The following is a 72,089-nucleotide window of genomic DNA, read 5'->3' on the forward strand; positions in this document are numbered from 1 at the left end:
TCGCGGATCTTGTTTGAGCCCATAAAGAGCCATGTGCAGTTTACACACCAGATGTTTGTTTGGATGATTGATCTCGAACCCTGGAGGTTGTGTCATGAACACTGTCTCAGATAACGTACCATTTAGAAATGCGTTATTGACATCAACTTGCTTCACTATGCCATCCTTGTGAGATGGCAATGGTTAACACAATTCTGATGGTGGTTGGCTTAACCACTGGACTAAATGTTTCGAAGAAATCTAGCCCCGGGGTTTGAGAGTAACCCTTAGCAACTAGATGAGCCTTGTGCCCTGCAACTGAACCATCGGGATTGGTTTTAGTTTTGAACACCCATTTACAGCCAATGAGAGGTGTATTCGAAGGAACCTCGACTAGAGTCCATGTGTGGTTTTGCATCACCGCAGCATATTCAGATTGCATAGCAATACACCATTCGGGATGGGTTTGAGCATCTTTGAAATTTAAAGGTTCAGAATCCGCTGAGTTGGTAGTGATCAGAACCTTGGGTTTGTAGATAGCACGAGTGATCATGGGATGGTGATTCACATGGGAAGGAGAAGCGGTTGCCACTGGAGAATAGGGAACAGAAGAAGTATCAGGGGGTAGTGAGGGTGATTGGGAGTTTGAGGTAGAAAAGGATGAGACAATAGACTCAGAAGAAGTGGGAAGAGATGAAGGTGATTGGATATGCGGTAAGTATAAACAAGAAGAGTCTGAATCGGTATTGGTAGAGGTTGAACTGTTAAAGTTTGAAGAAGCAAATGGAAAAGTGAGTTCATCAAACTTTACATGTCTTGAAATATAGACTCTTCCGGAGCTGTTGATGCATTTATAGCCTTTATGAAGATCACTATACCCAAGAAAAACACATGGAGATGATCGAAACTCAAGTTTATAAGCATTATATGAACGGAGGCAGGGAAAAGAAAGACAACCAAAAGTGCGAAGAAGGGAATAATTCGGAGCTTTGTTGTACGATTTCTGGAGTGGAATTACTCCATGGAGACCTGAAGTGGGAAGCCTGTTGATAAGGTAAACGGCAGTGGAGAATGCATCTTCCCAGTAAGAAAGATGCATGGATGCATGAGCAAGAAGGGAAAGTCCAGTTTCGACAATGTGACGATGTTTTCGTTCTACAAGGCCATTTTGTTTAGAGGTGTAAGGGCAAGAAAATCGGTGAATGATACCACGATTTTGAAGAAAAGAAGTCAAACATTTAAACTCCCCACCTGAGTCAGATTGAATGCACTTGATTTTTTTATCAAACTGAAGTTCAACATGTTTCTTAAAACGCATGAATATTTGGGCAACTTCAGATTTTAGTTTAAGAAAGTAAATCCAAGTGTAACGGCTATAAGCATCAACAAAACTTAGGTAATAGCGAGAGCCATTTCTGGATGTGGTGTGAGCAGGTCCCCATATATCACAGCAGATTAGTTCAAGTGGCATAGAGACAGTAGTGTTTGAAGAGGAAAAAGGTAATTGATGACTCTTTCCAAGTTCGCAAGCATTGCAAAAATTAACAATCTCATTTCTGGAAAAAGGAACATTACAAGTACGTAAAATCTTCTAGACTACAGAGAAAGTGGGATGTCCTAGCCTAAGATGCCATTGTGCTAATACTGGAGAGGATCGACGATCATTGAGTGACTCTTGTTCTGAATTATTGGCTGAAGGAGGGGCATAGTTTAAACAAAGTGCCCGTGAGGAGGAAATTGAGGCAGGCTTTCCGAGATCAAACTTATAGGGACCTTCATGCAAAGTCCCATGGAGTATGATTGCTTGTGTTGCTAGATCCTTCACAATACAGAAAAGAGGATGAAACTCAAAGAAAACATGATTATCTTGAGCAAATTTGCTCACACTAATAAGATTTTTTGTTATCATAGGAACTCTAAGAAGATTAGTTAAAATGAAATCTCGAGAAGAAGAAGAGGAGGAAAATTTAGACTTGCCAATGTGAGAGATGGACAAACCTGCACCATTTTCCATGTGTATCTTACCATCTCCAGTGTACTCGCTCTTAGTGGAAAGATTGTAAACATCATGAGTAACATGATGGGATGCTCCAGAGTCTGGGTACCACCATTCTTCGGGTGAAGATTCAGATTTAGTGGTGGTAAAGGCTCCTGAATTAGCTTGAGAAGTGCGAGGAGGTCCTGAGAAACGTTGAGTTGGGACAAATTCTTTGTCAAACATGTGGTAACAAATTTCAGCAACATGACCCTGAATCCCACAGATTTGACAGGTTGGTTTGCCATTGTTAGTGAACCAAGGTTTTCGACCTCCTCCTCTACCAAATCTTCCTCTACCACGGCTTCTGTGGGATGAAAGAAAAGATTGACGTGCTGGAATTTGATTGTCTATTTTCCGTTGCTGAGGAAATACAACAGTGTTTGCTGTGGGTGGAGATGCAACATTGAGGTTGTGAGAATCAAGCCTCCTTTCATGGGACATGAGAAGGGCACAAGCTTCAGAGAAATTGAGAGAATAGGTTTTGGAGGTAATATGCACCACAACCGAATCATACTCAATTCCCACACCACCAAGGATATGTAAAATTTGATCCTCATCTGAAATGGGATGACCACAAGCAGCAAGTAAATCCATGAAGCCTTTCATCTTAATAATATAATCTTTCATTCTTAAATCCCCTTTTTTGAATGTTTGCAATTGCAGCTTGTAGTGCATCACTCGAGCTTTTGAGCGTGTAGCAAAAAGAGTAGACACCCGAGACCATAGCTGATCAGAAGTATCACAGCCAATCATTTGGGCTTGGACACTTTCACTCATTGATGCCAAAAGAAAGGAAAACAGGAGTTGATCCTGACGACACCAAGCAATGAATGCTGGATTGACAATTTTCGAAGCTCCATCACTGAAGATGACACGAGAAGGAACAGAGGGGTGGGTTGAAATGAAATTTTCAAGGCCAAGTACCCTTAGCCCAGCTAGAACTTGGAGATTCCATAGGAGATAATTTTCATCTGTTAATTTAACAGAGTTTAGCTGATTGGCCGGATTGGTGAGTTGAAGGTTAGGATTGGTAGAGATAATATTCGGTGATGATATGGAGCCAGGATCAAGAGAGGCGTCAGCCATTTCTTGGTGGCTCTGATACAAAAATAGAGAAACGGAAAAGGAGAACTAAGAATCGAATTTCATTCCAAGATGTGTTTCTCAGATTCTCGTTACACATTTATCCTTGAGACAACCAATAAAGTAATGACACATAACCCCTGTTTGTTACAACAAATAAAACAGTATTCAGTTATGTATAAGGATGGGCTTCTTCATGGGCTTTTAGCACTTAAGGCTTTCTCTTTTATTGATTTGGATTATGTATGTTGTGGGCTTGTTCTATTTATGGACTTATGTTCTTCTTCTTTAACTGTGGAAGCCTTCCGCCAAACACAGTAGCATACGAACAACGATATCCAAGTAAACCACACAGGGTAAATCATGTACGACAGACTCGTCCGGTAAATTTTAGATACGGAGAATCAAACTTTTGACAATTAATCAAATACACATCTAATCCACAACTCAGACACCGTGTGAGGACAATAAAGATGCCTTTTTAGTGATATATTATGTATATCATAAATCATCATAATAACTAAAAATAATAGTGATGATGATGTAATAACAACGAATATATGCCATTTCCACGAAAAGTTTTATTAATCATTAATGATCCAACTGTATACATTTAACAAAGGTATTAAGTTAATTAATTGTGGTTAGTTAAATAAAGGTTGACAAAGTCAACTCAGCGGTCAGCTTGTTTACATCTTTTGATAGAAGCTGCCCTAAAGAAGTAGGGCAGCTAATTCATTTACGATCGAGAAAGGTATACAACCTCTCATCTATCTGTTCATGTTTATATAGAAAATTTACCATAATTAGCCTGGTTTTTACTTCGGATGTTTTACATAGCCAAGATCGGGTTTTTTTAAGAGAGATGTTTGTTACAATCGAGTCAGTAACATGAAAGTTCGTCTTAAACTTGTGATAGCCAAGATTTGGTTTTGGTACGACAAATTTTTTTTTTGTTTGTTGGAGTAATTAATGATATATGGCAAAAACTTGTGTGACACGATCTCACGAATCGTATTTTATGAGTCAGATCTCTTATTTGGTCATCCATGAAAAAGTATTACTTTTTATGTTAGAAGTATTATTTTTTATTGTGAATATCGATAGGGTTGACACATCTCACAGATAAAGATTCGCGAGATCGTCTCACAAGAGACTTACTCATGATATAGATGACGTTGGAAATGCCAAAAAAATATTGGGTCTATAGGTGATATTCAGTACCATGTCAATAATATGTATCGTCTCATCGACATCCTTTAAAAAATGGGAAAAAAGCAAGTTATTGAAGTAAAACAAATTTTAAATAAAAGATCATAATCCTAAATATGTAAACTTTCAGGATGATTTGTGGAGTATAATTTTTCCGTAAATTATCACTGGATTAGATTTTAAGTTTAATTTTATTATAGTTTTTGTAAATTTTTATCGATTTATTTTTGGTTTTATTATTGTTGTTTATAAACTTGAGGACTTGAAAATTTTAAATCTAAGGCTAGATTTTTTTTCCCGGTATTGAAATTAATAAAATTTTGAAACATATAAAACATGATTATTTCTCGTTTAATAGAAAAATCACTGGATTAAGAATATAGTTATATGTATAATTTGTGCTTATGTGTACGCGTATGCGCGTGAAAGACCAAGCTATTATAAGATGGATACATACATTAATTTAGCTATATGAATAATCAAAATAGTTAATCATTTGATTACAATATAAAGTATAGTAGGTTGATAATCAAATTCATGAAGTTGGGTTCGTGTGTGTATATATAAATATATATATATATATATATATATATATATATATATATATATATGGTGATCATCCAGTGTGGACACCTATGTGAGCACTACTGCGGTGACGTTATCCAGTAGGTGGATGCCACATCATCGATGCTCACATAGGTTCTCGCATTGGATGATGACGTCATCCAATAGGTGGATGTAACCTTGGTCGATGGTCACATAGATATCTACTGTGAATGTTTTAATCTTCTCAAACGATACAGATTGAGAGGTTGATAAAGCAAATTCATCTCTTTCATCACGAATTTTATGTGTTCCCACATTGGATGATGATGTTATCCAATACGTGGATGTCACATCAACCGATGCTCACATAAATATCTATATTGAATGTTTTAATATTCTCTAAAGATACTGAGAGGTTGATAGAGCAAATTCATCTCCCTCATCACGAATTTTATATGTATGTTTAGAGAAAATAATATTCTGGTCACGTATATCATTTTGAGATTTAGTCATCAAATTGGTCAAATTAGGGTTAATATTTAATATATTTTTATTTTTTGGTATTTTAGTCACATCTACGCTATATTAATAAATATGACCGAATTATTGACTAGGACTTAGGAGGCCGAATTCATGGATGACCCAAATAAGATGACCCAAATAAAAGATCCATCTCATAAAATACGACCCGTGAGATCGTCTCACACAAGTTTTTGCTATGAGTAAATAGTCAAGTGGGTCTTGATAAGGTTCTTATTATCTAATTAAAATTTTGTTTTAATGCAATCAGGTTATCTTCATCTTATAAATTTTATCTGATTTTTGACATAATGATGATATGACTCTATACATTATTGAATTGGACAGAAACCAAATTATTACATTAATCAAATTTTATCCAATTAAAATATCCAAGTAATATATAGACGAGATTCGATTATCAATCACAAAAATTATGTAAGAAAGTCTATTAAGTCAATTTTGTGATACATATCCGATCCGATCTTTGAAAAAATATTAATTTTTTTGTCAAAAACATTACTTTCACTCAAATATAGCCCGAGTCGATCTATCTCATAAATATATATCTATAAGATCATCTCATAAAAGACTTATTCATGATCAATCTAAGAGAGACACGTGCAAATATATATGTATGTAAAAATAAAAACCAAATATTAAATTAAAATTAATAAATGGCTCAGCCAAAATCCAAACAGATAATGTTTTTATTTAGCATAAGCACATGGTGGTTATGAATACAACGTGTCAACTAATAAATAATCAAAGCCTGTGGGATTGGAAATGACGAGTCCATTATTAATGCTCCCTAACTGATCTGATTATAAGTGGGATAATTAGTTTCACATCATTATGTTGGCTTGTCTATTTATATTATCCAAAGCTTAGATTAATTGGAGTTCATATTAATATATGATATCAGCACTATTAAGATAAAGTCGTTGTCATAGACCAAAAGTCATAATTGTTAGCAGATGCATAATTTTATCTCCTTAAACTTTTTGTGGTAACACAGTCTCGTATTAAACGACAGATGAACATAAGAGATTACACCTACTTGAATAGCAATAAGTTAGATTTTTTTGTTGCCTCAAGCAACTGCAGAACACTTCGAAGATGAGTACACAGAAAAATTTCTCGATATTATACACTAACACTCCAAATGTATCGTGTAAAATTAGTTGCCTAATCTTGGTATTTTTGAAAGACTAATCATTATATATTGATTCATGTTACATCTAGAAAACAATTTTTTTTTTTCTTTTGGGAGTAAATCTTGAAAACACTTGCCATGTATCATTTGATTAGATATATGAGTTCCTTGGTATAGCATTATATATATATATATATTTAAAAATATAAATAAAAAATGTTTTTTTTAGTAAATCATGAATGCTTTTGCTTATACATGAAATAAATAAGCTTACATTTTATCATTATTTCTTTCGAAATTGAACAATTTTGTGATGCCTGTGGGGTATCAGGGAAATTAGCATAAATTTGAAACAAATCACAACGAAACATCGTAAGTATATAATCAACAAATAAGTAAGATAAACATTAATATTTATGACAGATCTATCCAAAATTGTTTTATAGTCTACTCAAGAATACTCGAAGGTTGATATGTTTTATTAATAACAAAAAAGACAGAGTATTGAAAATACAAAATATTTTGCTTGAAACATTATGATTTTTAACACTAATTTTCTATTCACTGATCATATTTCTTCAAACGGTAAACACTACTAAAGAAAATCTCAAAACACACAAATTATATTACGAGAGAAAGAGAAGAGAAAGTGAGAGAAAAAAGAAAAAAGTAAAAAAGAAAACAGAAGAAGTCCATATATTTTAATTAGAAGTTTTCATTCAACCTACACTCACATAATATTGGGCCCCATGGACCTATTCTTTCGGGACAAAAATTGAGATGGTTTTCACGGATCATATTTTGTGAGACGAATCTTTTATTTGGGTCATCCATAAACAATATTACTTTTTATTGTGAATATCGGTAGGGTTGACCTGTCTCACAGATAAAGATTCGTAAAATCGTCTCACAAGAGACCTACTCTCTTTTTAGATATCACGTCAAATCTTTCAATAAATAATTAAACTTGTGCTCCATCAAATTTCTTACTCGATTAATTTGATATGACTCTAAAAATGAATATCTAGTATTTTACTCAAAATAACCACTTACTAATTAATTGATGCAAACAAATCTAACGTAACACTGCTAATTTTTTAAATGAATCAAAACTCGGACTTTGGATTATGGTTTAACTTGATATAAAGTTCGAATTTGGTTAAATTCCTTTTAATTTGAATTCAAACCGAAGCTCATTATATTATGGTAAAGTTCATATGCGGCTTGCAAGCTATCGAGCAACATGATAGAGGTCCCAATCTGCTCAAGAATTTCTTCAAGCTTACTTTACTTAACAACCGATAATTGATTGCATAGTTATAGTAGAAAAAACTTTCTTAGCAAACACAATCTTATTATTAAGCACCTATTATTTAATCATGTAGGATTTAAACACACCGCATAATTTGAAAAATAACATTGGTAAAAAATTCTTTTTAAAGCGTAACTATTTTTTCGAATTTTTTTTCAAAATGATCTTCAAACATACACGAAACAAAGTTCAATTTTTTTAAAAAAAAACTGAGAAGATTAGATTTTAAGTTCACAGTCAAACAAAAATCATTTTGTTAATGTCCTAAACCCTCGTTAATGTTGACTCATACTGATGAGACTTTGACTTCTTACAGAAAGAAAATATTGTTGTTTTCATCGACAGGTTTGTAGTCTATTTGACATCAAGATATCAAATTTAGAACGATATCTCGTTCTCGAATACCAATAACAAACCCCTCACTAAACTCAAACAAAAAGTGCTTGTTGCAGCACATACGTTCGATACATTATCATTACGAAGTTATTGGACTCGAATTTTTCATACAAACCAGACTCATACGATATTCGGCCTTATGGGCCTAGTTTCTTAATTAGCCTCCACAAATAGAAAAAAAGAAAGAAAAGTTATACATGTGCTTAATAAAATTTATTCGAAGAAATTTCGTTTCCTAAATATTTAATTTTTTTATTGAATTTTATATATATTAATAAATTTGAAACGGCTCAAAAATATTATATAATTTATTATTATAACATAAAATCACTACAAAACTAATTAAAATAAATTCAAATCGAGTCAAACTCGAGTTTATAATATTAACATGCTCAAAACTCGGAAAAAAAAATCATTTATCCATATATTTTAATTTATTATACATACCTTAACTTGATGTAGAGTTCGAATTTGGATCAATTCCTTCTCACTTGAATTTCACTATTGACGTTATTAAACAATATACGAAAGGAAAACACGCTTCTACATGGGAACCACGCTTACCATTCTATCTTTTGTCATTCTTATTTCTTCTTTCATATAAATACTGTAAAGATGAACTCTCTGCCATATGATTGATTCATGGAATAATAGAAACAAGAAGTTTCGTTTCTCTCCAATTGTTTCTCTTATATCTAAAATGGTATCAGAGCAATATTAAGGGCACAAGCACGCATCCTCATGGTGAAGGGAAATCAAGCAAATCAGGCTTCAAAAAGTATTCGGATGCCTCTGTTTTGGTTCCACTCTCCCACATACCCGCACCAAGTTTACTGCTCGTACTATTCGGTCAGTCTTTATTGGCTGTCCCCCTGGTTATAAAGGTTACAAATTGCTTAACCTCACCACCAATGAAATTTACATTTCTCGGGATGTTATGTTCCATGAATACTCCTTTCCTTTCAAAGACATTTCCTCAACTCCAGTTGATATTGAGTTATTCTCTGACAATATTTTACCAACTCAACGAAACCTTCCCATCATTACTCCTCACCGTGAGTCCATCCGTTCATGCCGCACTATCAATACACCATCTTATCTTCGTGATTACCAGTGTTACTCCTCCATCTCCACTGCTCCCTCTTCCTCCACTGCTCACCCATTATCTTCGGTTCTTGCTCCCACCAAGTTGTCACCCCAATATCGAGCCTTTATTCATAACATTTCCTCCATCATTGAACCACGAACATTTGCTCAAGCTGTTGTTCAGCCGGAATGGAGACAAGCTATGGATGAAGAATTAAGAGCACTTGAACGCAATGGCACATGGTCCATTGTTTCTCTTCCACCTCACAAGAGTGTCGTTGGCTGTAAATGGGTATACAAGGCCAAGTTTCAAGCTGATGGTTCGCTTGAACGTTATAAAGCTCGCCTTGTTGCCAAAGGGTTTACACAACAGGAGGGTATTGATTATTTTGAAACATTTTCTCCCGTTGCTAAACTTGTGACAATTAAAACTTTACTAGCCGAGGCAGCTGCTCGTGGTTGGACTTTGATGCAACTTGATGTCAACAACGCTTTTCTGCATGGTACTTTACATGAGGAAGTGTATATGTCGTTGCCTCCCGGTTATCAACGACAGGGGGAGTCTTTACCATCACAGCCAGTGTGTAGGTTGCACAAGTCATTGTATGGTCTTAAGCAAGCCTCGCGTCAGTGGTTTGAGAAATTCTCATCCACTCTTATCCAAATTGGTTTTACTCAGTCACTTGCTGATAGTTCATTGTTTGTTCGAGCTCGGGGTAGTGTATTTCTTGCCTTACTTGTATACGTTGATGACATTGTCATTGCCACCAACAATGAAGAAGAGGCTGCAAATTTGAAAGTCTTCTTAAATGGTCAGTTCAAACTGAAAGATTTGGGCAACCTTAAATACTTTCTTGGGATTGAGGTTGCGCGGTCTTCTCGAGGCATCTCCATTTGTCAGCGTCATTAAGCTCTTCAACTCCTCACTGATTCAGGTATGCTTGGGTGTAAGCCTCGGACTACTCCGATGGATTTTGGTTCTAAGTTGAGTCAAGAGGATAGTGTCTTGCTAGAAGATCCTTCCCAGTATCGGAGAATGGTTGGTAGACTTATATACCTCACAATTACTCGCCCAGATTTATCCTATGCAGTTAACAGATTGAGCCAATATGTTGCTAAACCAAGAGTAGCACATCTTGCTGCTGTGTACAATGTCCTTAAATACGTCAAAGGAACTGTTGGTCAGGGGTTATTCTATGCCTCCTCGAATGATCTTCGAATCAATTCCTTCTCTGATTCCGATTGGGCAGCATGCCCTGATACTCGTAGGTCTGTTACCGGGTTTTGTGTATTCCTTTGGGATTCTTTAGTGTCTTGGAAATACAAGAAACAACATACGATTTCTCGATCATCCTCAGAAGCAGAATATCGAGCTATGGCTAGTGTTACATGTGAGATAGTGTGGATTATTTCACTCCTCAAGGACTTGGGAGTTGCACAAGTTGAACCGGCTACTCTCTTCTGTGACAGCCAATCCGCAATCCACATTGCTTCCAATCCGGTATTTCACGAAAGAACCAAGCACATTGAGATCGATTGCCATTTGGTTCGAGAAAAACTTCATGCCAAAGTCATTAAACTCCTGCACGTAGCTTCCGCATTGCAAACTGCTGATTTGCTCACTAAACCGTTGCTGCCAACTCAATTCAAGCTGCTACTGTCCAAGATGGGAATCATCAACATACATGCTCCATCTTGAGGGGGCATATTAAACAATATACGAAAGGAAAACACGCTTCTACATTGGAACCACGCTTACCATTCTATTTTTTGTCATTCTTATTTCTTCTTTCATATAAATACTGTAAAGATGAACTCTCTGCCATATTATTGATTCATGGAATAATAGAAACAAGAAGTTTCAGTTTCTCTCCAATTGTTTCTCTTATATCTAAAAGACGTTAACTTGAAGTAAATGATTTCAGATATATTGTAAGAAAATACCACGTACCATGAATATTCATTCATTCGACAGATCTTTCTAGTGGTATGATACAAGAATATTGGGCGCTTCGACCCTGCGGGGTAGTATACCCACTGCCTCGTGAATGACTCAGATTTGATCATACATGAATCTAACGTGAAGCCCACATAAATCGTTATGGATCACGTGAAAATGATCAAACCTTAATCACTGATCCTACGTAGTTGTACCCGTAGGAAATTTCCCGTAGACTATCCCATGTTGTCTCCAGTGAACTGAGACTTGGATAGAAACATTAGATTGGAAAGCACCATTCTAAGGACGTACAGATCCTTCGGATTCCAACTATGAGAGTGGATTGAAGTTATGAATTTGAAATAATTTAATTTAGAATCCTCCTGCCGAAATACACCATGAAAGAGAGTAAGCGATACATTGCCAGAGAAGTCACACGGACAGCGCCTCCCACGCACCACTGAATCACCCGAATCGCCTTAGATCTGCCATGTGCATTCAGCTTAATTAAAGTAATTGCAAGGAGTTTACGCAGTGTTTGTGAATGCTTAAAAAAATAATAATTATGGATCGAACAAAAATCGACTCGAAGAACCGATGAAGAAAGCCAGAAAAACTGACGGAAGAGTTTAGCAGCCACAAAGTCACATCCAGCCATATGACATAGTCAAGCAAGAAAAAGCTTCTGAGGCTTTATTCATTTGCATTACTATTCAAATTTCCAACTTCTTTTGTTTCATACACTCCACACACAACACTTTGGCAACAAAAATCATGTTTCCTAATTATATATATATATATATATATACATGTTTCCTAGTACAAATGAATACACAAATTCCAAAGAAACATGAGGTATTTCAGGTGTAAAAATGCACCAAATTGTTTAAAAATGATAAAAAAAATTAATTTCTAAAAACACAACGACTGTAGATACTAAATTTGACCGTCCGTTATGATATTCTAAACAAATATGACGTCATAAACAAATAAAACTAGAGAAACACTTCTGGAAATTGAGAGATAAACTCTTAACATGATTAATATTTTCAATAAAATGTAGGAATTCACAAATTGTTGACATATACTAAACAACGTTGCTAAAATATGAAAAAAGATGATTTGAACTACTGAAAATTGGAATGAAAACGATTGACTAAAGCTATGAGAATTCTTTGGGGAGTTTGTTAGAATTTGTGCGAGAGATTGTCAGTGTTTTGTTTTCTGGTCGATTATCTCTTTTTCTGCTGAACGCTGGACGGTTTTCTCCACTCTCCAATGACCCATGATCTTCTCTAGTTTCTTCGCACGATCTTTTCTTCTTCGAGCACTTCTTGATTTATCTAAATCAATTTGAATCGATGGAAATTCATCTAATTTGTCTGTCAAATTTTGATGGGCTTGCATAATTAAATTGGACTTATACAATTAAATTGGACTTACACAATTTTAGCCCAAACACATGTATTTCAAATATTGAATGTGACTCGAGCCTATTACTCATACGAAATAAATTTACTGGCTATACTGGTGAACTAGCTACAAGTTGGTTCAATCGAATTCAGATCACACCCCGTCGTCATACGGTATCGAAGTATACGCCAGCCACTCACCTCCGGTGATAAACTCCGATACGGTAAAGTTAGACGCGTCGTTGTAATCCATCACCCGGTACCCTCTCCAAGAAACTCGTTTACTCGTATCCGAACCAGGCCCGAAATTCTCATACTCCCCATAATACAAAGTTTCCAACCCCTGATCCCCATCCCATCGAGTCCATCCTTCTGCTTCAATGAAATTATCAATGTAACTATCCAAAACCACAGTCCTGGAATAATTCCTCCACGGCCTGCCTAAATAACTCCTCACGACGCTCGAGTTCGAGTACAACTCCTCCGTAGCCAAAATCGAACAGTTCTGCAACGATATCCCCGTGTTCTCATCGGGGTTTTCGCGTGACTGGGCCGTGATCACCGTGAACTGGCCGGGCAGTGGCATGCGGGAGATGATGCTGCAGCCCTGGAAGATGGCGGCCGCGTTCCCGAAAATGTAGTCTATGGTGCCGAATATGTCGCACTCTCTGAAGAACTGCCGGAAGGAGTGTACGTAGAGGGAGTCCTGGAAACCGAGGATGACGCATTTGTATAGGGCGGACAGGTCCGCGCTTATGCGGAGGGCCACGGCCTGGTGTTTATCCGGCCCGGCCGTGTTCTCGAAAGATATCCCGCGTGCAAGGAATCCTTCACCCGATACCGCTGAAAGATTATTAGATATATGAGGCTGGAAAACTATATTTTTGAAGAAATATTAAAATATCAAATTAAACATTTGAAATGAATGAAAATTTGAAGATTTACCAACGGTGGCAGATCTGAAAGTGGTCCACCCATCGGCAACACTTCTACTGCCAGTAATCCAAGTAACATCGTTCCCATCTCCGATGAAAACAATGTTGGTCTTCCAGCTCGGAATCTCCACATTTTCTTGATAAACTCCTTGCATTATATAGATAATGGTCCTATCCATACTGTTATTCGGGGCAAAATTCACAGCATCTGATATAGTAGTGAAGTTCCCGCTCCCATCTGCTGCCACCGTAAGCAAATCTCTAGGATCATATTCATTACTCTGTAGGATCCGCCGCATTCCCGTGGACAGCCATGACGGAAAACCGAGGAGCCGCCGGTTGTTCCCGCCGCCGCTTGGCGAGCCAGGCTTCGAAATCATGGACAATGAGTTGCTGACATGCTCGTAAGCGGTGCTTAAGGAAGATATTAGCGTAGGTTTCAGTGAACCCGTGGCTGTGTTCAGACCCTCCAAGCAAGTGATTCTGTTCGTCAAAGCCGCGCTGAGAAAAGTCCTGGCGTCGTTTAGTTCTCTTGAATCGGGCGAATTAATGAGTCGGGAAATGGATTTCTTCAAAGAAGAAAGTGTGATTTGGTGCAGCTCCTTGCAGTCTTGGATGGTGCCCCTTTGTTTCTCGACAAGATTTGAATACCCTGCGTTGGAGAAGAGATCCGAAAGCTTGAAAGACTCGGCTATGGCGGTTTTCAAGGTCTGGAGTAGGAAGGCGAGAGTGCTCGGGCGGATGGTTATGGAGAGGCTGAGCTTCAGAGAATCGAAACAGGAATCGGGGAATGGTGTAGATTTGCAGAAGCTTTTAATATGTGAAAGATGGGATTGTGAATCAGATGAAGATTGCAAAGAATGTGTTGCTGAGAGTAAGAAGGAAGAGAGAATCATCAGAGACTTGAAGATGGTGGAAGCCATGGCGGCAAGAGAGGCAATGGAGGCTCGCTCGCGCGTGTTTAAATATGGCTAAAAAAATATTTTTAATGTAGTTTCTTTAAATAATTTATTTTTAAAATGAGTTTATTTTTGGGAATCTTTTTTAAAGACATGAATAAAAATTACTATTTGCTTCAAACTTTTACCAAAAAATGTCTTTTTTTTTTCTTTTACATTTCTCATTGAACATGTCTCTTATAAAAAAAATATGGCAAAAACTCACGTGAGACGGTTTCAAGGGTCGTATTTTGTGAGACAAATCTCTTATTTTTGGGTCATTCACGAAAAATATTACTTTTTATGCTAATAGTATTAGTTTTTATTATGAATATCGGTATGATTGATCCGTCTCACAAATAAAGATTCGTGCGACCGTCTCATAAGAGATCTACTCAAAAAATATATTTTTACGAGACGAGTCAACATATATATTTTACACATGAGTTATCTACGTTAAATTTTAATGCTTCAACACGTATGTTTTTAATGGATATCTAATAAAATAGTGAAAATTATGGAGAAAAATGAAAAAAAAAAATCTCAAAATTTAAATATTAAAGAAAGTATTTTATTAATTCGAAAAATACAAAGACATTGAAAATTATTAACATAAAGATATTTTTATCTGATATACGATATAAATATAGAGCAACTGGCACAAAAAGTAGGAATAAGTTCAAATTAGGCTGCTTTACTCGTGAAAGACTCGAGCAACCAGTGATCCAACTAAATGTATACATGACGTAAGCAATGGAGGTCCTCTCTAGATTACGAGAGTTGATCTTCCGGAAGGTAATGTAAATATTTATGCGAGCATCGTTGAGATATCATGTATTATATTATCTGATGCAGCTAAAATAAATGAGTCGAGTAGACTGCGCACGCGAAATCCGACTGATTAGTAAACTGGTCCACTGGGCCCGTAAATGGGCTCACCTGGCTGGTAAACGGATCTACGTAGACAATATATCGTTAATTTGCTGGGTGTCACCGGCGTCACGAACACTCCGACGTAGACACTTCGACGCTCAAGTCAGTAAGCAGTCCAAAGAAAACTCAGAGAACTAAATAACTTTTAAAACAATGAGAGCATACCTTGAATTGTGTGATATTTCCTCTATTTATAGATTTTTAGGGGTGTTTAATAGGCTTGGGCTTTCGCAAGCACAATCCAAAATTTTGGGCCTAGATAATGTTAAAACTAAACAAATAACTAATTGAATTAAGCTTATTAAATTGGGCTTATTCTTATTAATCCAACAAATAATTAATCGAGTTTGATTAAATAATTATATTGAGCATGTACCCATCATCATCTATTCATAATAAATTTTTATGAGATCAAACTTCATTATATATAAATACATGCATACATACATACAAATATATATATACATATACTGATATACATATATATATATATGTATGTAATGGCTTTTATTAAAGTCCGAGTAATTTATTCCTTGATTCTTTATTAAGGTCATGTTTGATATGAATGATTTGGGTAGAATGTGGGAATGTTATTGGCCATGTAATGGACAAAATCTAGAACACATAAACCGATTACGAGATGTAAAGTAATGGAACCACACTAATCTAGCAGCATACAAGATCGAACCCGTTCAAAATTTACTAAATTGGATTTATAATCCAACCCAATCCAACTCAACTCAACCCAAAACCGATTCAGAACGAAACGAATTCATCCGAACTCAACCGAATTATTGCCCAAATTAGAAGGGAATATGAAGGTTCATACCCAATTCGAATAAAAAATTTTTTCCCAATAAATATATATATATATATATATATATATATATTTAAACATGTTATTTATCGAACATCATACTCAAAAATTATATATATTATATATTAATTTCATAACTACAAGTATCCAATTTCATACTAGATTGGAACCAATCCAAATCCGATTCAAGCCAATCCCGTGAAATGAATCTTCTTACGTTGGAAAATGGCAAGTATGGTGCATGGATTTTTGCATATTTTTATTGCAAATGTATAGGTGCATGCGGCGGTGACACAGTACGCATTCACGGGTGACAATCTAAGTTTGGAATGTTGCGAAATCCTATCACTACTCACTCGCACCTTGTTTAGACATGCATCATCGGTGCTCAGAATAATTCGGTCGCGATTACAAAAAACCAAATAATTCATTCGAAGACAAAGCATATTGATATCCGACACCACTTTCTCCTCGAAACCATGTGAAAAAAAAGATGACATAGGAAATAATATCATATAGTCCCTGATCGACAATTTATACAAACCGTCGATTTTATTTGGTTTTTCGGTTCGATTCGAATCCATTCAATTTCTGCCCTTCCCTGTGTGAGATGTATATACAATATAGATATATAAAGATTTATTAATGATGTGATGCATGAAACACGGTTTTAAGACCAGTAATAGTGGAATTCCTACCAAAGGTATTCCTCACATACACAGCCAATTTATGTTCTTGTATGTATTCATGCAAAGTCTAAAGGCAACTACAACTCCTTTTCTCTTTGGTCCATTCCGTTATTTATATGTCGGTAGCTAATTTATAGCAATATATAATATACTAAATTCATATATATTTGTCTTATTTAAATTTCCTATTTTATAAAAAAAATATAGTGTCTGTTTAATTTCTCACAGATAATTGATAATTGCAGATCAAGAGTTCGATAATTTTATTTTCTTTCCTTTAGCTTGACTCAAATAAAATTTCTCAAACTTTAATCAAGATTATTTCATATATTTGATTTCGATTGATGACTTCGGACTCCATTTTACATGGATTACGATTACTTTTATATATATACTAGTTCCCTTTGACACACGAAATATGTATACATATTGATATCGATCTCGGCCAAAAATTAGTAAAAATTTCAACTAGAGTGGGCCATGTAATTGGAAAATGTCTATATATATATTATATATATATAGTCACGTAGCATTCGGGCTTTATATAAATGTAAACATGCCAATGTTATAGTCACGTATATTACATTATTAAGTAAATATATTCAATTTGAATTCTAATTTCAATACGATCAAGTCTTTAGTCTCAATATTCAAAGATATCCGTGCCAGATCACGTTTTTCATATAAATTTCGTTCGGTGGAATTTGATTCACCTTTTTTTTTTTATCAGAGTAGGTCTCTTGTGAGACGGTCTCACGAATCTTTATCTGTGAAACGGGTCAACCCTACCGATATTCACAATAAAAAGTAATATTTTTTCATGTATGACCCAAATAAGAGATCCATCTTACAAACTACGACCCGTGAGACCTTCTCACACAAGTTTTTGCCTTTTTATCACATAATATATGAGATTATACATAATTTTTTTCACACAATTAATTTCAGGAGAATATTAAAAATGAATAATTATGTCAGAAAATATAAACTCTCTCTTAAAAAAAAAAAAAAGGAAGAAGCTCTCCTGCTATTGGAAGACCTATTTGGTTTGGGCTTCAAAACCCACAAAGCTTTAAATTATTATTATTATTTTTTTTAAAAAATTGTCTCTAAAAGAATCGAATCTAAAGTTGTTTTGTTTTTTTGTTTTTAAAAAAGGTCCACAACTAAATTAGAAAGAATGAGTTGCAGTTAAAAGGGAAAAGTTACAAGGCCCAGTTTGTATTGGGTCTGCCATTAGAATAAATTTATGCTCGAATTGATGGAATTTTTTTTGGAATAAAAACTTGTAGTTTTTATGAAAAAAGTTAATAATGTCCTTCCTTGTAAGAATCATCAACCAAGAAGGTAAATTTCCGGATGTCCAACAGAAAGGTGCCACAACATTGGCCGTGTCCTCTTAACGTGAGAAAAATCAACAATGACAAACTCAGAAAATAAATCTTTAATCTTTGCAACACATGGACCAACGTAGTTCAGATTACTCAATTTTGTCAGTTCATCAAAAGATTATTATTTATCTCATTCTTAACAATCATACCAAACATAATATTATTTTATCATTATCTACTTCAATCATTCTTTATGTCATTTCTCTCTTAATCATTTCATAATTTTATCCTCCAACCAAACGTAGACTAAGGAGTGAATAGGACAAAAATGAACCCAAACCGTCAACCCGAAAAAACTATTATAGGAAACTGTGGGGTGCGATTTTGTGGTCACAACTCCCGCATATGGCTATCATGCACTGCTCGACATCTCGCTATCACATACCACCCAAGCACGACAGACAAACTCCTCACACTCTCCTCTGTCGGTTCGATCCATCGACCATTGGCACACCTCATAGCTCATTTACTGCTTTAGCCTCCTACATGCCTCATTATCTTTCCAGAAACTCTCCACAACCAGACAATAGAAAAGAGCATGAATCCTCGGGATTGTTACAAAGTGGGCACATGATATCTCACAAGATTAGTCTAAGTAGGGATTTGATTGGAGAAAGTTACTTATTTTGGAAAAAGGATATGAAGGATTGTTGGAGAAAGTTATTTATTTTGGAAAAAGGATATGAGGATTGTGTTACATTTAAAATCTCTAATAATATATACATACATACATACATATATACATATACATACATACATACATACATACATACATATATATATATATATATATATATTAATTATTTAATGAATTAAAGTTAAGTCCTTTGTACTAATTAACTTTAATCGATTTGGGTGGAGACTTATTTAAAATTATAATTATACACTCATTATATAAATTTGTTGTTATACTATTTTAGGAAAATAAAAAAAAAATTATAATTATACACTCATTATATAAATTTGTTGTTAATTTTTTTTTTAATTTTCCTAAAATAGTCTTTGTTTTTAAAGATTACTTAATCAGATTTTTATCTAATTTTTGAAATTCAACTATCTCTTTATCAATATTTTTTAAACTTGTACATGATTATATTACTTCTAATGAAAAGATATTGAAAAATTATTAATATGAAAGTAACAAAAATGATCATGATAATTATTCAACTTATAAGCATGAAACAAGTGCAAAGATGTACAAGCTACTATTAAATTGTTTAACTTCAGTGGCTTCAAATTTCTCAATCCAAACGCGTCCAACTTTGTCTATCCAAACAAACTAAGGAGTTTTAAATCATTGGTTTGAAAATAAATCATTTCAAATTCATCAATTTAAACATAATATTAATGTTTGTACACAAGATTCTGATAGATATATTTAAATCAGAAAGAATTTGAAAATCAATTAATTTGAAAATAATATCATATTAATTTAGTAACTAATTAAAATAATTTCAAAATATATACAAAATAGGTTGGAGTAAAACTTGGAATTTGACGTAATAAAAAATCAGTTAGAGTAGATGTCCAGCGAGCCAACTCGTGACTTAGGCTTTATTGACTATAATGTAAAAACGATCTATATTTTAATAATTTTTTACGATTTTATCCAATTATGACATTTACTTTATCTCTTTACCAATGCAAGCTGCATAGATAAAGTCTTGAATATATAATAGATACCATGATATCTGTCTCACAACGTAAGATTATGAAGCTCATTAAGAAGTATATCGTATATTCTAAACATGTTCCTAGTCGAATCAGCCGCCTAAAATAAGAATAAAAATTGATTGAGCTTGAAACTAACATCTATGATGGAAAAATCATGTTTCATTGTTAAGGATACGAAGATATTCATTCATTCAGATAGGTAATCATTTGATGATTCACTGAACAACCATCATTCGAACTTTTCAAGTGGTTCTCACTTATCGAATTGAATAGTCCGCGGTTATGGTTGTATATCATTAGTCCTTTGACTCGGGCAATGTAGAGACTTACGTACTAGCATGTACTTTGATCCGTTTACCTACTCTATTGAGGGTCATCAGGCGACAAGATTGAATGTAGTTTCAAAATACGTAGGATCAAATACATTGTCGTCGGGAGTTCACTGTTTGCCTATGGGTGAAGATATCCTATGTGATCTGATGAGTTAATACTACAAGGAGTCACTGGTCAGAGCAAGAAATGAGATTTAGGGAAATGTGATTTCCTAGTTGTACATACCGTGCCACTATTATTACTCAAAGATACATCACATCGTTATTAGATTCATATGCAACTCTCGATACATCAATGACTGCAGATTCGATCGAGATATATGAGTTGAATGGACCGAACTGTACGTTAACAATAACTTAAGATTCTTGCAGACAATATGAGCAATACCTAGGAGATCATGGGATGATACTACTAGACGCTCTTACTATGATCCGATGAGATCAATAAAAAATGAGTTCTGACATTCTTGACCAAGGTGTTGATGAAAAAAATGAGGTTAATCAGGTTAAAAAATAAATGCTATTTTGAATCATAAAGAGATGTGAACTCACAGCTAGCTATATCTCTAAACCAATGAAGATCACAAAATTATCGGATTCTGGTTTCCCGTTGAGGTAGTCAAAGTTCAATTAGTTGAATTCGACGACTGTAGTTTGATAGAGATCAAACATATAGACTTTAAAAGAGTTTAAAAGTTGATTCTATAAGATGAAAGAAATTGATGTTAGCTTAATTACTAATTGAGGAAGGAGAGTGAAACTGCCTATTTTGGTGAAAGAGTTCACAAAACTGGCAGTTGGCCAACTAAGGAAAGTGAAAATTTTGATATTCGAAATTTTCAATTTTCATTATACGAAAGAGATTTGTAACCTTGATACATCGGTCCTGTTAGATTGTCAATCGAAGTTATAATGAGTTCAAAATTATTTATTTAATGAATTTTAAATTTACTAATTAAATAATAGTACTAGTATTAATGACTATTGATGTGTACAAAATTTTCATAAAATATTCTAGAGAGGAATAGAGTTAATTGACTAACAAGTTAATTAAAAAATAGTCATTTAATTTAATTAATATATATATGCGCGTATTAAATGTGCATGTGTAAATATATTAATGTTTATATATACACTTTACATAGATATATAAAGATAAGTGTATATAATATTAATATATCATGTATTATAAAAAAAATTAATAAATACATGATATAATAATAATAATACGAGAACTTTAATTAATGAAAATAAGGAATTTTGATAGGAGAGAGACTCCTGATGGGGATCAGGAATCACACTTTATAAATACATCATGAGGAGACACGAGACATAAGATAGTTTTTGCACACAACAAAAGTTAATCAAAACCCTCCTCCCCTTCCAAGCAAGTCTCGGCCACCACAAGAAATTTGGCGAAAAATTTCGGCCAAACTTCTTTGATGGTCGCCACGTCCCGCCGACGCTGCACTGACTCCAAATTTCGGAAATTCGAACGTTTCACTCTTAACGCACAAATTGTTTGTGATTACTAGTGCAATCCAAAAATGGAACACAATCTCTAATAGTGGACCTAATTTGACGAGCAAAAGGCGGAGATCTGTTCGACGGGAGATGCATGAAGGGTCATCTCCGCTAATCTCGGAATCCATCATTTAAAATGCACATGTATACAATTTAAACACCTTATGTATGTTTGAATAACATAGAAGTCCAAAGAAAATTTCGAGCGTCGAAACTAAAATTTAAAACTTCTATTGCATTTTGGGTGCGAAAAAATCGGTGTCCCCACACTCCCAACTTACTAAGGTGTGATTGGAAAATGATGTGTCCTAGTGGCTTCGGGAATATATCTCGATACTGTGGCTTGCTTTTTACTTCTCCAGGACATGAGCATTTCCAAAAAAATATACAATACCCTGTCACGAACCATCGAGTAGTCGGACATTCGACTCAATCGCATCACAGTAGCTAATTAGTTTTAATCTTCCTTTGAAGGAAAAAATAATTCTTGACCTGGATCTTCTTGGGTGTTGCATAAATTGAACAAGTGTAGATACTGCATATGTGTTTCCAATATTGTTAATTTTCCAACTATCTTTTGATAATAGGTTGTATCCTTGAGGAGATCACCATCAATTGAATTTAACTTGAGATGTTGTTCAATTGGAAATTTTGCACCAAGCAAACCAGTTTCTTCTAAAATATCTAAGCTATATTTCCGTTGGCAAATGGAAATTCCAGCCGCAGATCGTGCAACTTCAATTCCCAAAAAAAACTTCAAAGAACCTTGGTAAACAAGGAATAATCTGCCCTTGATTGTTCGAAGCCAGCAACTAGGATTGAGGATGAAAATTTATGAAACCAACTCCGAGATGCTTGTTTGAGACTATACAATGATTTATTGAGTCAACACACTAGTTGCCCCCCCTGTCGAGGGAAAACGGATGGAGGTTGCATGTAAACTTCTTCAGAAAGTTCCCCACGAAGGAAAGCATTTTGGACATCAAGTTGGTGAATGCTCCAATTACGAATAGCAGCACAGTAATGAGTTTCGCAACTAGGGCGAAGGTCTCAGTGGTTCTGTTCGCATTGCTTGAATCCACTTGGGATCTTTAATGGCCTGCTCATAAGTGTCCGGTTCAACCAAGTGAGATATTGTGCACAAAATTTTGATGTGTGATGTAATTTGTGATGTAAAACTTTGTATGGTCTCACGAGAGACAATAAAGGTGTGGGTAGGTGGTTTATTAGATAACATGATGTTTGTATGCTTTCGCCCCAAAATTTTAAAGGTATATTTGCTTGAAATCGAATTGCACGACCCACATTTAAAAGATGACGATGTTTCTGCTTCACCACCCCATTTTGTTGGCGAGTGTTTGGATACATGATCTGTCGCACCGCTGTCAATAATCCAGTTTAATGTCGAAATTGAGCCACAAAACCTCGTTCATTACCATGTTATGATTGTCATCATCACAATAGCTACACTTGAGCTGTATTTTTTAAATTCCATTTCCCAAGGCCGTGGGAGGTCGATTTACTTGGGGTACTTGTATGGATTGCATTGCATGGTGGGAAATATTCATTTCACGTTTAGCAGCTACATCAACTTGTCGCTCTTGCTGAAGCACGAGAGCATGTGTTTTACGAGTGTCTGTAAGGGGACTTGTCATCAAGATTGATCCACGAATGGTAGAGTACGAGTTATTCAACCCAACATGGAATTGCATAACCCTTTCTTTCTTTTCTCGTTCAGCAAGAGCTTTCAATCCCCACAAGTGCAGAAAATAGGTTCTTGATATGAGGCCAATTCATAGCAAAGAGCCTCCATCTTGGTGTAATAAGTAGAGACGACGTAAACCAACTGCATGCGAATCTAGGAAATTATGAAAATTTAGTAATTAATCGACTTTAGTTGCTAACTAATTATGTGACATACTGGTTTATACGCTAAATGAGATTTTATTGTCATCATGCATAAAAATTGTATTTTTAGGAATATTCAAGTGACGATCGAGGAACGGGGACCGAGGGCTGAAAAATGTAAAATATTTTTATGATTATTTAAAATATGGCCGATGTTTGTTAGTATTTTTGAAAATAAGGGTTTTGAGATGATTTTATACGCCGGGACGTAGATTTTATCGGTGTTGGTTTTTCAAACAAAAACTCGAACGTTTTAGCAACCCGGCTATTAAATTCACAAAATTATGTAACCAAAAATTATTTTAATATTCTATTTAGATCCTAATTAAACTAATGGGCTTAATTTAGAGGCTTAATAGGCCTAAAGCCTAGTTAGTATTTAAATAAACTATATAACACATGATTAGCTCCCCAAAACCCTACAATGCCTACACAAACACACGCCTCACTTCTGAAAATTCACCCCAAGACACACGACTCACACACATCACGATATTGAAGAAGAAAAATCGAGATTTTTGCAAGGAAGAGTCTAGCCAAGGTCTTGCTCCGTTCTTCGCAATCGTCAACGTAAAATCGTGCGTTAATTACGCAAAGTCACGCCTATTCTTCCTTTCAAAACCATCATCACATAATAGTATTCCTTTTATGCATGAAAAACATGAAAAACAAGTAACATATTATGTATTTTCGTTTTTGTATGTATCATGTAAGTTTCAAGTGAGATTTTTGATCCAAATTGTGTTGTTTGTGTGCATAAAGGGGCTGCCATGTCTAGGGAAGGTTATGGTATGGTTTACATGAATTTCAAACACATAAACACCAACTAAACACCACACACGATTCAAACACATGCTGGGAAGCAACTCGCTGTCATGGGAAGCAAGAGGCTCGGTTTTTGTTCTTCACGGCTAGGCTGGGTGTTGGCTGGTTCCAGGGGCTAGCCAAGGTCGTGATGGAGTCAAGGGAAGAGTCTTAGCCATGCTAGGACTCGAGCTAAGAGGCTGGGAGGAGTCCTTGACAGCAAGGACTCCTACCCGAGAAGAGTCATGGACGGGCGCAACTTCTGTGCTTGTTGCAGACTTGTGGGCGCGGTACAGGGGGCCTGGGCTGGGTTAGGTCGACTCCTTGGGGTCTTAAGTGAGTGCTCATCACGATGGTTCAGGGGTGGCTCGGTAGGTTAGAGTCCTGGAAGTTAGAACAAGAGTCCTTGTCAAGGTGTAACTCTCGGCCAGCTTAGGGTAGTTGTGTGAGGGCTTCGATTTTCTGTTTGGGGTGGTTTCCGTGTGTTCCTTAGGTCCAGTAGGGTACTCTAGGGTGTCGGTCAGGGTTTGGACCAACATGGCTCGGGGGTGACTCGATAAAATCAAGAGATGGCTCGGGGTCGAAGTTTATGTGTCATATTAGGGTTTCCTAAGCTTTAAAACTTGAACAACGGCTCACGGGGGTCGATTCGTGGTTCATGGGAACTAAGATAATATAAAAGACTAAACTTAGAATTTAGGAATTTTATATTAAAGTTTGGGATTTTTTCGGAATTAAAACGCCTTCAAACACGTCCAAATACGAATTAACTAAAAAGTCTCGTTTTTAAGCTACATAAAATTATGGGAATTTTAATTTAAGCTTAAATAATTATTTGGGATATGTTAGAGTCAAGAAAATCAAGAAAACGTCAAAAACGTAAAACGTCACGTCCAGGGGTAAAACGGTCTTTTTACACCGGGAAATTAGTAAACGTCATGGCAGTGCCCTATTTGCTGTTTTATATGCTAATATGATTATTTTTAATGTTTATGAATGTTTACAGGGTAAAATGATTATTTTATATGTTTATGATTTAAAATGTTAAAATGTTCATTTTAAATGCCTATGGATTTTCAGGATGATTAAAAGACATGTTGCATGCTTGGTTTAAAATGAAAAATGTTATATGCATGATTTTTATTAAGTGATGATAATATGTTGAAGGATGTGAAGGGATTGTGACTAACACGATGATATGTTGGAGATATCGTGAGGGTTATGGTCCCAGTGAGAGCCCGACGATCGTATTTCCTTGGATACGGATATGTATATGTATATGTATATGATGATATGATAATACGTAAGGCCAGGGCCCAGTTGACCGGTGAGAGTGTTGCTGGTGTCCCCCGCCGCCCAGTACTATGGTTACATGTAGATGTATCCATCGCCTAACACGTATATGAAAGTCACAATCAACGATCTGAATTCAACAAACACGAACATGAACACGAACATGAGTAGGAATACGAATATGGACATGAATATGAATATTTTTAAGTGATATGTTTATGTCTTTTGAAAATGTTTTTATGCACCATGAAAATGTTTACGAAAATATTTAAGTTTAAGTTTAAGTTTATGCATGCTCATGAAAATGATATTTTAAGTACAAGTATTTTTCACCGTTATATGTTAACTGTATTACGTAGTACTTGTTACCAAAGATAGGACGTGTTGAGTCTTTAGACTCACTAGGTGTGTTGATGCAGGTGGGATTAATAGCAATGATATTGGAGGTCTTGATGGGTGACTTGCTGGACTGTCGGTGCACATAACCCGAGGACCAACGCTTCTATTTTCGCATTTAAGTTTATCACTTTAAGTTAAAGATTTCTACGACATTTTACTTTAAGATTTTGAGAGATTTTTGAGAGGTAGTATGAGCTATAATTTTCAAATAATTATTGCTTTTTGGGTTTGGTAAATGATTTACGATTTCATGTTTGACTTCTCTCTTTGGATTTTCAAGCACTAGTAGGATGTTTTATTTTAAAAATGGTGACAAGGTATTTTAAAACGTTTGTATATAAGTATATTTAATTACGAGGAAAAAAAAAATTTTCTAGTACTTTTTAAGAAAACGAAAAAGAGGAGACGTTTCAGTTGGTATCAGAGCAAAGGTCCTGTAAAGGGTTGTGCCAACATCAGCGCTGAGAAGATCAGTCGTCAAGCCTCAAGTTGTAAGTTTTACTTGCTTCATGTGATTCTATATGATTTAACCTGCATGACGTTATGAATAATGTGTTTATGATACATGTTTATTAGCTTTTTGAGTAGTATTGCCTTGCATGCTTAAAATCCTAATTAAGTTAGGATGTGTTACATGATTAGAAAACTTAGATTTAATTGCATGTTGGTTACGTTAGAATTTGGAAAACATTCAGATAAAATGCCTCCTAGACGTGTACCCGTTATCGAGAATCAGGGAGAGAACAGTGTTAATCGCCGAGGGAATAGTCAAAGAAATGCACCACCACCACCACCCCCTCCTCCAGGGGATCCTGCTACTCGTGCATTAGAGGGTATGGCTCGTCTCTTCGAGCAACAGTTACAGCAGCAGCAGTTACACCAGCAACAGCTACAGCTGCAGTTACAGCAGATGCAGCAGCAGCAGCCACCTAGGCCACAACATGATATTTATGATCAGTTTCGAAGGCTAGGGTCGAAGGAATTTTCTGGAACTACTGATCCCTTTGCCGCTGAGAGTTGGCTTCGTTCACTCGAGGTACATTTTCGCTATCTAGACATGGGGGATGCTGACCGTGTGAGATGTACAACTTATCTGTTTCGAGATGACGCTTCTTTATAGTGGGAAGGAGCCGAGCATGGTGTTGACCTTGCTACACTCACTTGGGCACAGTTCAAGACAAAATTCTATGAGAAATACTTCACTGCTGATGTCAGAAGCCGGATAAAGAGGGAATTTATGACCCTCCGCCAGGGAGACGTATCTATTGCTGATTTTGTGAAGAAATTTGATAGGGCTTGTCACTTTGTACCCCTTATTTGCTAGGGATGCGGAAGAAAAGCTTAGACATTTCAAGGATGGCCTACGACCTACCATTCGAGATAAGGTCATGATGATGCGTCCTGGAGATTATGCCACAGCAGTTACCTATGCATATCAGGCTGAGCAATCCCTAAAGGACATTGACTTTGAATTACAGCGTAAGAGGCAACAACATCAGAATTCCGAATAATATAAGGACTTAATTGCAATAATTCGAAAATTTTGGGGTCAATTTTGCAAATTTCAAAAATTGAGGGACTAAGGTGCAATTTTTTCAAAGAAATGTTTAAGTTCAACGCGCAATCTTCTTATAATTTTGGGAATTAATGATAATAAATCCTTAAGATTCAACGCGAAGAGATATATAAGACAATTTTCACCGCAGGGAGGATCATCATTCTAGGTGTAGCTACCTATACTTTGCTAGATTCAGGAGCTACACATTCTTTCATATCAGAAACCTTCATCAAAAGACTGAATATTACTCCTCAAGACATGGGTTTGGGTTTCAAAGTTTCTATTCCATCCGGTGATCAATTGCTCACGTCTAAGATTGTCAAGAATCTAGAGCTTCGTTTATTCAGGGATGTAGTTCGGGCAGATCTTATTGTGCTCCCTAGGCCCGAATTTGATATTATACTTGGGATGGATTGGTTATCAGCAAATGGAGCTTCGATTGATTTTCGTCAGCGATCAGTATCTATTAGACCGCCTAGTGGTAAATCTTTTGTCTTTGAAGCGGCAAGAAACAGGCAAATGCCGCACATCATCTCTTGTCTATGTGCGAGGAAGCTCATTAAGCGTGGATGCCAAGCTTACCTGGCATGTGTCACTACCACGCATGCATCTGCCAGTCAGAAGTTAGAAGATGTTGATGTTGCGAGAGATTTTCCTAGCGTCTTTCCCGAAGACGTTTCTGGCATTCCGCCCGATCGTGAAGTGGAATTCCCTATTGATCTTATGCCGGGCACTGTTCCTATATCTAAAGCACCTTATCGTCTAGCACCCGCTGAAATGAAAGAATTGAAAGATCAAATTCAAGAACTGCTAGACAAGGGTTTCATTCGCCCTCGTTACTCTCCATGGGGTGCTCCGGTATTATTTGTGAAAAAGAAAGATGGTAGCATGCGTCTTTGCATCGATTATCGTGAGCTTAATCGGGTTACTATCAAAAATAAGTATCCACTGCCAAGAATTGAAGATTTATTTGATCAGTTGCAAGGAGCATCGATATTCTCTAAGATTGATATGCGATCGGGATACCATCAATTGAAAGTTAAGGAGTCTGATGTTCACAAGACGGCATTTCGCACGAGATATGGGCACTATGATTTTATGGTCATGCCATTCGGGTTGACCAATGCGCCAGCGATCTTCATGGATCTCATGAATCGCGTATTTCAGCCGTATCTGGATCAGTTTATTATTGTCTTTATTGATGACATATTGATATATTCCAAGAGCAGAGAGGAGCATAGTCGCCATTTGAGGACAGCACTGCAAGTTCTACAAGACAGAAAGCTTTATGCAAAATTCAGCAAGTGCGAGTTTTGGCTTGACAGAGTGGCATTCTTAGGCCACATTATTTCTAGTAGGGGAGTGGAGGTCGATCCAAGTAAAGTTGAGGCAGTGAAAGAGTGGCCAGTACCGAAGAGTGTTACCGAGATTCGCAGTTTCTTGGGACTAGCTGGCTATTATCGCAAATTCATCAAGGGATTCTCCTCTATAGCAGTGCCTTTGACATCTTTGACTAAGAAGAATGCGAAGTTTATTTGGGGGCCCGAGTGTCAAGACAGTTTTGACAAGTTGAAGCAAGCCTTGATATCAGCACCAATGTTATCTATGCCATCAGGGCAAGGGGAGTATGTTCTTTATACCGACGCTTCTAAGCTTGGTTTAGGTGCAGTTCTGATGCAAAACGACCGAGTTATCGCCTATGCATCAAGACACTTGAAAATTCATGAAAAGAACTACCCTACTCATGATCTTGAGCTTGCAGCAGTAGTCTTTGCACTAAAGATTTGGAGACACTACCTTTATGGGGAGAAGTGCAAAATATTCACTGATCATAAAAGCTTGAAATACTTCTTCACCCAAAAGAAGTTGAATATGAGACAACGCAGATGGCTTGAATTGGTAAAGGACTATGATTGTGACATTAGCTACCATCCGGGGAAAGCTAATGTAGTGGCAGACGCATTGAGTAGAAAAGCAGCAGTTATCACTCATTTATCACTCCAAAGACCGTTGCAGTCCGAGATACAGCGGTTTGAGCTTACAGTGTATGCTAGGGGCGAGGCCCCTAATATTGCTACAATATCAGTGCAGTCGACTTTGAGGGACAGAATTCGTGATGGGCAGTCTACTGATGAGCAGTTGCAAAAGTGGAGAGCAAGAGATGAAGCCAAGGGCCGGAATTTATATTCAGTGGTGGATGGTTTAGTCCGTTATCGAGACCGTCTATGGGTTCCTAGTGACGATTCTTTGAGAGATCTTATTATGAAGGAAGCCCATGACACGCCATATTCCATTCATCCGGGCAGTACGAAGATGTATAGAGATTTACAGTTGTTATATTGGTGGCCAGGCATGAAGAGGGACATTTTGAGATATGTATTCGAGTGTTTGACTTGTCAGCAAGTCAAAGCAGAGCATCAAAGGCCAGCAGGAAAATTGAAGCCACTCCCTATTCCCGAGTGGAAATGGGAAAATATCACCATGGACTTTGTTGTGGGATTGCCTAAGACTGTTAAGGGACTGAATGCCATTTGGGTGATAGTTGATCGTCTTACGAAATCAGCGCATTTTCTACCTATTAAGACGACATTCACCATGACTCAGTATGCAGGGTTATACATTCGAGAGATAGTTCGTCTGCATGGGATTCCAGTCTCTATTATTTCTGACAGAGATCCGAGATTCACGTCTTCTTTTTGGAAAAGTCTGCATGCGGCGATGAGGACCAAGTTATTATTCAGTACAGCATTTCATCCTCAAACCGATGGTCAGTCAGAAAGGGTTATACAGATTTTGAAAGATCTACTGCGAGCATGCGTCATTGATTTCCAAGGCAGTTGAGAATCAAAGTTACCTCTAGTGGAGTTCACTTACAATAACAATTTTCAATCATCAATAGGGATGGCTCCTTTTGAGGCACTCTATGGAAGGAAGTGTAGATCTCCTATTCATTGGGACGAGGTTGGGGAAAGAAAAGATATTGGTCCAGATATGAATGAAGAGACAGCTGAGCTTGTGGTCAAAATTCGTGATAGAATGAAGACTGCACAAAGCCGACAAAAGAGTTATGCAGATAAAAGACGAAGAGACTTAGAGTTTGCAGTGGGCGATCATGTATTTGTGAAAATAGCACCCATGAAGGGTGTTATGCGCTTTGGCAAGAAGGGCAAGCTTAGTCCAAGATTTATAGATCCGTTCGAGATTTTGGAGAGGGTTGGGACACTAGCTTATAGAGTGGCATTGCCACCAGCGCTTGCAGGAGTTCACAATGTGTTCCACATTTCGATGCTGCGGAAGTACATGTCGAATCCGTCACATGTTCTTAATTATGAACCTCTTCAACTAACTCAAAATATGACATATGAAGAAAGACCCGTCCAGATATTAGCAAGACAAGAAAGACGATTGAGGAACAAAATCATTCCAATGGTCAAGGTCAAGTGGCTGAATCACTCGGAAGAGTAAGCTACTTGGGAAACCGAGAGACACTTGAGGAGCCGCTATCCAGAACTATTCGGTAAGTTCTAAATTTCGAGGACGAAATTCTATTTAAGGGGGGAGGAATTGTAAGGTCCAAAATTAAGACGACGTAAACCAACTGCATGCGAATCTAGGAAATTTTGAAAATTTAGTAATTAATCAACTTTAGTTGCTAACTAATTATGTGACATACTGGTTTATACGCTAAATGAGATTTTATTGTCATCATGCATAAAAATTGTATTTTTAGGAATATTCAAGTGACGATTGAGGAACGGGGACCGAGGGCTAAAAAATGTAAGATATTTTTATGATTATTTTAATTATTTAAAATATGGCCGATGTTTGTTAGTATTTTTGAAAATAAGGGTTTTGAGATGATTTTATACGCCGGGACGTAGATTTTATCGGTGTTGGTTTTTCAAACAAAAACTCGAACGTTTTAGCAACCCGGCTATTAAATTCACAAAATTATGTAACCAAAAATTATTTTAATATTCTATTTAGATCCTAATTAAACTAATGGGCTTAATTTAGAGGCTTAATAGGCCTAAAGCCTAGTTAGTATTTAAATAAACTATATAACACATGATTAGCTCTCCAAAACCCTACAATCCCTACACAAACACACGCCTCACTTCTGAAAATTCACCCCAAGACACACGGCTCACACACATCACGATATTGAAGAAGAAAAATCGAGATTTTTCCAAGGAAGAGTCTAGCCAAGGTCTTGCTCCGTTCTTCGCAATCGTCAACGTAAAATCGTGCGTTAATTACGCAAAGGCACGCCTATTCTTCCTTTCAAAACCATCATCACATCATAGTATTCCTTTTATGCATGAAAAACAAGTAACATATTATGTATTTTCGTTTTTGTATGTATCATGTAAGTTTCAAGTGAGATTTTTGATCCAAATTGTGTTGTTTGTGTGCATAAAGGGGCTGCCATGTCTAGGGAAGGTTATGGTATGGTTTACATGAATTTCAGACACCTAAACACCACCTAAACACCATACACGATTCAAACGCATGCTGGGAAGCAACTCACTGTCATGGGAAGCAAGGGGCTCGGTTTTTGTTCTTCACGGCTAGGCTGGGCGTTGGCTGGTTCCAGGGGCTAGCCAAGGTCGTGATGGAGTCAAGGCAAGAATCCTAGCCATGCTAGGACTCGAGCTAAGAGGCTGGGAGGAGTCCTTGACAGCAAGGACTCCTACCCGAGAAGAGTCATGGACGGGCGCAACTTCTGTGCTTGTTGCAGACTTGTGGGCGCGGTACAGGGGGCCTGGGCTGGGTTAGGTCGACTCCTTGGGGTCTTAAGTGAGTGCTCATCACGATGGTTCAGGGGTGGCTCGGTAGGTTAGAGTCCTGGAAGTTAGAACAAGAGTCCTTGTCAAGGTGTAACTCTCGGCCAGCTTAGGGTAGTTGTGTGAGGGCTTCGATTTTCTGTTTGGGGTGGTTTCCGTGTGTTCCTTAGGTCCAGTAGGGTACTCTAGGCTGTCGGTCAGGGTTTGGACCAACATGGCTCGGGGGTGACTCGATAAAATCAAGAGATGGCTCGGGGTCGAAGTTTATGTGTCATATTAGGGTTTCCTAAGCTTTAAAACTTGAACAACGGCTCACGGGGGTCGATTCGTGGTTCATGGGGACTAAGATAATATAAAAGACTAAACTTAGAATTTAAGAATTTTATATTAAAGTTTGGGATTTTTTCGGAATTAAAACGCTTTCAAACACGTCCAAATACGAATTAATTAAAAAGTCTCGTTTTTAAGCTACATAAAATTATGGAAATTTTAATTTAAGCTTAAATAATTATTTGGAACATGTTAGAGTCAAGAAAATCAAGAAAACGTCAAAAACGTAAAACGTCACGTCCAGGGGTAAAACGGTCTTTTTACACCGGGAAATTAGTAAACGTCATGGCAGTGCCCTATTTGCTGTTTTATATGCTAATATGATTATTTTTAATGTTTATGAATGTTTACAGGGTAAAATGATTATTTTATATGTTTATGATTTAAAATGTTAAAATGTTCATTTTAAATGCCTATGGATTTTCAGGATGAAACAAAGACATGTTGCATGCTTGGTTTAAAATGAAAAATGTTATATGCATGATTTTTATTAAGTGATGATAATATGTTGAAGGATGTGAAGGGATTGTGACTAACACGATGATATGTTGGAGATATCGTGAGGGTTATGGTCCCAGTGGGAGCCCGACGATCGTATTTCCTTGGATACGGATATGTATATGTATATGTATATGATGATATGATAATACGTAAGGCCAGGTCCCAGTTGACCGGTGAGAGTGTTGCTGGTGTCCCCCGCCGCCCAGTACTGTGGTTACATGTAGATGGATCCATCGCCTAACACGTATATGAAAGTCACAATCAACGATCTGAATTCAACAAACACGAACATGAACACGAACATGAGTAGGAATACGAATATGGACATGAATATGAATATTTTTAAGTGATATGTTTATGTCTTTTGAAAATGTTTTTATGCATCATGTGTTGATGCAGGTGGGAATAATAGCAATGATATTGGAGGTCTTGATGGGTGACTTGCTGGACTGTCGGTGCACATAACCCGAGGACCAGCGCTTCTATTTCCGCATTTAAGTTTATCACTTTAAGTTAAAGATTTCTACGACATTTTACTTTAGGATTTTGAGATATTTTTGAGAGGTAATATGAGCTACACTTTTCAAATAATTATTGCCTTTTGGGTTTGGTAAATGATTTACGATTTCATGTTTGACTTCTCTCTTTGGATTTTCAAGCACTAGTAGGATGTTTTATTTTAAAAATGGTGACAAGGTATTTTAAAACGTTTGTATATAAGTATATTTAATTACGAGGAAAAAAAAATTTCTAGTACTTTTTAAGAAAACGAAAAAGAGGAGACGTTTCAGTGCAGCATCTAGGATCACTCACGAGCTGTTTACATCGCATCGACCCAACTGACCACACAAACTGAATCAGTCTAACTGTTACGTCAATTGAACAGTCCAGCTAATTGTCCAGTTGATAGGTGGTTCAGCAGGAGAACCTCATAAGCCTGGCCAGCCGAAGGAGTGTTCAACTGATAAAGAAACCCAGCTGATCAATCCAACTGAACTAGAGTGAAATCAGTTCAAATGACGAGTCAACTGATTTTACCAGCCCAACTGAAAATCAGTTTAGCTGACCAGTTCGAAGCATCAGTCAGAATCTTTCAGTTATGGATGGAGACAAACTCTTTCAGTGGAGTCCAGCTGTACGTGAAGGTACAAAGCAATTGCCCAATCCAAGGACAATAATGGACGTTGCATCAGAGGATTAAAGACAAAACATTTCAGAAGAGCAGTCTAAAAGTCGAGACATAAAGTCCAAGAAACGAATTCAAGATGCAATGGATACAATAAATGAGTCTCACTGTACATTTAGTTTTTCCGCTTATATAAAAAGAAGATCAGTGAAGACTCAAATATACAAGAAAATATACCACAAGAAGAAGCTAAAGAAAAAGGACGAGATTCAATACAAAAAGCTTCTTCAAGAGAGAAAAGAAAGGGCACGCATATTGCACATCTGCTTTCAGAAGCATTCAGCCCAGAGAGACACTTTAACGTGTTATCTGCTTAGTTTAGAAGCCATTTTTCCTCAGTGTGTGAGAACATCCTTGTTCAGTTCTTACACACAAATTCTCTCAACCACTCAAATACAGTCTTGCACAAAGACGTTAAACTTGTGCATGTAGTCTTTGACAAATAGACGTTAAAGAAGTGTTGGCTGGAAGGTGTTGTCTTCAGTTGTAGCTAGGAGTTCAGTTTAGGCAGTAGAGTAAGTCCTAGCTGAGTGGGTTTGTACAAAGAGTTGTATAAATCAAAGTATTCTAGTGGATCCTACCCGAGGCGGTAGAAGGGATGACGTATGAGCAGTTGAAGTCTCCGAACATCCATAAACATATCTTGTGTATTTAACTGATTAACTATTGTTTTCAAACTCTTTGCATCAGTTAGAGTATCCGTCAGTTTAGTTGTCACCATAACTGAACTGATGAATGCAAAAACTAATATACCCTTTTTCGGTTATTCAGTTTACATAAGTTAAAACGTTTTCTAATATAACAATTTTCTTCACGAAGGATTACTTCGAGTTTCTTCCGCTTGGTTTTTAACCAAACTCGATTTAATTCATCGGTGTTAATATTCTTATAACACGAGCTATTGCAGCTCATTGGAGAATATTTTGTTTGAAGCATCCGAAAGATGCTCAGCACTCTATTTAATTTTAATTTTTTATTACTAAAACATTCATTAAATAACAGGGCATATTGATTTTAAACTTTTAATGATTTTATGAAGTTTAAAAGTCTATAGGTATTCAATATAGGCTTTTATATACTTTAATTTTTTTTAATGATATTCAATATAAACTGTCAACTTGTGTAGAGTTTTAAAAAGCCATGTGGTATTCAAAGTTAACTTTTAAAAACTCTACAAAAGTCTATAAGTATTCAAAATGTTAATAGACTTTAATGACTCCATGGAATTCTACTAAGTACAAGAATTATAATTAATCTACCACTAAGATGTAAAATGAAGAATTTCATTGTAAAATTACTTTTTTAATAACTTTCTTAATACGTGTGAAAACACACAAAAACCTATGTTAAAATAAGTGTCCCGCGAACCAACTTGGGGCTTGAGCTTTGTTGACTCTTATGGAAAAACAATATTTGTTTTAATAATATTTTATGATTTTATCCAATTGTGATACTTACTTTTTCTGTATAGTCATGAAAGGTAGATAGATAAAGTCCTTGATTATACAATAGGTATCATAAGGTTTGTCTCTCAACGTAAGATCATTAAATTCATTAGGAAGCGTACTATATATTCTATAATGGTCCCTAATTGATTCAGCTGCCTAAAATAAGGATAAATGTCGCTTGATCTCGAAACTAACGTATATAATATAAACATAATGTTTCATTGATAAGAGGTTCGAAAATGGCTAGAAAAAATAAGGGGCTCGAACCGTGGTCCACAGGGGTAGTTTAGGGATGAAAAGTCTAAGTTTAAAATTTGGGAAGAAAAATAATAAGTTTTGAAATTATTGGGTTTAAAATGCTTTACAGTTTAGTTAATAAGTGAATAAATCGAGAGGCTCAGGTTTACTTCTAAGAAAAATATTAGAAGTCAAATTTAAGTTTATATGATAGTTCAGGATAGGTTGAGTCAAGAAAAGTAAGAAAAATTCAAAATTGGGAAATTCGAGGTCTTGATGTAAAATGATCATTTTACGGCCCAGGTAGTTTGAAAGGTCTAGCAGTGTCCCGAAGAATTATAATATGATATTTTAAAATGCTTATGATGAAAATATGATGCTTTTATGATATATGCAAAGGATGTACGATTTTTTCCCGAAAAATATTATTTTATGATTTTTGAAGGATACAATATTTTATAAATAAAAAGAAAGGAAAAATATTTTGAAGGATGTGAATTGACTGTGACATAAAGGATATGTTTGGGGATATCGTGAGGGAAAATGCCTCAGAGGGAGCTCGTTTACGAGAGAAGGCCCTAGAGGGAGCCCCGCGATCGTATTTCCATATTTGGTCACGGCCCAGTGATGAGAGTTGCGGACACCCCTCTCCCAGGTACTTGGTGTATATAGACTGATCAGTCGACCCCATGATGACATGATATTAGATAGTTACTTTCAATGATCAAACTTCACCCAAAATGTTATACAATGATGAAAAGATTAATGATTTATGATTTATTTACGGTTACGAGTTTTATGCCATCTTATTTTAAATAAAAGTATGATTTTAAATGCATGTGCATGTATATGTATTATTTGTTATTATGGTTTGAACATGCTGAGTCCTTAGACTGGCTAGGTTTGGATGGTCGCATGTGAGGATGATTTTGAGGGAGGCGCTGACACTTGAGTAGATCGGGTCTGACAGTATACTCCCGAGGATGAATTCCATCTAATACAAGTTGTAATTAGCTTACAACTAATTAAGTGAAGCGAGTGTAACTAGGGAAGGCAATTTTCCTCGCGGGGAAAACCCAAAACGGGACGGTTTCGGGGTAGAGCTATCGGTTTTGGTTTCGGAAATTTTTAAAATTCCCGCAATGATTCGGGGGTGAGTATGGGGATGATATCCCCATCCTCGAACCCGTCCCGATAATAATAATAATTTTTAAAAAAAGGTTGGTTATAGTTATCAGAAAGAAAGAAAGAGAACGACACATGGTTGGAATAATAATATTAATAATAATACTAATAATAATAATAATATACAAAATAAAAAAAATATCTAACCTAATCCCTCAATTCCCATTCTCCCATGCACCGTTTCACGTCTCCTGCCTCCAGTAGTCATGTACTCCAGTTCCACTCTCGTCTCTCAAGGGCCAACCAACCAACACTCCAAGTCTCCAACTCTTCACGACATCTCGTTCCGATTTCTGACGATTTCTCGCTTTTAAAGAATATTGGACCTCAACACAACGTAAACCAGGTTTGATTGTTGACTTGGTATCATTTGTATATCGATTTGAGTAATTATCGTTTGATTCCTCGACCCCTGGAAATTCCCCGACCTCTTCCTTGTTCCTCAACCTCATCAGTTACGTGCCCATTAATGGGTGATCATTCAATACTTCTAGCTTCTTGACATAAAAAATTGATGTATTTGAAAGACCAAATCGATTACCATAGAAATCTCTTACGCAATGATATTGGGATATGAAATAGTTAGCGTACTTTGTTTCGAGATTTTGCTTTCAGTGCTTGGTAGTTTTCAAAGATCACTCCTAAATCAAAAGGTGTAAATTAAAGAAAGTGGTTAAATATAATACTCGGAAAATTATTTATAAAACCAATAAAAACAGTTTCATATCCAAAAATCCCATCAGTTTTATATTTTATTTGACTACAATTTTTAAAGCCAAAATTATATTTTATATGTGTATGTAGATTCATTTTGAACAATTTTTAATGCCAAAATTATAAAACCAAAGGAATATTTCCCCCTCTAAGGCCATGGATAAGTTCCTTTTGTGCTTGATTAAGTAGTTTGGCTTCATTGTAATTAGCCACGGCAAAAGAACCATCGACTTTGTAGCTGTAGTTTTTACCATCTTTAATTTGACATAACATAGAGGCTTTTTACGCGATAGTGGATTGTTGTCATTTTTAATGTCTTTTGCATCATGTGCCGGTTCTTCTTGGTACTAAGAAAACTAAGTGTGTATTGTTGTTATTTTTTGTTTCTTTTTGTTCGATGAATTTTGGATGTAGTGAAAACTTGTTCTTTTTTAACACAATGAGATGTTTGTTTTAATTATCCATAATTATCCATCTCTTATGCAAATTATTTAATATCATTTCAAATGGAATCTAATGATAAAGAGGTTGAGACTGCTCCAACTGTGGGAAGTCAAGAACTTGCATCGAAAAATGAGAGTGTTTTGATCGAGGAAAATGAAATACCTCAAAATGAGAATTTAGATGCTGAAATTATGGGAGCAGATCGTGGAAATAAAAGAAAACTTAGATCTCCTACATGGGATCATTTTGAGAGGAAGCTATTGGAGGAAAATGGAAATCGATATGCAATGATTGTAAGAAGTCTTTAGGTGGTGAAAGTAGGTGAAAGTAAGAATGATACCAGACATTTGCTTGACTACATAAAAACATGTTTGCACTAAAAACAGAAGACTATAAAACAATCTCTATTGGAACCAACAAAATCCAATGACGAGACAATGATGCTTGGGACATACCATTTCAACCAAGATCACGGGAGGAAAGAGCTTGCGAATATGATTATATTGCATGAGTATCCGCTATCTATGGTTGATCATGTGGGCTTTAGAAGGTACTCTTATACCTTACAACCGTTATTTAAAGTTGTTCCCAGAACACGGTTAAGAACGATATCATGAAGATATTTGAGCATGAAAGAGATAAAACAATGAAATTATTGGATTCAAATGCTAGTCGGATTGCATTGACTACTGATATGTGGACGTCAAATAATCAGAAAAGAGGATTCATGGCAATCACTTTACACTTCATCGATGCTTCATGGAAACTACAAAGTCGACTTCTGAGGTAAATTTTTTCTTCTCTCTTAAAATTTGTACTTTTATTTATCATTAATAATATTACTATCGTTGTTAAAATTTATTATATTTCTTTTTTTACTAGGTTTATATATGTGCCGTGTCCACATACTGCTGAGTTCCTTGCAAATTCCCTTGTTGAATGCCTATTGGATTGGAATTTGAATCGTAAGTTATCTAGTTTAACTATTGATAATTGCACAACTAATGATGTTATGATTGAGCTTATGCTAGATAAGCTTCCTCCGAGTTCACTTATTTTAGAAGGTAAATTATTTCACATGCGATGTTGTGCCCATATTTTGAATTTGGTTGTGAGGGATGGACTACAATTAATCAGTGGTAGTATTGAAACAATTTGATATAATGTCGGATTTTGGACAGCAACATCGAAAGAGATGAAAATTTTATTGAAACATCCCGATAGTTGAAGGTTCCAAGCACTAAAAAATTTGAACTTGATTGCAAAACACGTTGGAACTCTACATATTTAATGTTTAACACTGCATTGAAATATAAAGATGTGTTTGCTCGTTTGAAACACCATGAGAGTTTGTATAAAAGAGCTCCCACAGAAGATGATTGGTCAAAAGTGAGAGATATTTCTTCTAAATTGGAGATTTTTTATGATGCCACAGAGTTGCTTTCGGGGACCAAGTATCCCACTATAAATATTTTCTTCTCAACTATTTGTGATATTAAGTTGGCAATTGATGATTGGATTCTTTTGGATGATGTGGTGAATACAATGGCAACAAATATGAAATTAAAGTTTGAAAAGTATTGGGAGATGATGAATTGTTTATTGGCAATTGGGAGCATTTTAGATCCGAGGTACAAGATGAAGACAATTCAATTTTAATATCCTCTTGTTTATGGTAATATGTCTTCATTCGAGATTGAAAAAAATAAAGAACAAGTTGTATGAAATTGTTGAAGAGTACAAGAAGAAATCCAAACAATCTCAGGGAGTGAAAGATTCACGATCTTCATATTTAAGGCCTCCACTTCCTAAGCGTGATAGTTATGCTGATAAATTTGAGATGTTCATGGATTCCAATACTAATCCTGAACTTGAGAAGTCGGAGTTGGATTATTATTTAGAAGAGTCTTTGTTGCCAAAAAATACAAGTTACTTTGATATCTTATGTTGGTGGAAGACGAATGGGATCAAATATCCCATTTTGCATTATATTGCAAAGGATGTGTTGGCCATTCCTGTGACGACTGTTGCTTCTGAATCAACATTCAGTACTAGTGGGAGAGTTTTAAGTAATCATCGTAATCGACCTCATCCTAAAACTGTGGAGGCTTTGATGTGTGCTCGAGATTGGTTATGGAGTGAAACTCGAGGTATTAAATAGTTTCAAAACAAATTGTTTATGATACTTTATTTATATTTTTAATTTATAATATTTTTTATTTTTTATTTGTCTTTTTAGATTATATAGCTTCGAATGATCAAAAGTTTGACAACGATTCTGATATAGAGGTAAGTAATAAGTTGATTTTTTTATTGTATTAAAGTGTTTTAAATTTATATATTTTTTCTCTATGCCTTATTATTTTTTAGGAGCCGGAGTCATGCACTTAACAGTAACACTGATTACAGCATGGAGTGATGTGATGTAATATACTGGAGAAGAAAGTAATCTGATGATTCTAACGAGTTTGATCTTTTATATTTATTGGAACTATGTATTTTTTTTTTTAATATTGAACGATGAATTATTAATGTTATGTATGTCATTGAATTTTTGTATCAATACTATTTAAGCCAAATTAAAAAAAAAAATTGTGTCAATTCAATAAATACTTAAAATTTAATTAAAAAAATGGATCGGTCGAAAATTTTGTCTTTAAGAAATTTTCATTTTTCATTATGTGAATGAGATTTGTACTATCGATATATTATTTCAATTTTTTGTCTTTAAGAAAAAATCAACTTGCTGTGTAACTCTGTGTAAGAAATTTTCATTTTTCATAAAATTCAATAAATACTTAAAATTTCAATTAACACTGTGTGACTGCCTGTTTTGGTGAAGGAGATAATGAAATTGGCAGCCGCAAAAAATGGATCAGTCGAAAATTTTGTCTTTAAGAAATTTTCATTTTCATTATGTGAATGAGATTTGTACTATCGATATATTAGTGTTGTCTGATCATAGTTCAGAGTTATAATAAATTCAGAATTATTTATTTACAAAATTTAGAATATACTAATTAAATAATGAATTAGTATTAGTGACCACCTAAATATATATGGCGAAAGGAATATATATACGATTTTATATTTTGTCAATTTAATATATAATTATATCTCCATTATTTAAATAAATTCAATTCGCGCAAAGAACTTAAATATGTTGAAAAATAAGGGTTGATATATTTGAATGTTGAAAATAAGAGTTATAAATATTGAAAATTAGTGAGTGATGATGTATGTAATGATGTATTTATTTTTGAATTATTTCAAAGAAATTCTATAATTAGGTCTCTCAATTTTTGAAGAAAATCACTAATTGAATAGAGAGAGAATTTTATAAAAGTGTGTAGTTTAATATTTTGAGAGTTTTGAGATTTTTAATTTTTACCGTAAATTTTTACTTTTAACACATTATCCGCATGATACTCGAAGGTTCGGTTCTCGATATTTTTCAAAGCTCCAAAACACAAGAAAAGGTAACAATATTCAAAAGTAAGAGTATTTACGTTTACTGTTTATTTATTTTTATTGTATATATACTTAATATATAATATCATGTTATTATATAAAAGGAATTTATGACATCTCATTATAATAACGTGATGTGGTTACAATGCTTATATAATTTTATTGTGTTACTGTTTATTTATTGAATAATATCTTGTTATGATATAAAAGAAGTCCATGACACTACATTATAATAACATGATGTGATTATTTCACTATTTATATATTTTTATTATGTTATCTAATAATTATATATATATTTGTATACTGTCACATTATTATATAAAATGAGTCCCTGACACCTCATTATAATATTGTGATATGATATACATAATTATTTAAATCATGATTAATATTATATACATCATAATATTACCATAAAATTTATATAAACATACATTTATTTTTTTAAGATTTTGTAACGGTCATAAAAGATTAGTTTTTACCCTATAAATGTGACTTCACAAACACATTCAATCACTCCAAACTTATTCTTCCTCCCTAAAAAAATTTTCTTCATCCAAATTTTCGAAGAAGAAAAAGAGGGCTCTTTCAAGGATATTTTTATAATTATTTTGGTTATTATACTCATTACTCTTGTATTTATCGGGGAATATCCGTCTCGAGTTTTTTTTATTTTTAAGAATGCTTGTACTTATAATTTATCTGTTACTTTGTATTGTCATTTTTATAAATTTACAAATTAACTAATAAAATGCATTGTTATTTTTATAGTACCACCATGTCAAACTTGGAAAAGCTCGAATTTGTTGTGCTCGACATTACAAGAAAAAATTATATGCAATGAACTCTTGATGTAGAAATGCATCTTAAGTGATTGGGTCTAAGCGAGACCATTAAAGAAAATGGTATCTCTTCATCACAAGAAAAAGCAAAAGCTATAATATTTTTGCGTCGACATCTTGATGAAGGTTTAAAATGTGAATATTTCATCGAAAAAGATCACATGACTCTGCGGAAAGGATTAAAAGAAAGATTTGAACATATAAGGGAAGTTATACTTACGACCGCCCGCGATGAATGAAATATGTTAAGATTCCAAGATTTTAAGAAAATCGGTGATTACAATTCGGCGATGTATCGAATAATCTCGCAATTAAAATTTTGTGGACATGAGGTTACGGAATCGGAAATGCTTGAAAAAATATTTTTCATGTTTCACACATCAAATATAACTCTACAACAACAATATATAGTGCGTTGATTTGCGATATATTCTGAACTTATCGTCTGTCTTCTTGTGGCGGAAAAGAACAACAAGCTGCTAATGAGAAATCATCAGTCCCGACCTACTGGATCAACAACATTTCCAGAAATAAATGCTGTAAGTAAAAATGAATTTAAACCTAGGAAACCAAAATCAAATTCAGAGACAAAGTTTTGGTCGAGGTCGTGGACGTGGAAGTGGTCGTGGTCGTGGACGCGACCGTGGTTTTGAAAACAATCGAGATAGTTATTTCTATAACTCATCTCAAAAAGGTGTCACGAACCACCCACTGAAAAGTCATCATGAGAACATGAGTGTTGATCAAAATCACTCAAAACGATTTGAAAGTTTTTGTTTTAGATTCGGCACCCCAGGACATTGGTCTCGTATTTGTCGAGTCCTCGAGAACCTTTGTAAGCTCTATAAAGAATCGATAAAGGGGAAAGAAAAAGAGACCAACTTCACTGAACAAAGTGGCCGTTTGAGTGATTCAACTCATTTTGATGCTGCAGATTTTTTGAATGATTTCTTTGGAAATGATCAATATGCCGGTGAAATAGAAATGAAAAATATTGATGCTGCAGATTTTCTCAATGATTTATCTGAAAATTAACAATAAACTGGTGCAATATAAATGTATAATAATTTATTTTTCATGTACTCATATGATAATATTTTATTGTACAATTATGATATGTGTTATATTTTTCCATAAATTAGATATGTATTGTCAGTAATTTTTTCATTGCATATATTTTTTGAAGTTCAAATATGAAAAATGATATGAACAAAACTAAACAAGGAACTAATCCTATGGAAGTTTGCATACCTGATAGTGGTATAACACACATTATTCTCCGAGATAAAAGATATTTTTTGGAACTAAAGCCAACAAAAACAATGGTGAATACAATATCAGGTCATGTAGACTTGATAAAATGTTGTGGTAAATCACATTTTTTGTTACCTAATGGTACAAAATTTTTGATAAATGATGCCTTGTATTCACCACAATCGAAAAGAAATTTGTTGAGTTTTAATGACATATATTCTCATGGGTATGATATTCAAACAATAAATGAAGGAAATGAAAAATATATGTGTCTTACTCCATATAAATCAGGAAAGAAATATGTAGTTGAAAAACTATCAAAGCTCCCTACTGGATTGCATTATACATATATAAGTCCAATTAAATCAAATATGGTAGTTGATCATTCTTCAATACTGATCAATTGGCATGATAGATTAGGACATCCTGGTTCAAAAATGATACGCAGAATTATAGAAAATACACATGGTTATCCGCTGAAAGACCAGAAGATCTTTCAAAATAATACGTTTCAATGCAAAGCATGTTCTCTTGGAAAATTTATTATAAGACCATCACCAGTTAAAATCCAAACTGAATCATCCATATTTTTGAACGTATTCAGGGTGATATTTGTGGACCAATTCATCCACTATGTGGACATTTAGATATTTATGGTATTGGTCGATGCCTCCAGAAGATGGTCACATGTATGTTTATTATCAACTCGGAATGTGGCATTTGCAAGATTACTTGCTCAAATAATAAAATTGCGGAATCAATTTCCCGATCATAAAATCAAAAAAATTAGATTTGATAATTCTGGTGAATTTACTTCCCAGACTTTCAATGATTATTGTATGTCAATGAGAATCACTGTTGAGCATCATGTTGCTCATGTACATACACAAAATGGACTATTTAAATCATTGATTAAACTTCTACAACTGATTTATAGACCATGATTATGGAAAAAAAATCCCTATTTCTATATGGGGGTATGCAATTTTACATGCTGCTGCATTAATTCGCATTAGACCAAGTGCATATCATAAATACTCCCCATTGCAGCTAGCATTTGGTAAAGAACCAGATATTTCTCATTTGAGAATTTTTGGATGTATGTTATATGTGCCTATTGCACCGCTTCAACGAAAAAAATGGGACCTCAAAGAAAGATCGGAATTTATGTTGGTTATGATAACCCATCAATAATTTGATATCTTGAATCTCAGACAGACGACATGTTTACAGCACGTTTTGCTTATTGTCATTTTAATGAGGAAATCTTCTCAATGTTAGGGAGAGAAAAGAAAAATATCGAAAAATAAATTACATGGTATACATCATCATTGTTACATCTGGATCCAAGAACTAAACAATGTGAAAAAGATATACAAAAAATTGTACATTTACAAAGAATAGCAAATCAAATACCAGATGCATTTGCAGACACAAAAAAGGTAACTAAATCATATATACATGTTATAAATGCCCCTGATCGAATTAAAATTCTAAATAAATAAATTGAAGACACTCATGATGTCATTAAACGCCTGAAGCGTGGAAGGCCAATCGGTTCCAAGGATAAAAATCCTCGAAAAAAAAGGATAAAGAAACACTATGATCACAAAATAGAGAATGATATTCCGGCAGAAATACATGATGATGAAAATGTTACGTCAGAACCACAAACTGATGAGAATCGTGAAATCTCTATCAATTATATTAATACTGAAAAATATCGAACCGAAAAGATATAAAAGAAATTGATGAGATATTTTCTTACAATGTGGCATTTGACATCATAAATGACAATGAAGATCATGAACTAAAATCATTTGGTGAATGTAAAAATCGACAGAACTGGATAAAATGGAAAGACGTCATCCAGGTTGAATCGTATTCGCTAAATAAATGTAACGTTTTTGGGTCTATAGTCCTTACACCTGAAGGTGTAAAATCTGTTGGATACAAATGGGTTTTTATTCGAAAACGAAATGAGAAAAATGAAATAGTAAGATATAAAACTTGACTTGTTGCCCAAGATTTTTTTCAAATGTCTGGAATTGATTATGAAGAAACGTATTCTCTTGTTATGAATGCAATTACGTTTCGGTATTTAATTAATTTGGCGGTATATAAAAATTTCGAAATACGTCTTATGGATGTTGTCACAGCTTACTTATACGGATCACTTGATAGCAATATATATATATATATATGAAAATCCCTGAAGGATTTAAGATGCCTGAAACACAAAGTTCAAAACCCAGATAATGTTATTCTGTGAAATTGCAATTGCAAAGATCATTATATGAGTTAAAGCAATCCGATCGAATGTGGTATAATCGGCTAAGTGAACACTTAATGAAAAAGGGATATGTAAACAATTCAATATGCCTTTGCATTTTCATTAAGAAAATAACATCTGGATGCTTAATTATTGTTGTATATATTGATGATTTATACATCGTTGGAACGAAAGAAATTCAAGAAGTTGTGTCGTACTTAAAGGAAGAATTTGAAATGAAGGACCTTGAGAAAACTGAGTATTGTCTGGGTTTGCAAATTGAACACAGAGAATGTGGAATATTTGTTCGCCAGTCAAATTAAACAGAAAAGGTCCTTAAACGTTTTAATATGGATAAATCAAATCCTTTAAGTACTCCAATGGTTGTTAGATCATTAAACATAGAAATGATCATTTCGTCCATATGAAGATATGAAGTTATTTTTGGTCCAAAAGTACCATATCTAAGTGCTATCGGTGCCCTAATATATCTTGCAAATTTTACAAGACCTGATATATTTTTTGCTGTAAATTTATTGACAAGATTTGGCTCATATCCAACAAAAAGTCACTGGAACGGAATTAAACGTATATTTCGTTATCTACGAGGATCGACAAACTTGGGACTTTTGTCTTCAAAAGTTACCAATCAAAGCTAATTGGTTATGCTGATACTAGGTATTTATCTGATCCACATAAGACATGTTCCCAAATCGAATATTTATTTACTCGTGGAAGCACTGTAATTTCTTGGCAATCACAGAAAAAAACACTTGTAACAACTTCATCAAATCACGCCGAGATTATTGCACTAGATGAAGCAAGCCGTGAATTTGTGTGGCTAAAATCAATGACCGAACATATCCAAATATCATGTAGATTTTCATTCGACAAGAAGCCTGTGATAATATATAAAGATAATGCTGCATGTGTTGCTCAAATGAAAGAAATATACATAAAAAGCGACAAAACTAAACATATTCCCCCTAAGTTCTTCGCATTCACACAAGAGCTTGAGAATAATAAAGATATTGATATTCGTTACATTCAATCAAGTAAATACTCATCAGATCTCTTCACAAAGACACTTCCTACGACAATATTCAGAAATCATATATATAACATTGAGATGCGCAATCTACGAAATTTATGAAGAATCGTTCGTGTATACATGAGGGGGAGTTTACGTGACTGTACTTTTTTTCTCTTACTATGATTTTTATCCCAATGAGTTTTTCCTAGTAAGGTTTTTAACGAGACAATATAAAAACACGTAATGAAGACAATGATTGTATCATGATCATCACAAGGGAAGTGTTGAAAAATAATAGTTGATATATTTGAATGTTGAAAACAAGAATTGTAAATATTGAAAATTAGTGTGTGATGATTTATGTAATGATGTATTTATTTTTGGATTATTTTCAAAAAAATTCTATAAATAGGTATCTCAATTTGTGAAGAAAATAACAATTGAGTAAAATAAAATGTGTAGTTTAATATATTGAGAGTTTTGAGATTTTTACTTTTTATCGTAAATATTTATTTTTAACAAAATGTAATTTTTTAAAAAATATATTCTAATATGTAGGTGTTTCAAACGTTTATCCTTCTCTTTTAAAAAGGTCAATTTTTGTTTTGGAAAAGACTGAAATTATTGTCTGCGCAAAGTGAAATTACGAACTAAAGTTAAAGTACGATTTTGAAAATTATTGAGAGGGATCTGTTTCATGTTAGATTCGCGTATCTTTTGATATATTCCACAATAATATATCACACGAATTTAGTATTTTGAAAGTTATATGTTTTGTCATTTTTTTTAAAAAAAAAAGGTTATATGTTTTGTTAACTTAATATTTCATTTATATATCGATTTTTTTAAATAAAATCAATACTGATAAATAAAATAAAATTTGGTGTTCGAGCCTTTTTTTTTTTTAAAATATAAATTGAAAAAGACAATTTTATGTTTTAGGACGTAGCCAGGGGCCATGGTAGGCCGATTGATTGCATCTACAGACAAAAGTTGAGGGGCACTCTTAATATTTATAGATGGGATATATTATGTAATGTCGGATGATTTTTTAAATTTTTTTTAGTAAAATGTTGGATGAAAATTATATGAGATTTTGGTATTCTGTAATGAAAATTATATGAGATTTTATGCAAAATTTATTATTCATCAATGAATTTATTGTAGGGTCGTGAAATCTTCCCCTAATGCGCACAAATTTAAGGAGGATGCTCAATTGATGTTGATTGCAGTGAGTAGAAATATATATTCAATGAAATACTGGGGATGATAGTTGTTTGAATATCGGTAAGTTCACGAATAAAGATCCGTAAGATTGTTTCACAAAAACCTATATTATATTTATATATATAAATATTACGCGATATTTATCAAACAAAAAAATTTAATATGACACACATGTCACATACCACGTAGCACAAATATATATATAAAACTTAATTATAACAAAAACCACAAAAAATAATAGAAAGAAGATGCTTTATTATTACCAAAACATACCATTTTATTATTATTACATCAAATTATTGAAGAAATCGGAATTTGAATTGGATTTCCTCCAAGAAATACGAAAGTTAGATTACACTGAAACGCAGTACTAAAAATAATCAGCCTTTTTAGCACAGATTTAAGTAAAATCAAAGCCCCGAGGAAAACGGAAAGCCGGTGGCCGGCAGCCAGGATGCACCGGCTATAAATCTCCCAACCGTGAACGGCTGCGCCTCCGCCGCGCTGGTCAGAACCATGAACCCCCTCCACGTCACCCTATTCGCCGTCGAAGCCCCCGCGCCCGTGTTCTGATACTCCGCGTAGAACAGCGTGTTGAGCGCGAAATTCCCATTCCATGGATACCACCCCGCTGGGTTTATGACATCGCTGATCTCAGACTGCATAACCACCGTCCGGGAATACTCCTTCCACGGCCTGCCCAGGTACGTGGGGAAGTTCCGCTGCACGGGTTTCAGATCGGAGGTGGCGCCGATCTTGCAATTCTGGATTACGATGCCGGTGTTCTGGTTCGGGTCGTCGCGGCCCTGGGCGGTGACCATGTTGCGCTGGCCGGAGTTGGGGCGGCGGGCGTGAATCTCGCATCTCTGGAGCACCACGTTGGCGTTTCCGAATATGAAGTCGACGGTTCCGGCGATGAAGCAGTCGACGTAGAATTGACGGAGCGAGTGGGTGTAGAGGGTGTCTTGGTAGGCGAGAATGTCGCATCTGTAGAAGGCGCAGAGGTCGGCGTTTACGCGGAGGGCCACCGCCTGGTGCTTCGACGGCCCCGCCGTGTTCTGGAAGGTGATATCTCGGGCCAGGAATCCACTTCCGACCACCGCTGCATGCAAAACGATAAAAATATTATTTTTATCAGTCAAATTTTTTCCATTAGATCGTTTCACTAAATTGAGTTTGTATCGAAATTCTAATTTCAGATTAATAATAAATGAATTTAAATAATCATATACTAAAAAAATAAACAAAATTACACGTTTATTGATATATATAAATTATAGATATAAATACAACTTTTATTATTAATTGAATTTCTTGTCAAGTTTCCAAAAAAAAAAAAAAAATGCATTTTTAGAAAAATAGCTATATTATACAATCGGTGAGTCTCGTGTGAGACTGTTTCAAGGATCTTAATCTGTGAGACGGGTGAACTCTACCGATATTCACGATAAAAAGTACTATTTTTTACATAAAATTAATATTTTTTCATGGATGACCAAAATAAAAATTCATCTCACAAAATACGACCCGTAAAACCGTCTCACACGAATTTTTGCCCTACACAATATCCTATATATATGTTCGAACTAGAATAAATTCTTCCACTACTTTCCGATGGTCGCTGTTGAATGTATTAAATGCTTTATAACATTTGAGGGATTTATACTTTAGGAAAATATGTTTATTTTGAAATGACAATTAAATTATTCATATTATTTTTAAAAAAATTCCCTAAAATTAATTTTTAATCCATTTTCTAATATTTGGTACAATAATTATTTTATATTAAACTTTTTACCACTCTAAAAAATACTTAACCGAATTCATTATATTATAATATTTTATTTTAAAATATTTTTTCTGAAATATTTGAAAAAATAATTTGCACACAGGCGGACACGTTTCCCAAGATTAATGGCTTAATTATTGAAAGGCCTTTACAGGTAATATTCGCAAGTAAAGATTAGATAGCAAAAAGACAAATCTTTACTGACCCACAGTGGCGGAGTTGAAGGTGGTGCTGCCGTCAACGACGTTCCGGCTCGCCGTGATGATGGTCGTTGTCCGCCCATCTCCGACGAACATCAGGTTCCTTTTACTCCTCGGAATATCCACATTCTCTCTGTAAACCCCAGCTTTAATCCTGATAACATACCTCTTGCTGCTACTTGACGGGGCCGCCGCCACCGCCGCCGAGACTGTCCGGTAATTCCCACTCCCATCTGCCGCCACCGTTACGTCTGGGGTCACCGTAGACGACTGCAGCAAGCGTCTGTCTCCGGCGGACAACCACGCGGGCCACTGGCTATCCTCCCCGAGCTTCCTCCCTTGAGCAGAATCGTGGGAGTTCGGAAATTTATTGGCCGCGATTTCTGTGTCTGACAAGTTCTTGATTATGGCCAACACATTACTACAAAGCCGGAAAACGTGCATTTGACCCTTGATGAGGGCCTTGCGGACCTTTTCATCGGCTTCATCGTGTGAGAATCCATCCAGGCAAGAATCTTGATTCGTCTGCGCGGCGCTCAGTAAAGTTTCCAGGTTTTCTTTATGTTCGGCCAAGGAATAATTCTTGAAATCCGTAGTTCTTCAGCTCAGCCTCTGACTGGCGAAGCTCCTCCAGCGTGTCGTCGATCATTTCCAGGCAATCATGCAGCGCGGTCTTCTCCCGCCGCGTCAGGGATCGGCGGGCGGCGGTTTTTTCGATGGTGAAGTAGTTCCTCTCCACGGTGTAGATGGTGTAGTTCAAGGCAGTCAAGAGTACATCTTTGCTGCTCTTTATGACGAGGGACGCGGCCGTCGCGGCGGCGTGGACGGTGGAAACGCAGAGATCCGGGTACAGTGTCGCTGCGCAAGTGGACTTGACCACCGCCTGCATTTCTGCGCCTCCGCCGTGGGTGGCATTCTTTCGGGTTTGGATAACTGTGGTGGCTACAATGGCCACAACTAGTAAAGATGCGAATGCTCCTATAATGAGTAGCTTTCTCTTCTTTGTAAGCTTCTTTTGTGAGTTCGAGTTATCCATTTTCTGAGCAGAAATTGGTTTCGCAAAGAAGATAAAAAGTCCTGTGTTTGCAGGAACACTTGTCGCTTGCCTCCTAGTTTATACATGTGAGCAATGCAATAGTCCAACAAATATAAAAAATATATATAATAATAATTACAAAAAATAATCAGTGATATTACTACGATTGGCCAGAATTTCATGAGATCAACGGAGGTCGGTCTGATTGGTAAAGCCTTTAAATATATAAAATTTTGATACTTAATAATGAATATAAAATTTTGATACTATTCATCATATTTAATAGGTCAATATCATTTAATTAAAAATACAAAAACTATATGATTGGTTGACAACAAATTAAAAATACATTATATATAAAAAATAAATTTTTGGAGTGTCAATCGAATTCATCTCTGTATCTATCACTGAAGTGACATTTATATAATAAATTTAAAATTTTGATATGATTTATCAAATTCAATAATTATTGTAATGTCCGAAAATCCGAAGACACTAATCACATGTATGCATGAAAATTTATTTGAAATTATTTAAATGAGTGGTTAGAAGCATGTTTAAGTATTTGCTTGGTTAATAATTATTTAATCGAATGTTATGAATGTGAACTTTCTGTAGTCGAATATGCGATGTATGACAAAGACGAGAGAACCGCGGACGATTTTGATAAAGTTTCTACTTTTAGAAAGTTATAAATAGAAACTCTATATTTAGTAAGTCCAAATTAGAAAAACGACAATCTATTTATAGTAAGGGACGAACTTAATCGGGAACGAACTTTTGTTAGGAAACAAAGAGTTTCGGACATACGATACCAGAAACGAGTGACACTAAATATTTTCTTAATATTGTAGGGATTTGTTAATAGACAAATTAAGTATTTAATTAATTCTTTAATTGGGCCTAGATTAGCAAGAAATTAATTAATTAATTAGGGTCTTTTAGGTAAATTAAAGCCTATTAAGAACTAATTAAATAGGACCAAGTTTTCCTACCCTCGTGTAGGTTTCCTCCTATCTTCGTGTAGGTTCTGAATTCCCCCAATCATCTTCCGTCATGATCTGATCTGGGTGGCAAAGACACAACAAAGTATACAGAATGGATTCAGAGGCAGTGCAGCGATTGGTTACTGATTTTCAGAACTCAACAAGGATTGAAAACGAGGAAACCTTAACCCTAGACGATTCAGATCTAAAGAAGGGCGAGAAACAAATTAAAGATTGCTTGGTGGCTAAGGTTTTCTCTACAAAACCTATCAACAGGGAGGTATTCAAAACACAGATGCCGCGAATCTTACATGCTACACGACAGGTTGAGGTTGGTTCCATGGGTGATAATCTCTTTTTGCTTGACTTTAAATCAACACAAGATAGAAATAGGGCTCTAAAGGGAGGACCTTGGAATATTTTCCTAGACTTGGTCATCTTTCGTGAACCTAGGGGCATGCAAAACCCTAGACATATAAAATTTGATGAGTTATCTTATTGGGTACAATGCTATAATCTCCCGCTTGGTCTAATGTATCAAGGGATACTCGAGAAAGTGGGGAATCAGATCGGGACAGTGGAAGAGACCGATGCACGTGAAAATGGTCTATCAATGGGAAGTTTTGCGCGAATTCGAGTATGGATAGATGTTACAAAACCTTTAAAAAGATTTATCCGTGTTTCAGTTCCCGGGGAAGACGAGCATATTATTGTCCCGCTGGTATATGAACGTTTGCCGGATTTTTGCTATAACTGTGGGTGTTTAGGACACTCATATCGTGAATGTGAAATACCTCTGGCGGACGATGGAAAAAATATGTTTGGCAGTTGGATGAGAGCCAGCAATCCAAGTGGTGGGGAGAAAAATAAACATACACATCCTAACAAATCTTACAGAAGCCGAGACAGCTCTCCATCAAGCAGTTCAGCTAGGAACACCACTGCTAACGTGGAAACATCTCCATTAGCAGTTTGCAAGGGGACCGAGGGACATATATCTAACACTACCTGTGAGATATCGGCCCCGAAGGTAGTGCACATTGAAATGTCTGAGAACTCTGAGAACTCACATGATGATACTAAAATAAGACAGCCAGAGAAGACGGTAGAGCGTAAATGGAAGCGGCGAGCTCGGGGGAAGGGTAATCAGATCTTGACCAATATAATCCTCCCTGGACCAGAAATGGGCAATCATAAACTACTGAAGAGTAATGAGTGTATTAGCCCCTTAAAGAAACGAAAGTATGGAGATTTCAATGAATGTACTATGGTAGACCAAACGGCGGTGGCTGCCAAGCAGCCCCGACGAGATCAATGAGTTGTATTACTTGGAATGCTCGAGGGCTTGGGAACCAACGATCATTCCGTGAACTCAAGCGAATTGTCGCAGAGAAGAGCCCAACCCTCCTTTTCTTATGTGAAACGAAATTGAGGGATTTGAATTGTAGATGGTGGAAGGAGGTACTGGGATACTCAGGAATGTTTGTTGTTAATTGTGTGGGTCGAAGTGGGGGTTTGATACTTCTTTGGAAGGAACCATTTGTGGTCAAGGTGCATTCGTACACATTGGGACACATTGATTGTGTGATACAACATGAGGAAAAACGATGGAGATTTACTGGCTTCTATGGTCATCCAGAAACGCACTACAGACATGCATTCATGGGCTCTCTTAAGACTCTTAAGCAGACTGTCGGAACTTCAAGGGCAGCCATGGCTAATAGGCGGCGACTTTAATGAAATATGCTATGACAGTGAAAAACATGGGGGTATATACGGTCACCTAATCAGACCAGAGCATTTCGGGACACACTTGATGATTGTCTATTACAGGATCTTCATGGGGGAGGTGAATTCTTTACATGGGTTAACCGTCGATCTTTGAGTAATATCATATTTGAAAGACTAGACCGGTACACAGCAACTCTTGAGTGGAGACTTATGTATCCAGTTGCACAAGCTCAATCATTGGAGTTTTTCCACTCGGACCATAGACCAATCTTGCTTGTTATGGGCAAGATGCAGGAACTACCGGTGCAGCGGGGTCATGTGCTTCGATTCGAACCTCATTGGGTGAGAGAGCCAGTATGTAAAGAAATGGTTGAAAAAGGATGGAAAAATTCTGATTCCTCCATTTCATTGAAAGAGCGTATTTTGAGGTGTAAAACAACCCTTCATCAATGGGCAGAAAACAGATTTAAAAGCCTTCCTCGGCAGCTGAAAATCAAAAGGAAGAAACTTGAAAATTTGAAAACACAAGAACTATGGGAGCAAAATGTGAATCAAATAGGCTGCCTAGAGAAGGAAGTAGAGAATCTTGCAAATAAAGAAGAGATGTATTGGAAGCAGCGGAGCCGAGCTAATTGGTTGGCACATGGTGATAGAAACTCAAAATACTTCCATGCATGTGCTTCAATTCGAAGGGACAAGAACTTCATCCATGGACTGGTCTCTTCACATGGAGATTGGTGTACCGAGAAAAGCCAAATGATTGAGATTATTCAAAGCTACTTCAGCAACCTATTCGAATCCAATAACCCAACAGAGGAAGACAGAAGTTTAATCACAGATTGTGTTGAGCCAAAAATTGATGAACACATGAACTCAATATTGTGTGCTCCTTTTTCAGCCACAGAAATTAAAAGAGCTTTGTTTGACATGCACCCTGATAAGGCTCCAGGAAGTGACGGTATGTCTGTCATTTTCTTTCAGAAATTCTGGGATATAATAGGAGATGAGGTAATAGAAGCTGTTCAACAGATTCTAAATGATGGGAAACCCATTGATGAATGGAACGAGACTATAGTTACTCTGATCCCGAAAATTAAATCGCCCATGTGTATGAAGGATTTTCGCCCTATAAGTCTCTGTAATGTCTGCTACAAGATTGTTGCTCGTGCTCTAACGAACAGGCTATGTCCGATCTTAAAGCAAACTGTCAATGAGTATTAGAGTGCATTCATCCAAGATCGCCTCATATCAGACAATATTATTTTGGGTTTTGAGACTCTTCACTGGATTCGAAATAGAAAAGGTGGAAAAAAAGGCTACGCATCTTTAAAACTTGACATGAGCAAGGCCTATGACCGTGTGGAATGGAGTTTTCTGGAGGGCATTATGCTTCAACTGGGGTTCTCACCTATCTGGGTGGAGAAAGTGATGCTATGTGTCCGGTCAGTTAAATACTCTTTTTGTGTGAATGGTGAGGTTATTGGTAGTATCACACCTCAAAGAGGCCTACGACAAGGTGATCCACTTTCCCCCTATTTATTTGTTTTATGTGCTCATGGTTTATCTTCGGCGATCCTCTCTTATGAAGCTCAAAATCTTATCAAAGGGGTTCGAATTGCTTCTGCTTGCCCTTCGATTACTCACCTCTTCTTTGCATATGACAGTCTCATGTTTTTTCAAGCAACTCAGGAAAGCTGTGCAGGGATTCGGAATTGCTTGATCTCATATGAGAAAGCTTCAGGGCAACTTATAAATTTTGAAAAATCATCGCTCTCTTTTAGCTCGAACACCAATTTAAGTGTCATGGATTCTATTAAAACCATGCTTGCCATCCCGGTGGTGCAGGGTCATGAGGTGTATCTGGGCTTGCCAGTATTTTCAGCTAGGAATAAGACACTTCAGTTTCGATACCTAGTGGAAAGGGTTGTCAAGCGTATGAAAGGATGGGGAAAAAAGACGTTCTCAGCAGGAGGGAAAGAGACATTGATAAAGTCTGTGATCCAGTCAATTCCAACCTATGCAATGTCATGCTTTCGCATCCCAAAATCTATATACAAAGAAATAGAAAAAGAGTGCTCAAATTTCTGGTGGGGAGGAGATGATGAAAAGAGAGGGATGCACTGGAAATCTTGGAAAACACTATGTCAGCCTAAATGTAAGGCCTGAGATTTATTAGTCTTCATTGATGCGATATTCAAAGATATGAGAATACATGACATGTAATGAGAAGCAATAAATGAGATGGGGGAAGGAGAGACATGAAAAATTAGAATTTTGAATGAAGGGCAGACCGCACCCGCGGTCCAAGAAAGAGTGCACCCGCGGTTGATGGACAGAGAGTTGGAAATTATTTACAGAAATGACACCGCGCCCGCGGTGCAGAACTGACCGCACCCGCGGTCGAAGTTTATGCAAATTTGGATGGACTGCCGAAGCTTGAGCGCAGCCGCGGTTCATGAACTACCGCACCCGCGGTCATACGTGTTACTTGAAAAATATGACACTTGCCCCTCAACATGCAAGATATATATATGATTTGTACTTCATTCCTTCATTCTTCAGCTGCAAGGAACGAGAGCAAGGTTCAGAACTCCTCAACTCTCATTATAGCTTAGATTTTGAATTGTGAAAGATCGAGCCACCCGAATTTCGATCCGACTTCGGTTCCGTACTCCTCTTGTTACCAGCTACAAAAGGATGTAAGTATTTCTACATTTCAACATGTTTTGAAGTTGAGATGTTGGAAGAAATCAGACATGATTAGTATTAGATGTTCTTGAGATTATAAGCAACGTATATTCGCAACCGGATCAAAGAACGGACATCTTATGATATTTTTATTATTTTCCAGCACATATATGAATGAGATTATACAGATTTAGAGGTTATGGAACATATTGGTGATGATTATGAGTTATTGTTATGATTATTGATGTTTGAGATGACCGGTATCGCAAAATTACGCTGTTATGCCGTTGAAATGTACCGAGATTAAATATTGATCTGTATGTGTATTGAATTGAGTTAGAGATTGATAGAATGCATCTTGAATATGTCATTTCAGATTTGGTTTGACAGATTCGATATCAAGAATACGAGACTTCGACTGCTACGAACGACAAGAAGGCATAATTCAATGTTTGTTTGGGGAAGACACGACTCAAATGAGATTCAATTTGAGTTTCCCAACAAAATCACATACTTGTTCTATTTGTACTTTATATTGATATATATATGTATTGAGATAGGAGTGTCATTGGTAGATACGCCAATTTTCTAAACGTTCGGTGATATCGATGCTTCGGATCAGATTCACTCCGATTGTAGATTTCGATATAGACCAGATCGAAGTTTAGGAATAAAATGTAACGCCACCACGATTGGGAGAGTAGGTGGGAGACCTGTTACATCTTATTCACACCGGGATCCCTAGACTTAGATATGAGTCGAGTTAAAGAGTAAGAGTCAGATTGTTTTATCTGTATTCACTAATGTGTTATAATTACTGATTATGGGTTATGATTTGTATGAAACTGCATGACATGCATGTACACATGTTTTATACTGGGATTTATTCTCACCGGAGTTTCCGGCTGTTGTTGTGTCTGTATGTGTGCATAACAACAGGTAGGACAGGATCTGGGTCGCAGCAGAGATGAGAGATGGATATAGCGTGGTGATCACAGGCATAGCAGATGTACTAGTAGTTGTACTTTTGTCATTTACTGTATTTTGAATACTGGTTTGTTGAATATGTACTGGACAAGACATGTATATCATGTTTGTAGAATAAAATAAATGAAGACCTTGTACATGTTTATATACATTTGAATCAATGTTAGAAAGCAAAAATTTGACCCACATTTTCTAGCAAAGATCCAACTAATCCCAAAAAGAATCGAGTTAGAGCCCGGGTCCCCACACTAAATGTCTGGGATGAATGGGATTTCGTCACCTTGACACTTTCAACATGGCTCTTCTAGCAAAACAAATTTGGAGAATTATTATTAATCCTGATTCACTGGTTGCGAGAATACTCAAAGCTAGATACTATAGACATCAAGACATCATGAAGGCCACTCTTGGTAGCAATCCATCGTATATAAGGAGATCCCTTTTATGGAGTCGCCCTTTGCTGGAGAAAGGGCTATACTGGAAAATAGGAAACGGACAGAAAATTGCAACGTATGCAGACCGTTGGATCCCGGGGAAAGGAGTATATCAAAATAACTCACCTATCCCCCAAAATTTCTCCACGGTGAACACTCTTATTAGGAATGGAGAATGGAATGAACAGCTGGTCAACGAGCTCTTCCCCTTTCATGTTGCATCAGAAATCCTATCCATCAATCTATCTGCATCGGCACAAGAGGACTCTAGATTTTGGGTTTTCGATCCAAAGGGTAAATATTCGGTGAGAGAGGGGTACAAGTCGGCAATTGGACTCTATGATCCACCCCTGAATAGCTCTGAAGTGCATTTAAAAAGTTGGTGGCAATTCTTGTGGTCTCTTTCGATACCCCCTAAGGTCCGTATCTTCTGGTGGCGGGTTTTGCATAATATAATTCCTACATCAGGTAATCTGATGGTACATCATGTCCATACCACTGGAGCGTGTCCATTATGCCACTTTGCTTATTATTCAACCAGTCACGCGTTGTTCTCTTGTCCAGCGATCAAAAGTTGCTGGAAAGACACTAGGTACTGGTCATGTCTAAAGAGTGTACGAATGATGGAGGTGTTTGATATTACATTATGGATGAAGAGCAAACTTAACAGAAAGGATTTCGAATTCTTCGCTATGAGAACTTATGCAGTATGGATGGAGAGACTTAGAGCAGTACATAACAATGATTCTAAGAAGAAGGGGATTAATGCTGAATGGTGCGAGACCATGCTTTGCGGCTACCAAGAGGCGAGAACATCAATACTAACTTTAGCCAGCAGCAGAGAACATATATCATCACCGAGTCGATGGATAGCACCACCAATCAACCATTTGCGATTGGACGTTGATGCAGCTTATAATGTCAATTCAAATCGATTTGCAATCGGCGGTGTTGTGCGAAATCGCGAGGGCCAGCCACTGCTAGCTTTTGGGAAGAAAATTACTAAACCACCATCTATAGTAGCCGTTGAACTTATTGCAATTGAGGAAGGCCTTCAAATGACTCAGACTCAACACTTAAGGATAAACCAGATTACATCGGATTCTCTGATGGCAGTGCAAGCAGTCACTAACCCAGCAGAGGACTATGGATACAATAGGGCCTTTGCAACAAAGACTAGGAATTTATTGGCTTCTCATGCCCATTTAAAATTAAAACATGTCTTGCGCACCGCAAATGGTGTTGCACACTCGTTAGCCTCTTTTGCTATTTCCTCTCCCTCACCTTTCGTGTGGATTTGTGGAGAGTTTCCTATTTGGTTAGTAAAGCTTGTAATCGAGGATCTTACTCCGATTTGAATAAAATTACAGGTTTTTCTGTCAAAGAAAAAAGAACTAATTAAATAGAATCCTACCATATCACAAATCCTCATTCATGCCACTCACCTTGCAGCACACACAAAAACACACACTAGGACTCCTAGAGGTGGCCGAACCATAAGGGAGAGGAAGGAAGGAAAAAAATTCGCACCTCGTTCGTCTCTCGTCGCGCCGTCGCTCGTATATTGTAAGATTAAAAGAACAAGACATGTTTTCAAACCATTTTTCAAGCACCATTCAATCCTTATTATTGCATGTATGCTGATGTGTGTGAAAAATTTATAAAAGTGATTGTTTTTAATCTCATGCATGTGTATCTCATGTTTTCGTAAAAAATTGTTGATGTTTATTGAAAATTGTTGAGGGAAGGATGCAAACCAAGGTATTCAAGGGCTGGTCAAGATGTTAGTAAAAGGATTGAAGGGACAAAAAGGTGAAACAAACCGCCGCAAGGGGGTTGTGGTCCCTGCATGCCAATGGCGTGCAAGCCGGGGGGTGGGGGGACACGACTTTGGGGGATCAAACGGCCATGGGGGATGCATGTGACCCTAGCCGTGGTCTTGAAGGGATGATAAGGGTCTTAGGAAGGTATAGGGAATGTTCGGTCAGGGCTTGGTTGGGTTGGTTGAGCACTGTAATCGAAACACCACAAACATGCACATGTGGTGTTGTTTTGGTGCGTGGTGATTCTTAGGGTTGGTTTAAGGGCTGGTCCCGGGGATAGGGTCATGCCTTAGGGACCTGGTGAGGGGCTGGTATGGTCCAAGTGGAGAGCCAAGGGCTGGGACAGCATCTGGTGCGCGAGGAAGCCAAGGTGAGCGTGATGATGCGTTTTACGTGTTGCTGGTGCGTGAGCTTCAGGGCCTTGAGCGTCGGGTCTGTGTCCAAAAGGACCTGACCATGGTCTTATTTAGTGTCTAAAGAAGGGTTCTAGGGCCTTATTCGGGATTGTTTCGAGCCGTGGTCCGTTTGGGGTCGTAAATTGCCTGAACGTGTCAAAATAGGAGCGAAGTGAGCGTAGGTTAAATTCTAAATCCATGTTTTCGGTTTTGGCTTGGGCTTGGGGACTTCCAGCAACTTATATTGAGTCTTAGGATGTTAATAAAGGTTTGGCCTCGGGTTGGTTCGAGTCGGAAGGGTAGTCTGGTCATTTGTTTAACCAAAAACGGGAAAACGGTAATAAAAGAGTCATCCGGTGAGCGAATCGAGACGTTCTTGAAACGTAGGTCCTAAAATTGAATTTTAAGCAAGCTACTGGATATTGTTGGGTGTTTTTAAAGTCTTAAAAATTGATTCGTCTCCTTGAGTCAAAGTTTAAGGTCGTCCAGGTACGTATAGCATTGAATCATGAGCGGTCGGTTCGAGGAAAGTCAAGGGCAGTTTCAACTTCCTAAAACAATTCCAAATGATGAAAAATATTATTTTTAGAAGTTTTAAAGTATATGCATGATATATGCTATTTTTAGAAGTTTTAACATATTTTACACGTATATGTTATTTTTAGCAATCTCAACGTATATGAATAATATAAAGCATATTTTTGGAAATTTTTAAAGGATATGGAAAGTTATGAATGTTTTATGAAATGATAAAGTAAAGAAAAATATTTTTGAGAATGTGAATTGATTGTGACGAAAAATTAGTAAGAGATCGTTGAAAATGAGAATGGTGAACTTGCAATGAAAAGGAAGTGAACCGTCCAAAATGGGGGCGGAAATCACAATGATAATGGATCCGTTGAAAAAGTGAACGGTGAAGTTATTTTTATAATCGTCGAAAAAGTGAACGTTGAACCCGGCGGCCTAATATTATGGTTTATAAGATTGATCAATCGAATGAATGTTGTCACTTTCAAGGATCAGAATTCACCTAAAATTTTTAATTTTAATTTGAAAATTTTCATATCTATGCATGGTTTAAAAAGTTGCATATTTTGAAAGTTTCATGATTACATGAAAAAATCTATTTTTAGTAAAAGTAATTTTTATGCATGTGAATGTATATGTATGTACTTGCTATGTTAGGTTCATGCTGAGTCATTAGACTCACTAGGTTGGAATGGTTGCAGGTGATGATGATATTGAGGGAAACGCTGACACTTGAGTGGATCGAGTCCGGCAGTACACACCCGATGGACTTTATTTTTCCGCATTAGCTTGATAGTTAAAAATTTTAAAGATGTTGTTAATGATTTGATTAGATATTTTTATGCTTTATTTTGAGGATAGTTTAGATCATGTTAAGAGGTGGATGTTGAATTTTGTTAATTGACGATTTAGGGATTTTTTTGCACTTGAGATTTTAAATGTTAAATTATTTTAATTTATGTTAATTATTTTAATGGTGAATTTAAAATTTTGAGGTTCTATAAAAAAAATTAGTAGGATTTTAAATTTAAAAAGTAGTGAAGGACGTTTAAACTAATGTCACTTAACGATATTTTTTATAATGTTACTTTTTATAAATCAAAGTAAATTTAATGCATATTCTCTAAATCAATATTTTATCAATATTGATATTCACTGAAAATTTAGAGTTCAGTTCCAGTAGGTGATAGCAGTCCGAATACAGACCTCGAATTTAATCTAGGCCTAAAATCATGAAGAGGACCGTTAGAAGTGGGCCGGAAGAGTGTCCCGTCGTAGCCCCTCCGACGCTCAAGTCAGAGACTGAGAATATAATGAGAGAGCAGCTAAGGGTGCTACTAAAAACCAATATAGTGAATGAATAGTTAGACTCTCAAACTTGGTATTTATAGGAGAATACCTAGGTTGCATCATGGGCCTTCTACCTTGGCTAGGGATGGGTCGGGAGTCCAAAATCCGGTTAGGGACTGATCTTAATGGTCCCACTCGTTGTGTATCACCAGTCTCCTCCTCCCAAGTCAAACTGAATCACATGTTCGAAGTTCGATTAATTACGTTGTCCTAGGTTTACAACATGTGAGTTGTGTGTTCTTCCCCTGTTGCTCATTAGTCTCCAAAAATTTCGAAACTAATTAAATCACCTTCTGTTGCGTGTTTTCTTGATTGCTCGCAAGCGCACGACGTCAAGTTATAGTAAAATGTATTTTTGAGTACAAGTGTCGATCCCACGAGGAGTGTGTATATAAACGTATATCAATGCTTGTAATTAGATTGTCCCGACTTTATCTAGAAAATTCAGTAAAATGTTTGGTTTGCTTAAACGAATTAATTTAAAATAAAGAATTATTCTAATCACCGAGTTGAGAAATAACAGTGAGAGAAAATATCTAGAGAAATGATTTCACTAAGTTTCCACGATAATTATTCCCAGTTAAATTTATATTCATGAATTCCAATTATTTATTGGCCAAGAACACTTAATTATTTTATTCTCTCTTTCCCAAATGGCGAATAAACTGTATCATTCAAACCTCGATTCAAACATTCCTAATAAGAATCTAAATTTAAATGATAAATGCAAACAATGTTCTTGCCTGAACCTTGCTAAAGTTATACGCCTTGCAAACGATATAATCATTCAACGATGCGTCTCTAATGATATATAATCCTAGCCCCTATCCGGAGTGGTAGAACTAATCAGACAACACACAATTTATGGCCAGTAAATTGCAGTCAAATAAACACAGAGAACACAATTAAACCAAAACGGAATTCAATCAAATAAACCACTGCGTCAAATCATCGTATCAACAAAGCTACGTCATTCTCTAGACTATAAAATTAGTTCATGACGAATTCTAAAAAGAAACAACACTTGTTTAACGTTTTAGATATCGCAACACAGTAAAAGATAGACGTGAAAGAATAAATGACAAATCCGAAGTGTCGTCTCTGTCCCTAGATCCGTTTTTCTTCGTATTTGCGAACGATCTTCGCTTCCGGCTCTTCGTCTCGTGTTATCTCCTGCTCTCTTATCTGTCTTTTTTCTTCCAAACGGCGTCCTCTGTTCTGAACCCTCGGTTTCCTTTTTATTTCTCCATCTGGCCCGTGAGTCGAAGCCCATTTAATCTTTCCTCGCCGCCACTTGCGCAGCAGCGCTGAGTAAGTAGTGCCTAGGCGCCCGTGGTTCGGTCCTGTAGGCGCCGCGGCGCTTGTTCTTAGCGTCTAGTCGCTTATTCTTCGGCAATGAGGTGCCGCGACGCTTCTTGGGCAGCGCCTAGGCGCTTGTCCTTCGCACAAATGAGCGCTGCAGCGCTTGTTGTGGCGCTGCGGCTCTCGTGTATTGCAGTTTCACGCTCAAAAATACCTCTGATTGCTCTAAGCCATCAACTAGCTGTTTATCCCCTGCACGACACAAAAATCAACAAAAACAGGCGTAATTCTGTTCGAAACCAACATAGATCAAATGGATTAAATTATCAATTAAGTGCAATTCTTGCACTTATCAAACCACCTATACTTGAACTTTTGCTAGTCCCGAGCAAAATAAAAGAAAAAATAGAAATGCAGACTCAAGCAATAAATTAAAGCTGACAACTATAGTCATGGATAAGCTAAAAGTGACAGTGGCCTCAGATTTATTTATTTTCATGTGATTTATAATTACTCGAGAGTCACGTGCGTGTGTGATATGTCAATGTTTATTTACCTCATCGAATGCGCAAATAAATTCACAATGCCTGATCGTCTTATAAACATAAGAAGTCTTCAGCTCGGTGAAACTCACACTTCATTGAAATACACATTTACTTACACAGATGACAAAGGATTTTATTGGTGATTATTTGGCTCATAAGATATTCAACACAAGTATACCAAAGATGAAGTCACACAATGAGATGCTTGCATGCAAATGATTAAAGTATATACTCGTTTACCATGTTTATTAGGTATCCATAAGCTTGACTTGAACAACTTTTCTCCACTAGTATATTGGATAAATGTGACAAGGTTAATAGGTCTTGTAGGCTTGTAACGTTAGGCTACGGCTCATGGCTACAATAAAGGTATGGAGATCAAAATTTGAGAGAAATATTTGAACTTCATCAATTTAACTCATTTTCATTCTCTTTTCATTTATCATTCACTTATTGTTTTCTTCTCATTCATATCCTTCATTTCCCATATATCTTTTTCACCACTTTTGATTCACACTTTTTTTTTCAACTCCTTTTTGCACATTTAATTTCTCTCTTTCTTTTCAAGGAGTACTTGAATCATTACAGCACCAATGAACTTATTTATCTCAAAATTCAGTAGGATAATAAGTGTATAAGCTTCATTTGGTAGTTGTGGTGGAATATAGAATAGATACAAGTGGGGCTAATTGTATGTCATTGACACACACCACTTGATTTTTAGTAGGCTCAAAATAGGACACTAGGGATATTTCATGTTTATTTGGTAGGCTCGAAGGCTCAAAACGGCTCCAAAGATTGCCTAAATCATTCTTATGTCACATATTATCCGTATTTCGCCTCGAAAAGTGTTCAAACAAGTTCTAGATTATCTTCAATCCATTGGTCATCTCATACAAACCAATCACATGCATTGTTCAACTAAAATGTAATATGAGATAGGCACAAAAAGAAATTTCAAGCATCTCAATCAACTCGAGGCTCAATGTGCTAACAACTGATAATGAACAAAAAAGGTAGGCCCAAAGATATTGAGAAAAATTGCATAGATCATCCATGTGTTTGCAAAAGTGTCAGTCAATGTCATGCGAGAATTACTAAAAATCAGATTTCCACTGTTTAATTAGCATCACAGGCACACAAATTGTCTCTAAGCACCGATAATATCAACAAACATGACAGTGCATAAAAATGTGACTCCCAAGTAATCATGAATACATTTATGCTTTAGCATCACGATTTCATTTTCATAATCGGCCTTACGATAGCTTATCCATGACTTATCCTAACAACTCTAGCACACATTAAACAACGAAAGACTAGAATCTACCGTGCAGGGAATAACTAATCATGCAATTTATAAAATAAAAACGAATTAACAACTGAAATTCAAAATTAAAGCAGAGTAAACGAAAGCAGAGTAAACGACCTCCCCCAAACTTAAGTACGTGAATTGTCTCCAATGTATAGTAATAAAGCAAGAAAAAACAGGGGATTACGTACCTCATATAGCGAGCATCCGGACTCGATGTCTTCGCCGGACAACTCAACCTCCTCCTCATCATCATACTCAACGTCATCCTCAATAGGTCTATGGGAAAATGTTGGTGGCGGTGGAAATGGCTCAGGAGAGGCACCGATCGCAGGGAATTGTTGTGCGATCACACGATGAAAATCATGCACGTAGTCCATGTGCTTGCATGTAATCCGCCACTGTCTCCTCATAATACGCTCTAGATCATCGATACGCTCGTGTGCGGTTTGTCCCCTCCCTGCATGTGCCTGTCGTGCATGGGGTGCCTGTGTGGCGGGAGGTGGCTGTGCTCCACTCCCTAACCCCTCTTCCGGAGCACTAGTAATCTATCTTTGTCTTCTATCCCTCGGGAGGGGCTCAACCAATAAGATATCGCCTCTTGTTCACAACAATGCCTCGCTATCATCCCATGTAACCCCTGCTAACTGACATAGATCCGTAATGGTAGAAGAGTGGGGCATGCTAACTGTGGATGTGCCTCGAGCAGCTTGCAATATCGACGTCATAATCACCCGGCCTGCTTCGACGGTCGTGCCTATGACAATAAAATAGACCAATGCTGCCTTTGCCTTCGTCACATTCGATACGTGCCCAGATGGCATCAACCGTGAGGCTACAAAGTGATACCAGTTATACGCCTCTCTCTTCATAGACGTCGCAGGAAATGTGATCGGGGCTCGTTGATTATTTAGTTTCCAAACCATGCCCGGCTTACATAGTGTTGTAATGATCTCCTCATACGGATATGCCTCTCGTATAAACATCGTATACTCATCAGGGTCATAGTTCGGCATCGAGTATAACGAATTAATAGTACCAATACTGAAGGTAACCATCCGCCCCCTTATCTTTACTCGGTATTCCTCGTGTTTTACCTTAAGATTTGCATAAAATTCCTTAACAAGGGACATCACAGCATCAGTCGGGGGCTTAACAAATTCCGCCCAATTTATTGCTCGAGCACGAGCCAATGTAGTACAATTTGGGTGGCTCTGATCCATGCCCCTTTCTCTCTGCATATTTTTCTCTAATAGTTTAATATAATTCTCGGCGGCAACTGCATCCCAGAATCGTCGTCTATCAAAACTGACAGTAGACGACTCACCATCTCAAGACTCACCCCGCTTACTCTTCTTCTTTGGCAGCATATTTCAATTCAAGATCAACCTCGCTCAACAACAATTTCAATCACGCCTCACCCAACAATATTTCAACAATGCATCACCCACAATACCAACACAATAAATCAATTAACGATCCCCTCTAACATGCAATACTCCCAATCCAACAATTTCCAACAACAAACTCACTGAGACAATTCATCGAACACTGTGTGTACGTAATTCAAAACTCAATTCTTTCAAATTTCAAGCGTTTAAAATCAAGAATTACAATCCCAAAGGCTGTTACCTTATGATTTTGTTACCTTAAAATATGCTTCAATCCGTCCGTGTGTCGGCTCGTTGAAGAATTCTCTTGGAGATTGTTGAGCCAAAGAGGTGCTAGGAATGAGAAATTTTTCGTGGATTTGGGTTGAGGATGATTTGTGTGGTGTAATGTGGTGCTTTGAAGGAGAAATTGTGGAGTATTTATTGTGAGGGACGAAATTTCGGTGGTGGAGGAGAGTAAGGGCCGCGGCGCTTGGTGCTTTGTTTTCTGAAAATAACTCTCGGTTCTTTTTTTTTTATAGCACGAACTAGCTCCGCGGCGCTAACACTTCAGCCCATCTAGCGCTACGGCGCTGATTACTGGCGCCTAGGCGCTTTCTCTATTCGAACGTCTTGCGCCACGGCGCTAGATTCCTAGCGCCTAGGCGCTGTCTCTTCGCATATCTTGGCGCTGCGGTGCTGGTTTGGGGCACTGCGGCGCTGAAGTCTCCCAAATTTTTTTTATTTTTATTTTTGTTTTTTATTATTTTTTTCGATGCCCGGTTCAACTTTTACCTGCATAATAAAACACATATCAATCTCTAATCGTCACATGCAGAGTTCAATAAAAATAAGAAGATGTAAAAGCAATTATACTACTGAAAATAAAATAACAAAAGCAGTAAACGATACTGGTTGGGTTGCCTCCCAACAAGCGCTTGGTTTAACGTCGTCAGCCCGACTGTCACCAGTCTGTTTACTTCGGTTTGCTCAAATTGACAATGTCGATATTCCTAACTTCGGTCCCATAGTAAGGCTTAACCCGTTGTCCGTTCACCTTGAAAGTTCTTCCATCACTGCACCTCAGCTCGATAGCCCCATGAGGATACACTGTCTCTACAGCAAATGGACCTGACCAATGCGACTTCAGCTTACCAGAAAACAATTTCAGACGAGAATTGAATAATAGTACTTGTTGTCCTGGGTTTGAGATCCCTTCGTACAATGATTTTGTCATGCCACTTCTTAGTCTGCTCTTTGTAGATCTTGGCATTCTCATATAAGTCATTTCGAAATTCCTCCATTTCATTTAGCTGCAATTTTCTGACATCGCTAGAAGCTTTCAAGTCAAAGTTCAACTTCTTAACTGCCCAGAATGCTCGCTGCTCCAATTCTAGCGGCAAGTGGCATGCTTTCCCAAATACGAGCCTATAGGGAGACATCCCAATAGGTGTTTTGAATGCAGTTCGGTATGCCCATAGTGCATCATCCAACTTGAGTGCCCAATCCTTCCGCTTAATGTTGACTGTCTTCTCCAATATTTGTTTAATTTCCCTGTTGGATATTTCAGCTTGTCCATTCAATTGAGGGTGATACGCTAGTGCCACTTCGTGCTTCACATTGTATTTAGCCAAAAGTGAGTTGAAAATTTTATTGCAAAAATGTGTACCTTCGTCATTTATGATGGCCCTTGGTGTCCCAAAACTGGTGAAGATGTTCTTATGCACGAATTTAGCTACAACACGAGCATCATTAGTATTGGTGGCAATTGCTTCCACCCAGTTCGAAACATAGTCCACAGCTAATAAAATATAGGAATGACCAAAAGAAGGGGGAAAGGGTCCCACGAAATCTATACCCCAAACGTCAAAAAGTTCCACTTCCAAAATATTCGTCAGTGGTAGTTTGTGACGCCTAGAGATGTTTCCTAACCTTGGCATCTATCACATGATTTTACTAAGGTATAAATATCTTTAAACATACTAGGGCAATAAAAACCAGATTGCAATACCTTAGCTGTTATTCGTGTTGCTCCAAAATGTCCACCATAAGGTGACGGATGACATTGCTCCAGAATTTGGTGTGCTTCGACACCATCCACGCATCTCCTAATAACTTGGTTAGTACATCTCTTATACACAAATGGATCATCCCACAAGAAGAACTTGATATCATGGAAAAATTTCTTTTTTCTGATGATGGCTCAAATCTGGAGGAAGGGTACCACAAGACAAAAAATTTACAATATCAGCAAACCAAGGAAGTACAGAGTTTACCTCGAAGAGTTGCTCATCCGGAAATGTTTCTTGTATAGCACCCTCTTCTTTCTTCTCCTCTAGTTCAAGTCTCGACAAGTGGTCAGCCACTTGATTCTCACTTCCTTTCTTATCTTTGACCTCGAAGTCAAATTCTTGTAGTAGCAAAATCCACCTTATCAAGCGTGGTTTTGCATCCTTCTTGGCAAATAGGTAGCGAATAACTGCATGGTTAGTAAAAAAAACTAACTTTGTGCCGATCAAATAGGGCTTGAATATGTCGAAAGCAAACACTATTGCAAGCATCTCCTTCTCAGTCGTAGTGTAATTTTGCTGTGCGGCATCCATTGTGCGGCTTGAGTAGTAAATTTCCCTAAACATCTTTTCCCTTCTTTGGCCTAAGACATCGCCCATTGCATAATCACTTGCATCACATATCAGCTCAAAGGGCTCGTTCCAGTCCGGTACTATCATAATTGGTGCAGTAACTAATGCCTTCTTGATCTTCTCAAATGCCTGCAAACAATCATCATCAATTATAAAATTAGACTCTTTTTCAAGTAAATTACACAAGGGTTTAGTGATCTTTGAAAAATCTTTAATAAATCTACGAGAAAACTCTGCATGTCCTAGGAAGCTCCTTATTCCTTTGATGTTCTTTGGTGGGGGAAGTTTTTTTATTGCAACCACCTTGGCTCTATCTACCTCTAATCCCCTAGAAGACACTTTATGTCCAAGAAAAGTGCCCTCTTGGACCATAAAGTGACATTTTTCCCAGTTAAGAACTAAGTTCTTTTCCGTGCATCTCTGCAAAACAAGGATAAGTTAAGTAAACAATGATCAAACGAATAACCAAATACCGAAAAGTAATCCATGAAGACTTCCATTATTTCCTCCACCATATATGCAAATATGGCCATCATGCACCTCTGAAAAGTGGCAGGTGCATTGCATAGCCCAAAAGGCATTCTCCTAAAAGCGAAGATGCCATATGGACACGTGAAAGTAGTCTTCTCCTGATCTTCTGGTGCTATAGCAATTTGGTTATAACCTGAATAACCATCTAAAAAACAGTAATGCCAATAACCAGCAAGTCTATCAAGCATTTGATCAATAAAAGGCAGTAGAAAATTATCTTTACGTGTAGCATTGTTCAACTTTCTATAATCAATACATACTCGCCAGCCAGTTACAGTACGATTAGATATTAGTTCATCATTCTCATTTCTAACCACAGTTATTCCACCCTTTTTGGGTACAACTTGCACAGGAGACACCCAACTATTGTCAGAAATAGCATAAATTACGCCAGCATTTAACAATTTTAACACCTCATTTTTTACAACTTCCTTCAAGCTGGATTCAACCTCCTCTGATGATCCACATAAGGAGTATACGAATCCTCCATCAAAATTTTAAGCATGCAGATAGTGGGGCTAATTCCCCTAATATCAGAAATCGACCATCCTAAAGCAGTTTTAAATTTTCTCAATACTCTCAATAATTTATCTTTTTCATTACAAGTAAGAGAGGAAGAGATGATTACCGGATATGTCGACTTTTCACCTAAAATGCATAGCACATGTAGCTTGGCAATTCCTTCAAATCAGGGGAAGGCGGTATTACCTTTTTTTGTTCATGTACCTCCAATTCCTCAAGCGGTGCATCCGTTTTTCTTTCTTTCTGTGATCCATCAAGAGCCATAATTTCTCTTTCACTTCCCAATCATCTTCATCAACAGTTCTTGCAGCACCTATTAAACAGGTCTCCAAAGGATCCCTAGTTCCTGCACAATCAAGAGACATGCATGAGTCTATAACATCAATGCTTTTACAAGTACTTACCTCATTTGATCTCTTCATGGCTTGATACATATTAAAAATAACATCTTCTCCACCGACTCTCAAGGTGAGTTCTCTCTTATGCACATATATCAATGCCCTTCCAGTTGCCAGGAACGGTCTCCCAAAGATTAATGGAGCATCATGATCCTCCTCCATATCTAAAATAACAAAATCAGCAGGAAAAATAAATTTATCCACTTTTACCAGTACATCTTCAACGATCCCATGAGGATATGTGAGACTTCTGTCTGCAAGCTGTAATGTGATAGTGGTTGGTTTAACCTCTCCAAGCTCCAATTCCCTGTAAATAGAAAATGACATCAAATTAATACTTGCTCCCAAATCACATAAATCTTTACTACATTTAGAACCACCAATAAAGCAAGAAATAGTAAAACTCCCTGGATCTTTTAATTTTTGTGGTAGCTTCTTTTGCAGAATGACGATACACTCTTCAGTCAGCTTCACAGTCTCGAACTCCTGCAGCTTCCTCTTCTTAGACATCACATCTTTAATAAATTTTGCATAATTCTACATTTGCTCCAAAGCGTTAGTAAATGGTATGTTGATGTGTATCTTCTTAAAAATCTCTAAGAATTTTGCAAAATGATCATCCAAATTCTTCTTTTTGAACCTCTGGGGGTATGGAAGGGTCGGCTTAAATACTGGAGGTTGTTCAACTTCAACTTCGACCTTGGACTCCTCAG

General features: G+C 36.5%; 3 protein-coding genes and 1 pseudogene across 5 annotated transcripts in view; 1 reads left to right on the forward strand and 3 right to left on the reverse strand.

Moving 5' to 3' along the window:
* Positions 1 to 12,727: 12,727 nt before the first annotated feature.
* LOC142506105 (putative pectinesterase/pectinesterase inhibitor 12) lies at positions 12,728 to 14,557 on the reverse strand. Its single transcript, XM_075619254.1, has 2 exons — positions 13,624 to 14,557; positions 12,728 to 13,521 (listed from the first exon to the last, which is right to left on the reverse strand). Exons 1-2 carry the CDS (start codon positions 14,534 to 14,536, stop codon positions 12,833 to 12,835), a joined length of 1,602 nt encoding a protein of 533 aa, XP_075475369.1. The 5' UTR covers positions 14,537 to 14,557; the 3' UTR covers positions 12,728 to 12,832.
* Positions 14,558 to 38,128: 23,571 nt separating this feature from the next.
* On the forward strand, positions 38,129 to 41,199 carry LOC142505583 (zinc finger BED domain-containing protein DAYSLEEPER-like). 3 transcript variants are annotated; one of them, XR_012804459.1, is made up of 6 exons: positions 39,137 to 39,255; positions 39,378 to 39,491; positions 39,588 to 39,670; positions 40,663 to 40,855; positions 40,945 to 40,994; positions 41,076 to 41,199. XR_012804459.1 is itself a non-coding variant. In XM_075618624.1 (4 exons), exons 2-4 carry the CDS (start codon positions 40,378 to 40,380, stop codon positions 41,094 to 41,096), a joined length of 549 nt encoding a protein of 182 aa, XP_075474739.1. In that variant the 5' UTR covers positions 38,129 to 39,255; positions 39,588 to 40,377; the 3' UTR covers positions 41,097 to 41,199. The 3 variants fall into 3 exon arrangements, 2 of the variants coding, with proteins under 2 accessions (XP_075474739.1, XP_075474738.1); XM_075618624.1 differs by lacking the exon at positions 39,378 to 39,491 and having other exon boundaries at positions 38,129 to 39,255; positions 39,588 to 40,855; XM_075618623.1 differs by lacking the exon at positions 39,137 to 39,255 and having other exon boundaries at positions 39,588 to 40,855.
* A 7,843-nt stretch (positions 41,200 to 49,042) lies between these two features.
* LOC142505203 (pectinesterase-like) lies at positions 49,043 to 51,935 on the reverse strand (annotated as a pseudogene).
* Positions 51,936 to 68,259: 16,324 nt separating this feature from the next.
* Positions 68,260 to 72,089, reverse strand: part of LOC142504902 (uncharacterized) — a 4,583-nt gene continuing 753 nt past the window's right edge. Inside the window, exons 3-9 of the mRNA XM_075617743.1 lie at positions 71,165 to 71,683; positions 70,717 to 70,819; positions 70,590 to 70,601; positions 69,789 to 70,054; positions 69,295 to 69,391; positions 68,612 to 69,223; positions 68,260 to 68,433 (exon numbers count right to left, since the gene is read on the reverse strand). Coding sequence (XP_075473858.1) covers positions 68,260 to 68,433; positions 68,612 to 69,223; positions 69,295 to 69,391; positions 69,789 to 70,054; positions 70,590 to 70,601; positions 70,717 to 70,819; positions 71,165 to 71,683 — 1,783 coding nt within the window. The remainder of the gene's footprint in view (positions 68,434 to 68,611; positions 69,224 to 69,294; positions 69,392 to 69,788; positions 70,055 to 70,589; positions 70,602 to 70,716; positions 70,820 to 71,164; positions 71,684 to 72,089) is intronic.

Source organism: Primulina tabacum, chromosome 10, assembly GCF_025594145.1.
Source record: "Primulina tabacum isolate GXHZ01 chromosome 10, ASM2559414v2, whole genome shotgun sequence".
Taxonomy (NCBI): domain Eukaryota; kingdom Viridiplantae; phylum Streptophyta; class Magnoliopsida; order Lamiales; family Gesneriaceae; genus Primulina; species Primulina tabacum.

Excerpts from the sequence above, each read along its gene's own strand:
- LOC142506105 (XM_075619254.1), bottom strand. The coding sequence starts at position 14,536 with ATGGCTTCCACCATCTTCAAGTCTCTGATGATTCTCTCTTCCTTCTTA. Across the intron at positions 13,522-13,623 it reads TTTCAGATCTGCCACCGTTG|CGGTATCGGGTGAAGGATTC; the intron begins GTAAATCTTCAA and ends ATAATCTTTCAG.
- LOC142505583 (XM_075618624.1), top strand. The coding sequence starts at position 40,378 with ATGGTAATATGTCTTCATTCGAGATTGAAAAAAATAAAGAACAAGTTG. Across the intron at positions 40,856-40,944 it reads GTTATGGAGTGAAACTCGAG|ATTATATAGCTTCGAATGAT; the intron begins GTATTAAATAGT and ends TTGTCTTTTTAG. Across the intron at positions 40,995-41,075 it reads ACAACGATTCTGATATAGAG|GAGCCGGAGTCATGCACTTA; the intron begins GTAAGTAATAAG and ends ATTATTTTTTAG.